The 72,089-nt window shown below is 42.3% G+C and overlaps 1 protein-coding gene across 1 annotated transcript; it reads right to left on the bottom strand.

The window, feature by feature from the left end:
* Positions 1-36,538: 36,538 nt before the first annotated feature.
* Positions 36,539-43,995, bottom strand: LGALSL (galectin like). The gene is made up of 5 exons (XM_030827847.1): positions 43,870-43,995; positions 43,036-43,107; positions 42,771-42,859; positions 41,922-42,099; positions 36,539-39,688 (listed from the first exon to the last, which is right to left on the bottom strand). Exons 1-5 carry the CDS (start codon positions 43,903-43,905, stop codon positions 39,545-39,547), a joined length of 519 nt encoding a protein of 172 aa, XP_030683707.1. The 5' UTR covers positions 43,906-43,995; the 3' UTR covers positions 36,539-39,544.
* Between the last annotated feature and the right edge of the window lie 28,094 nt (positions 43,996-72,089).

The following is a 72,089-nucleotide window of genomic DNA, read 5'->3' as shown; positions in this document are numbered from 1 at the left end:
ATACCCGGGGGAAGATAACATCGGATGACCTCTCTTTCTTCAGATTCTTACCATGGTTTTCATAACAACATACTGTTCCTCCCACTCTGGCCTTTGTTTCTCACTGGCTCATCTGTTGTTGCATGAGCTGCAAAAGCAGAAACATCCCAAGGTTCCCCTCCAGCGGATTCCTCTTCTCTCAGTGCATCTACCTTTGATTTATCATCCATTCCCATGCTTTCTAAAAGCTTGGTGAAGCTGCCTCTTCTACAGTATAACCAAAAGTACACTAGGTTCTAGAAGGCACACTTTATTTTGGATAATTTTGAAAGCTGTGCAAACCTGCATCAAACTGCCCCACACTAACTCACTAATTTGGAAGGGTGGCCACGTTCATACATATTAGAAATTACATGATCAGTTCCTACAGAAACAGTAGTGCCCATTCCATAGGTCCCCTGCTGTTGCTATGTTCTTTTGTTGTTCAACCTACCTCCATGACCTTTAACTTAAGGGCAAGTTTCCTAGTCCCATACCAGAGGGCCTATTCCTTTGAGAGGGGCAAGATGCATTAATATGTAATGATAGCTGATGAGGCCATGTTGAAGGAATGATGGCATACAAAAATTCCATTTGGCTACCCCCATAGTAATAACTGCTTAAGGGAAGAATCATCAATAAAAGCTAAAAGAACAATGAGAAACAGGATATTTATGCCATCTCAAAGTATCTCCCAATAAGATACTTATTTAAAAAGTAAAAACAGTAATTTTCAGTGGAGAAATCTGGCAGATACCACCTCAACCAAGTGATCAAAGGGAACATTAGCATTAACGGGACAAATAGGCATCATGTGCCTCTTGACATGAAGCACCGAGAAGACCACAGCATGGCTTCTGGAATATTCCTGAACAAAAATGCGTACCTTGAATCGAATCACAAGAAAACATCAGACAAATCCAAACTGAGCAACATTCTACAAAACAATTAGCTTGTACTCTTATAAAGATGTCAAGATCATGAAAGACAAAGAAAGAATTGTTTCAAATTAAGGGAGATTAAAGAAACATGACAACTAAATGTGACATATGATTCTGAATTGGATCCAGGACCACAAAAAGGACGCTAGTGGGCAATTGGCAAAATCTGAATAAAGTTAGTAGATTACACTATTGTTTCAGTATCAACTTCTGGATTTGGCAGTTGTACTATGGTTATGTAAGAGAATGTTCCTGTTAAAAATATGCACTGAAATATTTAGAGAAAAAGGGACCACATATCTGTAATGTATTTGCAAATATTTCAGAAAAAAATGTGTATTTGTAGAGAGAGAGAATGATAAAGTATTAACTTCCAGGGAATTTGAAAAGAGTATATGAGAAAGAGTTTTCTCATATAACACTAACTAATATTTCCTTCCAGAGGGAATGCAGTATGGCAGCATTATCTTTGAAACAAATCAAGAAGATTGTAACAAATAACAGACAAATACTTCTACACATATATTTTCCATGGGCAATAAATAGATAAGTATATAATTACGAAAAATACGCCTCAAGGATGCTTTTTACAAATTAGCCGGGCATGGTGGCGGGCGCCTGCAGTCCCAGCTACTCGGGAGGCTGAGGCAGGAGAATGGCGTGAACCCAGGAGGCAGAGCTTGCAGTGAGCCGAGGTCGTGCCACTGCACTCCAGCCTGGGTGAAGGAGCAAGACTCCATCTCAAAAAAAAAAAAAATTTCTCACGGTTTACTGGTTTGTTTCTCTTATTAAAATATACTACATTATCAGTACTATCTGTCCTGGGAAAAACAAACCCTGAGGTTTGAGTTTCCTCCTCTAGCCAATTGAGTGATATGGAGAGAAAACTTGGATTGAGGTCAGCCTGTTTGAGTCAACAGCGAGTTCTGTAGTCTATCTGTTTATTTTGCTAATTTATACATATTCTAGATCATAATCAAGATACTCATCAAATATTTTCTATCAAAGTTTTATATCCCAAACAAGTTCTTTGATGATTTATCAGGCTACCATAGGAAATTTGAAGAAATAACAAATTGTGTAACAGAAATAGACATGCAATATAGAGGACATAAAAGATACAGCTAGATTTTTCCCTTAGAATAATTTCTTCCATAAATAAGATTTTATTTTTACATATAGATTTGTCCTATAACAGGTCTTGGATCATAAAGTTGATGACATAGTTGAAAAAATCCAGACCACACATTTTTGTGGTCTTTTGTCACCCTAGACCACACACAAAAAAAATTCTCCAAGTGAATGCTCAGGACAGATTATGAGGCTCTTAAATAAAGAAATTGACTGAAGCTTAGAATGTAAAGCACACAACTATTTGCAGCAGCAATAGTCTTTCAAAAATGACTAAAACAAACTTTTAAATATAAGGTATATAAAACTGACTATTAAGGATAGTTTTCCAAACTATATCTAGAAATACAGGAAAGTATGTGTTGCCTCATAATAAAGTTAAATAAATATTATTTCTGAGTTCTATAAACACTATAGGAGGTTATAGTTTTATTTGGTTCCCTTAAGTTAAAAACTCTGCTTTTACATAAATTCCTCCAAATTCTTAGCTACTCTCAGATTTTTTTTTTTTTTTTTTTTTTTTTTTTTTTTTTTTTTTTTTGAGACAGAGTCTCACTCTGTTACCCAGGATGGAGTGCAGTGGCATGATCTCAGCTTACTGCAACCTCCGCCTCCTGGGTTCAAGCGATTCTCCTGCCTCAGCCTCCCGAGTAGCTGGGATTACAGGCACATGCCACCAGGCCCAGCTAAGTTTTGCATTTTTAGTAGAGACAGGGTCTCACCATGTTGGCCAGGCTGGTCTTGAACTCCTGGCCTCAGATGATCGGAACATTAATATTTATTGAAGACAATGGATACTTACCAAGGATTCACTAAGTGGTCTTCAAAGCATTTTATATGTATAAACTCTTTTAATCTTCACATTAAGATTATGTGGTGGGTACTCTTATTAAAGATGAGGAAACAAGTTTAGAGAAGTTAAAAATATTGGTTGAAGTCCTACTGTTAGCAACGGTAGAGTCGCAATTTAGATAGTGGCTGTCTGATTCTAGAGCTCACACACTTAATGTCTGTGCCATGTATGTAATTACTGTAGATTGCTTAGATAATCAGCCACCTGTCTGGGAAGCTCAGCTCTCTGAAAATTTCTCAATGATTTCACATTATATGCATATAACCAGGTGGCTCTGGCTGAGAATAGATGTAGAGTTTGTAAACACAATTTTAAACAAGGGTAGGGAAGAGATTAATACATGGTACCTACATCCTATTCTTTGTCCTTCCCTGGATACCTGGGAAGCCTACGCTTCCTAGCTCTCTTGCAGTTAGGCAAGGCCACGTGACTAGTTGTAGCCCATAAAATAAAATGTGAGCAGAAATGACTTGCATCACTTCCCACGTGAAACATGTAAGGGTCAGTGTGGCCCCTCCATGTTCTCTCTTTCTCTTTAAGGTGACCATGAAGTCCACAAGTTGAAATGTCAGAGCCACAGTTTAGAAATAACCCAGACCTGGAGTTGCTGACTGCATGAAGGACAGATGCCTGGAAGAATCACCCCATCCCTGTTGGATTTTGTGTGAACAAGAAACAAGTCTGTTAAATTAAACCACTAAACTGTTGGGGTTTACTTATGACCATAGCCTAGCCTGCCCTATGTAGGCTACAGTGGCTTAAATGCCTGCAGGGGTCTGACGAGCAGTTGAAATGAAATGAATGAAGTAGCTGGGCATGAGTGTAAGAGAAAATACCCAGGCTGGAAAGGGGACTATGTTACATGGGAGATGCATGTCCCATTATGGGAGAAGAGTTGCTACTCAGAGCTAGTTCATGATTTTACGAAATGATTTGGCGCCAGCATTGCAAAATCTTAACTGGAGATTTTTTTTTTTTTTTCAAGAAAATCTGGATATACAGATTTTGATGTGAAATTCCCAACTTTTAACTGTTGGTAGCTAATATAGATTAACAAAACAAAACAAAAAGAAAAGAAAAAACAGACACCCTTGCTATTTTCCAAACATCATAGACATTGTTTCTGCCTCTTGCTGTGCCTCCTGCCTGTAATACTCTTCCCCTCTATGCCCGCAAGCCTTACTTCTTCTTCTGCTCAGGTGTTTTCCCAAATGTCACCTTCTCAGTGAGGCCTTTCCTAATCACTCTTTTAAAAATTGCAACGCCTCCTTCTTTCCACCTTGTACTCTCTCTCCTTCCCTGCTTTTCAATTTTTCTCCATACTATTTATCATCTTGTAGAATAATAGAATTTTAAAAATTATTGGCTGACTGCCCATATCCTCCCATTATACTCAAAGTATATGAGGGCGAGGATTTTTCCCTGTTTTGTTCACTGTTTTTGCCAAGTGCCTACAGACGGACCTGGCACATAGTAAGTGCTCAACAAGTATTTGCTAAGTAAATGAATTTTTAGAACATCCCACCCTGGGGGTCAGACAAAGCACATCTGGAGTGTTGATTCAATGTGTGGACCATTACTTCACAACTTGAGTTTCAGACCCTTACTGAGCAGCCCTTGGAAATAAGTGCCATTTAGAGTGGCAAGCAGTTTCCTGCCTCCCATGAAGCTGATGTTTGATTAATTTTGTTCTGGGAAATGGATCACAGTGGGCTTTAAGAAAACTCTTGTAAATTCTAGGGGGCCTCACGCCTGCCTGTGTGCTCACAGAATACTGTGACAGCAGTCTACTATTGATTTTGTCTCTACTGTACATCCTAGATTTGTTCATACCCAAATTTTTGTCTCAGTCCTGCCCTGTGAACCAGTCCTGGTCTTTACAACATGAGCCAAAATGCATTCCCCTTTGCTCATTAAGTTGGTTTGAATTGAGTTTCTGTCACTGTGAATGGAGTTCTGACCAGTAGAATGTGACTCCCGACTAGCTGTTTTCTGTTTCTGAGTCTTAGTTTCCTCACACAGAAAAAGGAGGGTGTAAGATTAAATAAGCATGAAAGTCTTTTCCAGGATTTTAACATTTTGGGATTCTAACACATTTAAGCTCCCCAACCCCATCCCTACCCCTTCAATGGAGGCTAAACATTTTTGACTTTAGATAAATTTGGTTCCGTGGAGCCCCGTGGTACTCTCTGGCCTTGGTATCACCAACCCTTCTGGCTTATGATGTCTACTGCTCCTACCTCCTTCGGGGGTTGATTGTTCTTGTTATATGTTCAGGCCCTGCTCTTATTGCCAGAGCTGCTTGTATTTTACTTGTAGCACTTCAAATATAGCCTCCAATACATTTTTCTTCTCTCTGACCTCAACTCCTTTTTGCCTCTCATTTGTCTCCTCGCACCCCTGCCCTTGGTCCCTGCCTTGCTAAAGTCATATCAATTTGCAGCATCAACACATTTTTAGGTCTTTCAGTCTAGGACCCTATCATGTCTTCCCTTCTCAGACTCTTTCCATTTTTCTTGGGCATGAGTAAGAATCTTACTTTATCAGCTCAAGTCAGAAAGCAACATTACCTTATTTTCTTTAAATCACAATAGAATCTGACTTGAGTCTCCTGTTGGTAGGCCTGGAGGGAAACGTAATTTCAGTCACTGTTAGGGATTCCTCCCCTTACCCCTGAGTCAAACAAAGGTCCTGGGGACTTCATCTAAAACCAATCATTTGGAGGGGTCCCTCCAGCTCAGGGCATGCTGATTACTGTGGACGTGCTCATTTTTCTAGCCCACATGGTAGCTGCTGGGCCATACTTGGCCATGAAAATAACAAAAATGATTAACGTTTATGGAATGTTACTAAGGTGCCAGGGACTTGGTAGTGCTTTACATAAATAGTTTTATATGAGGCAACTACTCTTTGATCTAGAACATTCTTTCCCCAGATAACTCATGGTTCTCCCTCATCTTCCTCAAGGCTTTGCCTAGATATTACCTTCTCAATGAGCATATCCTGACCACCTGTATTTGTGCCTGCTCCCCTTCTAATTCTGCTTTTCCCAGCTCTACTTTGTTCCCATAACCCTTATCATCCACGGACATACCATGCTGTGTGATTTACCTACTAATAGAGTCTTTCGTCTGCCCCTCCTCCCCACTAGAATGTAAGTTCTGTAAGGGTAGGACCTTTATTTTTTTAATTCTTTCTTTCAACCCCTAGAATACTACCCAGTATATAGTTCAATATTTTTTTTTTTTTTTTTTGAGACAGAGTCATCCTATTACCCAGGCTAGAGTGCAGTGGCGCAGTCTCGGCTCACTGCAACCTCTACCTCCTGGGTTCAAGCGATTTCCCTGCCTCAGCCTCCCGAGTAGCTGGGATTACAGGCGTGCACCACCACGCCTGGCTAATTTTTTGTATCTTTAGTAGAGACGGGGTTTCACTATGTTGGCCAGGCTGGTCTCGATCTCCTGACCTCATGATCTGCCTGCCTCAGCCTCCCAAAATGCTGGGATTACAGGCATGAGCCACTGCGCCCAGCCCTAAATATTTGTAGAATAATAGTCCTCGTTTTACAGATGAAGAAACAGGCAATAAAGGGAAGTAACTACCCCATGTCACACAGCCAGCAAGTGGCAGAGTTTGGGTTCAAACCCAGCCCATCTGATTTCTTTTTAGGACTGCATTCTTTCTGTGAACTGGGTATCCTCACACTTAGACCTGGCTGCCCCGGGCACATCCTATGGCCACTCCTGTCAGAGGCCCTGCCGTATCCCTGGGGCACTGGGAGGACACAGAGCATAGGTCCCAATCCTCAGTGAACCCACGAATCTTCCCCCTCTTTCAGCTCAACCCCCATTCTTTCCCCAAATACCCCCTACTTCCAGAATATCTAATATTGTATCCTCAATTAGATTAAACTCTTATTTACACCAGGAAAAGAGTTTATCTTTCAAGAAACCCCTCCTGAGACCAAGAAATAGAAGGGCTACTTAGAATGAGGAGGTGGGATATCTGGAAAACAAAGCAGAAGTAGCTGGGAGTGTGTGTGTGTGTGTGTGTGTGTGTGAGAGAGAGAGTGTGTGTGAGCATGTGTGTGAGTGTGTGTGTGTATGTCAGTGAGTGTGTGTGTGTGAGAGTGTGTGTGTGTGACGAGCACTCCAGGCTCCCTTTCCCAAACCAGCTGAAAGTTCCCCTTTTTCTCTTCTTTAAAACAGTTCTGAAATCTAGCCATGCCACCAATACCTGCAGAAACATTCTGGATGGAACAGGCTTGCCCAGATCCTCCTCTCCAGAAGGCAGGTATGGAAAGGCCGTTCTCCTGTGCGGACTGTTCCCTGCACTGCTTCCTCAATACGTCCGGCATAGCATTTGATTAAAGCCTCCTGGGAAAACGACTCCTTCACATTTGGTGAGAAAATAGTTTTTCCTTTGTGCTCCCCAACCCCTGTTCACTGCATCAGGGATGAAAGAGTGTGTGCAGTGATCTTTTCAAACACGGGAGCATTGAGCTTTTTGCAAAGACCATAATAATAATAAGTGGAGAGGTGCAGAAAGTTCTTCTCTGCCTGAGTCAGCACCTCACCCGTCGTGCAGGGCTGCATGGACAGTGCTCACACTGTGAGCCCATCATTTTTCTGCTGTTTGAGAGAAAGCTGTGTTTTCAAAGTGCAGTCTCCTCTTTGGGACCCAATCCCTCTGATGATGTGCATGAAAATAATAATATTAATAAAGATGCTATTCTTTTCTCCTTTTTCCCTCCCCACCACTTCCCTTCTAGAAAATCAACGCTTGTAAATATTGTGGGGAGGGGTGGCAGAGCATTGCCTTAATTCTAGCCAGCTGACAAGACCTTGGCACTTATCTGAAAGGGCATCTGTACCATATGGCCAGGCTAGAGGGGATGCATTTCCATCCTCAAACATTTCCTGTCTTTCTAGTGACTTCCTATCTCTGTGATTGACAAGTATTTTTAGATGCTGGGGATTGATTTTAAAAACCAAACCCCACTGTGATCCTTTCACAGCTGGGCCCTTTATGTTCCATCTCTGAGTGAGTGGCAGCAAGGACCAGTGCGATCAAAAAGGAGAAAGTGGAATGCGACATCACCCCCAAGGAGAGGAAGACCATGGGCCCAGAGCTTCAGGGTGACCCAGTCACAGGCCCGGGAGAGACAGAGCTACACTAGATGCTATGCAGAGCCCTGACATCCAGAGCAGGCAGGTCTGAGGAACCCGGGAAGGGACCCTTCTACTGGCCTCCCTTTTCTGTTGGTGTAAATTGGGAGGCCTGGTGGGGAAATCCCCTGACAGATTTGCCCGGGCGAACCATGTATTCTTGCATCTTGGTGTTCTCATGTGTAAAAGGAAGGGGTATCCAATAGGTACCTCTGAAATGCTATGGCTTTGTGGCTGCTGTGAGGCAGAAGAAGCCATGTCTCATGAAGCCAAGCTGTCATGTAGGGCTCCCAGAGGTGGCCACACCGCTGTCTCTGGACGTCCTTAACTGTCAGAGTTACCTAGAGGGCTTGCTAAAGCACAGGCTGCTGGGCCTCACACCCAGCGGCCTTTCAAACCTGAGAATGTGTTACCTGTTCCTAGATGCTGCTGCTGCTATGAGTCTGGGGATCAGGTGTTCAGAACCGCTGCTCCAGTCGTCCACTGCCCAGTGGGAGGAAGCGCTCTGAGGTGTAGATCACCTGGGTGGAGCACAGCCGGCCAGGCTTGCAGCCTTCAGGATGCGTCGCTCTCCCTCCCACCTGCCGGGTCAGCCTAGGGGAGGGAACAGGATAACTCAAATTTAACTCGTGATAAAATACCCCCTATTCCTGAATGGACCTGGCTCTGGGGCCCTGGCTAGGGAGCTCCTTTCATTTTGAGTGTCCCCGTCCTGGGCTGACAAGGGCTTTCCTGTCTGAAAGAGGGCAGCTTCACTTATGCTGGCCTCCAGCGTCAGGGAGGGTGTCTTATTGACCTTGGTGTTCCCAGTGTTAGCAAAGTGCTTGCCTCAGGGTCAGGGCCCAGTCAATGTCTCACCAACTAAAAGCCTCAATATTTGTGCAAGAGCTAGTGCAAGATAATGGCAGAAAGTGATGGAATGAGTTTTAAGCATCTTCAGTCCAACAGTCACACTGACCATTGTTTCTGAAAGCAAGCGAACCTCCTGAAGCTGAGCGACACTGATTTTCTCCCCTGAGAAACTACAAGACTTCATAAAGGCGAAAGCGTCAGAAGCCCGAGGGCTGCAGGAGCAAAAGCCAGCCAGCAGGGGGAGCTCTACCTTTGCACCTTGGCTCTTAGCCCCAAGGAGGGCATCCCCAGTCCCTCTAACAAAAAATAAAATAAAATAAAATAAAAGCAAACAACTCCTGTTATACTGCAAGATGCAGCGAACCTTTTAAGAAACAAGATGAGATAATAGGTTAAGAATGCACAAAAAATTCCCAAGCTGAACGAAATCCTTCTATTTGTGCAGCAGTCATTGACACAGCCTAGCGAGTCCACAGCTGGCTGCTCCGGCAGATAACGGCTGTCCCATCCAGGAAGTATCCCAGCTCAGAGACTCACCCAGTGTAAAAAAGGAAGGCATTCCAGGGATACAGAAAGAGCAGCAGAGGCTCCGAGATAGACAGAAGGTGTCTGGGGGGAAAGAGAGAGAATAGGATGATTGGAAAGGAGGATTCTTCTCCCCGATCCATTCCTCAAGGTATGAAGCCAGACTGGGAGACAGTACTCAAGGCAGGGCATGAGGACAGTCACCCTAGTTGTGAGGTCATCTACCCTTGCATACTCAGTATTCCACTGGCAATAGATTTCTGCCCACCCTTCAAATATTAAGAAGAAACAAAAGTGGCACTCCTCCAGTCCCACCATCCCATCGGTAGGAGAGGCCTTCTGGCTGGGTCTCTAAGGATGTCTCTGGGCTTGTACTGTTCCATTTCCACACCCTCTCAAAGTTCCTCTAGTGAGCCTAGCGGTCACCATCGGGCATGATGAGGATGTAGGACAACTTCAAAGGGTGCAGCTGGCGATCAGCCCACAAGGAGCAACAGTAGACCTTCATTAGCAACATGTTCTGTCAACTGCACTGGCAACTTGACACAGAATTGAAATCTTAGCATCATTATATGGCGCCTTTCTCTAAAGCACTTCCTTGAGCTTTCTACTACCCATACTCCAAAACTGGTCCACTTCCTGTATTGTCAATCTGCTTGAGTAGTGTCATCATTCACAAAGTCATGGAAAAAAGTCAATTTCTAGTTATTTTTTCACTGTTTTGCTACTGTCCACAGTCACCCAGTCAAGAAATCCTGATCATTCTGCCTCTTAAATAATGTGTCTTCTCTCCTTCATGGCATCTAGTCAGGGCTCATCTGGATGACTACCAACCTCTGTCTTCTCTAGTTCCATCCTCAACACTGATTCCAGATCATCTAAAATTCATGTCTGATCATGTAGTTTCCCTGCTCAAAAGCCATTGTCAGTTCCCCAGTGCCTGCAGAGCATAAGGCTACATTGCGTTCAGGAATGGCATAGGGTACAAATAAATAAATGAGTGAATAAATAAAATGAGTGAATTAATACAAACATACAGACAGAGAAGAGGAATTGAGAATGAGAGTTGTTTTTTTAAAAAAAAATTCCAGTCATTTGGGAGATCACCATTGTGATCCTGTAAGCCTTACCACGCCCTCGAGTTGAATTCCAATCAACACAAGGGAATAAAAATTGTATTCATACATTTTATTCCACTATTTACTTAGAAAACTTCATGCCACCCCAGCCGGTTATCCGTCTCATTTCCCTTATAGGTTCAAAAGCACTTTGTACTGCTTCCCTAAGATTTGCACTAATGAGAAATGAGATGCCACATGGTCAGCCTCATGTGGCATACCAGACTGTCCCCAGAGGTTCTTTCTGTAGTTAGCTGGGTGAACACGTTTAACACATTTTCTTTTAGCCAGAAGTGGGGAAATGTTTCCTCTCCGTATACATGACCTTGCCGTGTACTCACCTTAAAAAAATATCTTTTTCTGAATGCACAAACTGGCTTCTTATAAAACCGCAGGTCCTGCAATTTCATCCTTATTATCTGCAGCTTGAAGGTGGTAGGTCCTTGCCGTTGCACTTGACAGGAGCTGACAAGTAGACACTTGTGGAGTCCCTGATGCTGTGACTGGCCTGTTTCGGGGATGAGGCGAGGAGGAGATCGTTTTGTATTTATGCACCCAGGCAACCTTTGTTTACTGTCTCTTTGGTCAGCTTCCAAACCAGCAGCACCGCACCCGTTAACACAGGCTCCACGGCCAGTTGCAGATGGGCTGGCCTGCCAGCTGTGAGGAATTGTTACTTTTAGCTTGAGCAATTGGTGGTTTCATGTGAGGAGCAGCTTTACAATCACACATCAGAGTTTCGCCTGACAAAAATCCTTAATGCTCACTGAGGTGGTGAAACCAAAAGGTGTGGCACATACTACTGATCATACTGTCTGCTTTGTTCTTGAGAGACAGCTGAATATTATTTACTCAATCCATTTAAATTTGTTGAGATCCTGTGTGTTTGTCATTGACCAACGCTTCAGGAACCCAAAGATAAGGTATGGTAAGCCACACAGGTGATAGATTTGTGAGCAGGTGAATGAAATACAGAGCTAGAAATCCTGATTATTCTACCTCTTAAATAATGTGTGCAGAAAGAAAGCTAGCAGGCAGGAGCAAAGTGCTTGGGGGAGACAGAGGAGGTGGAGTACAATTGGGGAAGTTTTGTGGATATTTGATATTTGAGCTGTGTGTAAAAGGCAAGGAGGAACATTTTAGGAACAGCCCGTGCCAGATACTGTTCTTGATGCTTTACCTGCATTGACTCATTCAATCCTCACAACATCCCTGTGAGAAGTAAACTATTATTACACCCATTTTACAGATGAGGAAGCAGAGGCTTGTGGCAGTTAAGTCACTTCCCTAAGGTTACACGGCTAGTAAGTGAAGAGGCTAGGTCTTGAGATAGTTCCAGTTATGTCATAAACGCTCAGTAAATGCTATGATGAAAATGATAATCATTGAATCCAGGGGCAGCAGCCTCTAAAGCCCATGCCCTCAACTACTGTGTCGTCGTGGCTCCAACAGCATGTCAGAGAAACCTATGTGTGGGCCTTAACTGGGATCACTAGAGTCATGAGTCCTTTTGCAGGGTACTCTTAGAGTTCTGACTTAAAATCAGGAGCCTTATCTAAATCATGCAGCAGGCAGAGTTGGTCTTTGCCTCTCACTGGTCCGAGGAGTGACCCTGTCTCCGTCTTCTGCATTCCTTTTCTTTCAGGCTGCTTCTCCTGCTCTTTCCTCACTTTTGAAAAAATCTATTTCTTAGTAAAAAATCAGACATTTTAAGTCAGAATCTTAGAACTTGAAATATGAAAAAAACATGGAAATCATTTAGTTCAGCTCCTTGATTTTGTAGATGCAAAAACTGTAGCTAAATTGATCAAGATGCTTTTTCTTGCAAGTGACAGAACCCAATTTAAATTATCTCAAGTGAAAAAGGGAGATACATCAGCTTTGGGGGTGAAAGCAGCATCCAGGATTCAGGAAAATGTCACTAGTTTATTTGCACTTTCTCTTTAATCTCAAATCTTTTATCTCTGCTTCAGAATATGATGGCCTAAATTGTTCCTGGTGTACTTGAAATTAATTTCTTTCTTTCTTTTTCTCTTTTTTTTTTTTTATGACACAGGGTCTTTCGCTGTCACCCAGGCTGGAGTGCAGTGGTGTGATCTCGGCTCACTGCAACCTCTGCCTCGCGGATTCCAGTGATTCTCCCACCTCAGCCTCCTGAGTAGCTGGAACTGCTGGTCTGCACCACTACCCCTGGCTGATTTTTGTGTTTTTAGTAGAGATGAGGTTTCACCATGTTGGCCAGGCTGTTCTTGAACTCCTAATCGCAAGTGATCCACTTGCTCCAGCCTCCCAAAGTGCTGGGATTACAGGTGTGAGCCACCTCGCCCGGCCCAGTTTCTTTATATGGTTCCTGAAAGATAGGGCCATGGGAAACCCCAAGCTTACGTCTGATGTTAGCTATTTCAGATGAAAGAGAAAACGTCTTACTCCCTGTTGCTGTATATATCCCATGGAAAGGCTCTGATTGGCCAAGCTTCAGTCACATGGCTCCACCTTGGACCAATCACTGTGGCTACAAGATGTGCTATGATAATCTACCAGACCTGGGTCTCAGGCCATTTCAGTGTGGGAATGGGGTGGGAGTGGCAGGTGTTACAGACAGCAGCCCCACAAGAATCATATGTGGTTTTACAGAAGAAGGAGGGTTGCTCTTATCAGAAAGGCAATGAGATAGCCTTCTAAGGTGGTCTCCAGTGATCACTACCTTCTCTTATCAAGCCTTCATGTAATCTCCCTGTGAGTGTGGAATGGTCCTAGTAAGTCACTTTTAATGAGTAGAATATGAGGAAAGTGGGGGGATATCACTTCTGAGATTATTTTACAAAAGTTTGTGATCTCTCTCTCTCTGTCCCTCCCCTTTGCTCACTCTGATGAAGCCAGCTCCCATATTGTGAGCTGCCTTATGGAAAGGCCCATATGGCAAGGAACTGAGGGTTGCCTCTGGCCAAAGCCAGCAAGAAACTGAGACCCTCAATCCAATAGTCCACAAGGAACTGAATCTTGCCAATAACCACTGAGCGAGCTTGGAAATGGATCCTTCCCTATCCGAACCTGGAGATGAAGGCAGCTCTGGCAAACACTCTGATTGCAGTCCTGGGAGAGACCCTGAGCTGGGTGACTCCTTACCCATAGAAACTGGGGAAAAAAATAAATCTGTGTTGCTTTAAGTTGCTAAACTTTAGGGTAATTTGCTATACAGCAGCAGAAAACGAACACAGGGAGAAAGGACATTGGATAAACAGAAAAAGTGAGCAGACATCCACCACAGAACTTACTAGGACACAAAAATACCATCATTGTTTTGGCTGCCTGAATGTCCTCAGACTTTTCCTTCCAGCTTTGTTTTCCTCTCTGCCTGGATTATCCTTTTTTTCCTTCACACTTTTAATGTGTTCCCATTCACCATGCTTTCCTGGGAGCCAACAGGAGAGGGAAAAGTGCAGGGAAGGGAAACATGGGAAGAAACTGGCAATAATGAGGGCCTACTATGTGTCAAGCACATTGCAGGCCACTTTCCAGTGCTGATCCCATGTAATCATTCCTCCCAATCCAAGGCTGGTTTTGTTAGTTCTATTCCACAAATAAGAAAATAGAAGCTTGGAAAGCTGACATCACTTTCTCAGGACTACTCATCCAGGAAGTGGCAGCGCTGGGACACAAGCGAAGGACATTCATTCTACAGCAGCGTGCTGCCTCCTGGCAGGCAGGTAATTGTTTTTATCCGATAATAGGCCCACTTGTTCCTGCTAGTGGGGTGTGATGACTCCAACATCAGGCCTTCACTCAGAGAGGGCTGACCTGTTGATTGTAATGCTTTCACCGAATTACTCTGTTCTTTTATTTCTGTGCCAACAGGTAAATTTCTAACCAGACCTGCTGCCAGATGAACAAGTCCCCTGGGAAGGAATCCCTTCTTCAGTCTCCAAGTCAAACTGCTTCTGTGCTAACCAAAGGCTGAGCATGGCAGGGAGGGGGCAGTGCCACCTGCTTCCAAAGGCACTGTGACAGCTCTTGTTTGTTGAAAAGGGCTGCCCATCCCAGTGAAGGAAGATAACCAGGAATTTTATTTCTCAGAGAGAGTATCCTGGGCCTCCACATCAAGAAGCAGGAAAGCTCAGCCTTGGCTTCTTGAGCTATACCCCAGGGAGCTATATCAGCAAGTGGACAGATGGAACTCTGATGCCTTCACCAAGGTGGTTGAACAAGAGAACAAGATAGAGTTCTCATCAGCTGAACAAAAGAAATCATGACAAAGACTAGAAGATGTAAAGGCATAGTCTCAGAGATAGAGACAAGTAATTTCCCTGAAATGTTATTTGTGCCATGTAGGTCACAGCTGAACTGCTGAGGGAGCATTTTCAGAACATCACAGAGGGAAGAGTCATGGGTCTAAACCTTTTAAAGACTACATTTTTTAAAGGTCAACTGCTTTTTCCCTGGAGGGGATCCTTCTAATAGGTACTATAGAGAAGGATAATTAATAATCATGATGTTGAGAAAGTGGCCTGAAAAAGGAAAAAAAAAAACAACTTGGAACCAACTTCTCATCAAAGATGTGCCTCTCTCCCTCCCTGCATTGCTCTGATCTAGGGCTGCAGTGATGCCCAGTTTTCCAGACCCCAGCTCTCACAGTCCTGACCAACTTGCAGTTGCATTTCAGTATCAATCCAATTTATAGAGCTGGAATTACATTGTAGCGGGGCCCACTAACATGAACATACATTGTAAATTCTTTTTCCTGTTTGTATTTTCAATATTCTTTGTTAATTGTGATAATCTCTTATGACAAATGTGTGATATATTTGTGTACCTCAGATTGAGCATATATCTGGTATGCAACAAGTTGCCCAACAAAAAATTGGGGAGAGGCCGGACACATGGTGGCTCACGCTTGTAATCCCAGCACTTTGGGAGGCTGAGGCAGGTGGATCACTGAGTCCAGGAGACCAGCCTGGGCAACATGGCAAGACCCCATCTCTACAAAAAAATGCAATACTTAGCTGGGCATGGTTAGGCACACCTGTGATCCCAGATACTCAGGAGGCTGAAGTGGGAGGATCATTTGAGCCCAGGAGGTCAAGGTTGCAGTGAGCTGTGATTGTGCCACTGCACTCCAGCCTGGCAACAGAATGAAACCCTGTCTCAAAACAAAACAACACAACCACACACACACACACGAAATTGGGGTAAAAACAAAAAATTGGGGGAAGAAATAGGACATACCAGTTTTGAAGGCAAAACATCTGCCTTCTCATTGCTGAGACAAGTCATCTATTTTTAACTTCCATTTTCACATTAAGGATTTCTCCCAGGCTATCCTTGAATCTCCACCATCTCTGAATTCCGAAGTTTTCTGTCCTTGCTCCTTGGGATGTTCTGCAGCCTCTTGTCAGACTCTCCAAGGCTCCCTGTCTGCTGGGACTGTGCATGCCCCACCGAGGCCGCATCTTACCAATATTGCAGCTTGGCTCCAGAATGGATAATTTTTGCTAAGCTCCTGCAGCTGGGTGTGTTTTTGTAAGGCTCACCCTACTCTCAGAGTTGTGAATCATGACAGCTGACCCTCACTGAGAACGCATATATGCTAGGCACGTGTTATACTTTTTATGTGCATCATCTTGGTTAATTCTAATAAGAAGCTCATCCTTCTCATCAGCTCTGCTTTACAGATGGGGACACTGAGGAACAGAGAGGTTAAATGACACGCACAGGGTTACAAATCTAGTGGTAGTGCTGGAATTTCAACCCAGTCAACCTGACTCCAGAATCTGTGTTCTTGATCATGATGCTATTGATGGGTTCCAGGTTTTAGCCCATTTCCTGCAGGGTCCTTTGAGTTGCAGTTAATTGGGTCAGGTGCAGCTTTACTATCAGATAAGATAGATGTTAATAAATTCTACCCAAGAATCATTTGTTGAACATTTATTGGGTATAAGACTCTGTGCTCACTTATAAACTTTTGGTGTGGAGATGAAGCATGCTATTTATTCACTGAAATGATCAGGAAGGAAATCCTTTTGTTTGTAAGAATAGTAGATCTGACCTGAGACAAAATTGTGATCTCTCTGTGTCTCATTGTCTGGCCTTTCTCAAACCCTGACCCTGTCCTTTCTTTAACTTAGGAAGCCTCTCCTGCTCCTCCACCCAGGATCTTCTCTCCCTGTTTCTGAACCCAGCACTGCACTCAGAAACAGGGCAGGTGCCTCTCCATGCATCTGAAGCCTTTACCTTCAGACCATCCAGGTGTGCATACTTCAACGTTTATTTAGTTGCCTGCCTCTGGGGAGCATCCCAGCCTCACTGAGCTTATACCTTGGGACACTTTGGAAGGTGAAGGCAGCCATGAGTCCTTATCATAGAGTAAAATAAGACGAGAACTCTAAAGTGAGGAAAGGCCCCAAACGAAGTAACAAAAGCCATTGTTTTCTTGGAAATGATGATGGAAATATTACAAATATTGATCGGTTGCAGAGGTAATACATTTGTCAAAGCTCATCAAATTGTGCTAAGGAATACCTGTGCATTTCTCTGTGTATAAATTTTACCTAAATAAAAGCTTTTTTTTCTAAGAAATAAAAATGCCATAGTGCTAAAAGGACACTAGTAAGCAGACAGGCATTTCCAAGTGCATACAAGTACATCATCTAAGAGCCATTTGTTCAACAAATATTTATTGAGCACCTGATAAGTACCAGGGACTGTCCTAGAATCCATCAGCGAAGAGACAAAGGTCCCTGTCTCCATGGAGCTTACATGCTAGCAGGGCCCTTGAAAGTGGCAGGCAGATGCGGGTGCTTTGGCTGATTGCTTTCCCTGATTGCTGATCTCAAGAGGAGCAACTGGAAGCTCTAGTCTCAGAGGGGCTCAGTGATCCATGGAAAAGGGAGATTCCTGAATGTTAGGTCTAGGGTTAGGCTCCAGCCCATGCTGAGGTCTGAAGGGAGTGGGTGGATGAATGGCAGATAGCTGAAAGAACACTTAAGGGGCCGTAGGTAGGTGAAATATAGCTTTTTTTTTTTTTTTTTTGAGACAGAGTCTCGCTCTGTCGCCCAGGCTGGAGTGCAGTGGCGCAATCTCAGCTCACTGTAAGCTCCGCCTCCCGGGTTCACGCCATTCTCCTGCCTCAGCCTCTCCGAGTAGCTGGGACTACAGGCGCCCGCCACCACGCCCGGCTAATTTTTTGTATTTTTAGTAGAGACAGGGTTTCACCGTGGTCTCGATCTCCTGACCTCGTGATTTGCCCGCCTCGGCCTCCCAAAGTGCTGGGATTACAAGCGTGAGCCACCGCGCCCGGCCTGAAATATAGCTTTATTCAGCAGCTCTCTTACACTGTCTGCTCTGTCTCAGCTGCTTGATCTGGCTGCTCCCATGCACAGCTGCACTGCTGGCTTTCCCTTCAGGGTCGGCAGCTTAACTCTTTCTCTGTCTGGGCATGAGCGGGCCTATACAGTGTCAGCAGGGCAATTATACCTTTTACAGACAACAGTGGCTTGCAGCCAAATGATGAGCCTTCCCATGCTATGGCTACATGGATGTGATGACAAGTGGAGTAATACAACTATGCTCTAAACTTGCTGAGTCACTCTGGATGTTTACCTGGGACTATCGTTGACCAAAGCATAGCCATGTTCCTTACACTGAAAAAACCTCTGAATGCCTAGGGGAAAAAAGTCCTTACATGCTTAGGGGCTAGAGCCGCACTTCCCGGTGAGACCCAGAAGAGTCTGCAAATCTTCCAGCCCCATCCTCAGTGTCTCCTTGTGGCTTGAGAGGGTGGCTCACCACCGCCTTACCATATGATCCATGCCATCTCCCCCTAGCAAGGCACTTCCACCAGGGGCCCGGCTTCCTTCAGGCACATCTGCCCACAGGGCATGGGCTCTGGCAGAGACCAGCAAACCTGGAGGCTGGAAGCTCATTTTCTGAGCTCCAGGAAGGGCGGGGAGGTGTGGGTTCTTTTTGAAACCAGACCTCTGTGCTTAGAAACACCACAGAAGGGCTGGGCAGAGCCACTGAGGGTTGGATGGGGTTGCTGTGAATCATAGGAACCCTAGGCTAGAAGAAGCTATCTGAGAGGGGATGTAAGTTCTTTTGAAGTATCAAAATCTTTATTTAAAACAGAATCCAAGAGGCTTTGATCATGCAGCAAAGTTTATGACATTATATACATAATAAAGGACAATGAAGCAACATATAATCCTTGTTAATTAAAAATGATCTAAATTACATATAATCTCCGAATTTACAAAGATAGTACAATGTATGCAATAAATCCTATTTCACAGTCTTTTTTCAGTAACAACAAGGTATTAAAGGGGGTAGGGTTGGTGTTGTAGGTTGTGAGACTTGTGGTAACATTGCTCATCTCTTTCCAATTTTTGCTCTTTCTCTAACCCATTTTTTGTTCTTTAACTGACCACACTCATCTTGTTTGCTTTCTGTTCCATTAGTTGAAAACTTATGTGGCACTTCCAGGTGAATATGAGAACATCATTTGGAAGTTGAATAAGAAAAAAATAATTAAATTCAGAAAGAGTATCCTTAGACTTTAGAACATAAAAAATTTCAGCAATTTTACAAAAATGACCAAACACTCCAGTGAACCTCAGGAATAAATGAGCAGCCAAGTTCTTCCTTAGCACGTTGGAGCCATTCTCTAGACGCTGTCTCACCTGATGGTTTATCCGGGGCAGCAGGTGGCCCGCAAGGGGCAAAAACAGAAGAGGAAAAGACACAGTCAGGAGAGATTGTGCACTCTTATTTGGAAAGCTGGTGTATTTTTGTAGGAATTGGCAAATTTTTTTCTGTAAAGATCCAGACAGTAAATAGTTTAGGCTTTGCAGGCCACATGGGCTCTGTCAAAACAATTCAGCTGCTCCATTAAAGTATGAAAGCAACATAGACAGTAAGTAAACAAATGGGCATGGCTGAGTCTCAATGAAAACTTTATGTATGAAAACAGGCCATGGGCTGGATTTGGCCCTTAGGCCATTGTTTGTCAACCCCTGTATTGTTGGCTAAATGACAGTAGGCTAGAGAAAACTAAAAGCAGGAGTAGGGGATATGGGGCTGGAAAATGGAGGTAAAGACTGTTCTGTGTTCACTAAACCTCCTTCCCTTTTCCTTTTCCTTCTGGACATGTGGGTAGACTATATGTTTCCAGCCTCTCTCATAGGTAGGTGGGACCATGTGGCTAAGCTCTGAATAGTGGAATATGGGGAGAAATGATGTATACCGCTTTCAGGCCCGGCCCCACAGAAACTGCCCAGGAGACCTCTGAGTTCTCCCTCGCTCTTCCTTTATCTGCAGGCTGGATGCAGAGGATCCAGAGTCCTCTGGTATTAGTCCTAGTCCGCAAACCACCTTAGTGGTGCTAAAAACCCATGCGTCTCCTGGTTCTTTCTCCCACACCGCACTACTGCTTGCCATGGAAAATCAGGCAAAATCTTTGCCAAGGCAGTAGGGAAAGTCTGACCTGCTTTTAGAGAAGGCTGTACTCTTGTTAAACATCAAAAGGCAAGTTACTAATTTATGCTAGAAGCAGAAGGATACCTGTTGTGAGTGGCTGGAGCAAGTGGATGAAGAGTCAAGGGTGGCTGTTGGACAAGTCCTGCTGACTTGTGCAGAGGACTTCCAGGCCCTGGAAATGACAAAGCCAGTTTGTGGAAGAAACCTGGGTTCCCACATAATAGGACGGAGCTGAACTTTCCTTCCAGCACTACTGGACTTTGACATGAGCTAGACATTAACTTTTTATTTTGTCAAGTCACTGAGAACTGGGAGTTTGTTACAGCAGCCAGCACCACTTATTGTAACCCACATACAATCCAAGTATCAAGTTACTTTGTGCCACAGATCACCCAGAAAGCCCAGGAATTGGATGTGACATGTACTTTTGAATGTGGGATGAGGGTGGAGTAGAAATTAGCAGAATTGTTTGAATTTTAAGAAAGAAAACCAGTCAGACCCCGAGCTCCTACCCTAACTGCAAAGTCAGGGGACTTTCTTTTTAAAGGAGTTTTCAAATGTCTCATATAAAATTAGCCTATTTGACTGGGTGCAGTGGCTCATGCCTATAATCCCGGAACTTTGGGAGGCTGAGGCGGGCGGATCATCTGAGGTCAGGAGCTCGAGACCAGCCTGGCCAACATGGTGAAACCCCATCTCTACTCAAAATACCAAAATTAGCTGGGTGTAGTGGCGGGCACCTGTAGTCCCAGTTAGTTGGGAGGCTGAGGCAGGAGAATTGCTTGAACCCGGGAGGCAGAGGTTGCAGAGAGTGAAGATCGTACCACTGTACTCCAGCCTGGGTGACAGAGGGAGACTCCGTCTAAAAATAAAATAAGTCTATTTGATTCTCACAGAATTTTTGAGGAAGAGTGTAAGTTGGAATTGTTTAGTTATGAAAACAGAGACGATTTAAACTCGCTTGAGCAAAACTGGAAGATTTTTCATAACAATGCAGGGCATTCTCCTGAACTTGAAGATAAGAATGTAGCCCAGTCCTAGGTCAGGCCAGGGTCCTGGAAGTGGAAAACCACCAGGCCTATTTGTCTCTCGGCTCTGCCTCTCTCAGCAAACTGCTTTGTTCTTCTGTAATCCAGATTCCTCAACCAAAGATGGCCAAGCCCCGCAACCAAGGTGTTTTACTTCTTCCTTTTGAAAAACCAGTCCAGAATGAACCTAAGTCTCCTGGTGCCCATTCTAAAATCCCAGGAGAGAAAGTCTAGTACAAACACAGCTGTGGAGACCCAACTTAGAGTAAGGTTAGCTCTTAAGAGGGTCAATGTGAACTGTGCAGACTCCTCATGTAGGCAGGCAAGACAGATAATGTTTTCCTTATTTTACACAAGGAGTGACATAGGAAGAGCAGACACTATTGTTCTCATTTTTTTTTTTTTTTTTTTTTTTTGTAGAAAGAAAGTGTGGAGTGGAAAGCTTAGTGGATTTTTGAAAGCCACCCAAACTCATCAGCAGGACTTGTCCAAGAGCCACCCTTGACTCTTCATCCACTCAAGGATACACAACAGGTATCCTTCTGTTTCTAGCATAAATCAGTAACTTGCCTTTTGATATTTAACAGAGTATAGCCTTCTCTAAAAGCAGGTCAGGCTTTCCTTACTGCCTTGCCAAAGATTTTGCCTGATTTGCCATAGCAAGCAGCAGTGGGGTGTGGGAGAAAGAACCAGGAGATCAGTGGGTTTTTAGCACCACTAAGACGATTTGTGGACTAGAACTATTTGAAAGCCTCTGATATAACTCACTCTCTGGATTCTAGACTGAAAAAATACCTAACTGGTACAACTGAAGAAATAATTTAAAAAAATCACACAAGTAGTAATAAACAGAAAAGTTCTGGTGAACAGGAATCTCATCTCTCAGTAGTGACCCAGCAGAGTGCTTGATACTTAGTAGTTCCTCAATAAACTACCTAGTAGTTACTCAATAAAACTACTACTTGTAGTAGATTGGTCAGTCTACTTGTTGGAAGATTGGATGGATTTACATTTTCTACAGAAAAATTAGGAAGTGCTGAGAAACAAAAGGAAGACAATACAATTCCCATCACCTCTTGAAATATGTCCTTCATACTGTTTTATAAAAATGGGATTTTAGGCTGGACACAGTGGCTCACATGTGTAATCTCAGCACTTTGGGAGGCCGAGTTGGGAGGATCTCTTGAGCCCAGGAGTTTAACACCGGCCTGGGCAACACAGTGGAACTCCATCTCTACAAAAAATTTAAAAATTATCTGCATGTGGTTGTAGTCCCAGCTACTTGGGAGGCTGCGGAGGGAGGATCTTTTGAGCCTGGGAGGTCAAGGCTGCAGTAAGTCGTGGTCGTGCCACTGCACTCCAGCCTGTGCAACAGAGTGAGACTCTAAGTTTAAACAACCAAACCAATAAATGAAAATAAAATAAAATAAATATTAAAAATAGGATCCTATTGTATCATACTGCTTTTTTCTTCTCTCTTTCTCTTTAGTGTTTTCGGAATGTCATTTGTTGTGGCAGCCCAGAATTCCATCTTATGATCACATTTATTTATTAACATTGCTCTCCTCATTGAGGTTGTTTCTAATTTTTTTCTTCCATTCTAAATAAGGATATAATGAATTCCCTGGACCTCAATCTTAGACTGTTTCCTTAGGGTAAGTTCCTAGAAATGGAATTCCTGGCTCAAATGGCACATGCATTTTTAATGCTTTTGATACATTTTGCCAAATGGCCTGCCAGCAAGCCTGAATCAATGCATGCTTCTACCGGCAATGTTTGAGACTATTTTCAAAGGTGTGATTAAAAAAAATCTTCTGCTTTATCAAATGCTTATAGGAAGCTTGTCAGTCCTTCTTGTCCAGGCAAGAGTCTGTCAGAAAAGACTGGACTGGGTATCTTAGCGCTTCAGAAGGTGGCCTGCTGGCAGGTACAGGGGGAGCCTGTTAGGCTGGCACAGGCTGTGTGATCTGGATCAAACCATGAGCTCTTGGAAACACGAGCTGCCCTTTGCAATTCAGATAAAGAGCAGAGAAGAAGAAGTCTTGCATTCACGCTCTCTGAAAGTCTCAAAGTGGTGTTTGACAAGCAGAGGCACTTTTTAAATGTTTCCTCCAGAAACAGAGCCCTTCTGAGACCAGAGGCCATAGGATACAATGACTACAGGAATGCGCATTGACCACCTGAAGTGTAGTGTGAGTCTGAGGGCATCCACAAAACTACCACCTGGCTCCTCTTACCAGGGAATGGACAGGGGCCTGAGTCCTGCTTGGGCCAGAGCCCTGGATGACTGGGCTCACTGTCAATGACCTGAAAACCATCAATAAATTGAGGACCAAAATTTATTATGCCAGATGACAAAGCCTACATCTTAAAGCACATTCACAATGACCCAAATCAAGGTTGCTGATTTTACAGATAAGGCCACAGAAACTGTTCACAGAGTGTATGAATTGCCCTGGGTCACATAGCCAGTAACTGGCAATTTTAAAATTGGGAATCGGTTTCCCAAATCTTTATTATTTGGCATTTTTACTGCCCTGTAATGAGAATTCTCATTCTTTCCGTCCCTGATTATGCCATCTTCAAAAGAACTACATCACGGGAGAAAACAGATTTTATCATAAGAAACACTAGGCCCATGTGTTAAGCGCTTACTGCCAGGGTGACTGGTGCCCATGATGGAGTCTCCATCAGCTTGGATCAGAGTGAGGATGATGAGGAGCTCAACACCCTCTACCCACCTGAGAGGGACATGAAGCGACAAGCAAGAAATAAACTTTGTTGTTTTAAGTCCCTGAGATTCAAGAAAAGCTGTTTGTGACTGCAGCATATATCTAGAATGCAGGGGGATGAGGAGGTTGGTGGAGTGAGATGGAGAGAAAGTTACCTGCAGCAGAGCCGGGCCATTCTTAGCACCTTTCCTCCCTTGAGACCCAGGTGACACTTGACCTTGGTGTCCTCCACCACCTGGAACTCCCATATTAACTTATCTGTCATTTAGTAGATGAAGTGAAACGTTCATCTTCTTGGGAGTGTGGGTGGGAAGGAGAAGACCAGAAACTGGAGGATATGGCTGTGAAGACAATGTCATGTAGTTCACAGAGCCACAGACGCCCCAGTAGAACATCTGCAGAACTGCAGAATCGAGTGCCCTTTCCCTCAGCTTCAGTGACACAGGCAGATGCAGCAAGCCCCAGCTCTGCAGCAGTTTCTGCTATTCAGCCCATTGGACTTGACCTCCTGTCCAGCAGGGAGCCAAATACATGCACTGTCCCTCCCCCATGTGGACTGCTCAGGGCCCTGGTTCAGGGTATGGAGGTCCAATAGACTTAGGAAACTTGGGGTCCTGCATCCCCATCCTCCTCATTATCCCCACCCCATGTCTTCTCAGTGTCCACAGTCTCATCACTGGACCGATCTTGGAAGGCCCCTTAGAACCTTGTCCTTCCCCATTTCATGGAAGTGAACAGTCCTCCACAAGATGGAGAATCCCAGGACCCATGGGTGAGCCATCCCTTCAAAGCAGTGCCTGTTTGCAGGGTAGCCAGTGGGCATACCTGGTAACATTGGTTCTTGGCCCCTGTCTTAGCATAATTATGTCATTTTTAGGTGCCACAGATGATAAATCTGTCTCTGCTCCCTTTCAACAGACTTTCTGTTGGAAGCATTTCTATAGATCTCTACTGTCTGTAATGATTCCAGAAGACTACCGTGTTTGTAGACAGCTTCCATGTTCACCTGAGAGTGCTTCATTTCAGCCCTTCTCTTTTGCCAGGCATCTAACTAAATTGAGGCCAGGTGTAGTGGTTCATGCCTGTAATCCCAGCACTTTGGGAGACCGAGGTAGGAGGATTGCTTGAGCCCAGGAGTTCAAGACGAGCCTGGGTAACAGGGAGACCTCATCTCTATATACATACATACATAGAATATGACCCTTCTCTCTTTCTGATGTTTTCCTTACCCTTGAAGCAAAATTCAATTTCTTGGGGGTAGGGGTCACTTTTCACTACTCTCTAAGCTGTGATAATCCTTGGGAAACATAGGACAGATTTGAGTATCTGACTACTTTCCTTTCAGAGCCTCTTTAGCAGACTTGGTAACTCCCATCTCACCTCAGCTTCTCACACCACCTCCTGCTACTGGCTTTTTTCCTGCAAAGAGTCCTGGCTTAGGAAGCAGGAGATCTGGATTTTGTTTCTGCATCTATTCTAAACCGTGTGACTTTAAGCAATTGGCTTCATCTCCCTGGGCCTCAGCTTCCTTACCTGTAAAATGGCAATATTAGATCACTTCACGAATGAGCTCCATGCCTTCTGTCAGTCCCCTCTCACCCTAGACCTGGCTTCACGTCTGAGATCTCTAAGGCCAATATACTGTCCTTCCAGAGAGCTTCTCTGAATTCTTCACAGGCACCTTCTACAGGCAGGACCTCATCTCCAGAGTGCGACCCCAGGCCTTGCCCCAGGAGGGTGGGTGGTCTCTGGAGCATGATTCTGTGGTGTCCATCACCAACTGCAGACCATCAGCCACCCAGAACTTGCTCGTCTGTTTGGTACTCTGTTGCATTCATACATCCCACTTGTAGCAAATTTAGAGCACAGGAATTTCACCTCTTTTAGGCCTTGGAGTGGGTAGGGTAGGGTGTACCTTGAACTTACTGTCATGTGAACACAGTTCAACTTTTCATTTCACTTTTGTGTTAGGGGCAGCAGGTAGTGTTTCAGGTACTGTTTTTCAGAAAAGCCTGTGACAGGGCACTACACCTCATCCTCCTGACCTCAAAAGAGCCTGGTGCTTTTTTCATTGCCTAACCAGAGAGTTACGTTTTGTGGATAAAAGAAAATCTGTCTCCTCTCTCCTCCAGTGCCCTAGGTAGGTTGTAACAGGTGCTAGAATGGATTAGAAAGAGAAGTGTGCTCTCTGGGTTAAAAATGGAAGCCATTCAGGCAAATTGAGGAAGGCTTGAATCCAGACAACTACAAACACAGTCTCGTACTCCTGCATTTGCAAATGATTTGAAATCTGCCTAGAAAGTGGTATGTGATAGTATGGACAACTGAGACAAGCTAACCAAAGCAGGGGCCTGCTCAGTGAGGACAACCTGAAACGAACAAAAAACAAAGCAAAACCCAACAACAACGACAACAAAATGGAGTAATTAGCAGGGCTCTCAGGACTCCCCAGAATTACAGCTGAACAAGCTCGTTAAGGCCTAAGCGGTTGTTTTCCATCTGGCTGTAGCTGCTGGGTGCACTCGGGTGGCTCACTGGAATAAGGATGGCTGTCACAGCTGCATTCCCAGCCCCTAATTAATCCCTTCCAACCATGGCTGGGAGGTGGGTCAGGCACATGAGCCTCTCCTGTAGGATCAACCAAGACAGTAGCCAGGGTCCCAGCTCACCGCTAAGTGGCCTCAGCAGCCCAGACAGAACATTGCTGTCTTGGGCCATTCATCATTCTTCCTGGGCTGGTTCCCACTTGTGTCATCTCAGGGAGACTTGCACAGGGTCCTGACAAGCAGTGAGGAGCAAAGTCCCACCATTGACAAAGTTACCTAAGCACTCTGGACTGGTTTTTCTCATCTGCAATGTGAGAAATTTGCAAGCTCTACTATTCAGGTAGACTATGAGCTGCAAAGTTAAGGCCCAGAATATAAAATATGAGGTGAGAGAATTGTCACCCTGATGTAACCCTAATGGTTAGGAGTCTTCTCTTGTTTAATCCTTACAATGATCTTATAAGGATGATTTTTGCTATCCCATATTACAGATGAGAAAAATGAGGCTCAGACTTGTCAAAACTTATGCAAGGAGGCCATGTAGCTGGTAAGTGGCAAGATTTGAATACTAATGTGTCTGTCTTTATGTTCTTTTCCTTTGCACAGCATCTCTGAGTGGAGAGGCACTGGCTTCCCTCAAAACCACTGCCTGATATGAAGAAGGCACCCCGATTGCACAGCCAATGACATTTAGAGTCCCAGATGATTTTATTACCTAGTGGGGAGGAAAGCCAAAAGCTGGTTTTCTCATTGACTATGTAAGGAGCTGGTTGTCCTGCTAGAGTCTACAGAAGTGATTTCACTTTGGAAGGTCCTTTCAACTACGAGGAGCTCCAGTGGTGGCATGAAAATGCTTTAGTGTGCTGTTCCTTTCAGCTTCTATGTCCATTGAGTTATGAGACTCTCTTACCCCTTTTTGGCATGTTTCCCCCTCTCTCCTACCCCCAACTCTCAGATATGCAGAGAATGTCTGTGAAAAGGAGAATGGGAAAATTCCTCAGTAAACTGGAAGAACTCAAAAGGCCAAGTAGCCTCTCAAGAGGGCCCCCCGCCACTCCACCCCCAAGCAGTAGCCAGGACCCATTCAGGTGCTTGGTTATTATTCAGGTGCTTGGTTATTACTCCATCTGCTATTTAACTCATGGCAAAGATTGCAAATTGGCAGCTAGTATGCCAGATCAAGGGCCATATTAATCCACATAGTTAAAATTATTTTCACATGTAACATTTAATAGATATTGGCTTTTCTTTTAAAAGAAAATCCAGAAGCTTTGGCAATAAAGGGCTCACATTTATTTATGGCAACAATGGGTAGGTCTGGGTGGCAGCTGCCCATGTGGCCCATTTTACTTCTTTAATATCACATGCTTTCCCCTTGTAGGCATTTGAGTCTGTGCCCTTTGGTGCAGGCTAGTAATGGATTTTGCTACCTCAGTCTATCTTCCTATCCAATTCCATTAAAACCAAACATCAAACTTGAAGACAAGGAAAACTCACACATTTTCTGAGTAGTTATATTTCTCTTTGAACTGAAAAAAAAAGTGAATACTTTTCTCAAAAACAGTTGTGTTTATTTGAGGTTCCCAATAAGAACTGATTTTCTACCCTCTACCATAATTTTAGGAAGACTTCGTCATTGTATTTCATAAGTGGAATTTTGCTATTTTCAGTCCACTAGGAATTTCTGGGTTTTTCATGCTCTCTTTGTTATAGTTTACTCTGAGGATCTGGATGTACAAGTAAAGACATTCTATAGGAAACACTAATCCCAGGCAACAGTAGTAAGGGGTGGGGGGTGTAATACTAGGGAAACGTAATAGCCATGAACAGCATTTCTCTGGCTCCACTGTCATTTACCTTCTAGGAATTCTACAACCACTCAAATAATTCTGAGAATTTGCAAGAATTAGCCATCTGTGTAGCTGGTCTCCAAGATGGCTCCCAACAGTTTCACTTCCTGGTGTATTCATACCTTATGTAGTTCCTGCTCACATCGGATAGGGCTAACCTATGTAAGAAATGGGATATTGTGGAAGGGTGGCCTCTGAGGCTAGGAATCAAAGACATTGCAGCTTCTACCTTGTTCACTCTTGTATCAGTCCCTAAGGAGAACGCAGCTGCCACATTGTGACTACATTCAAGCAGTTCTGTGGAGAATTTCATGCGGCTAACAGCTATGTGAATGAGCCACGTCGAAAAGTGAATCTACTAGCCCCAGTCAAGGCTTCAAGTGACTGCAGCTCTGGCTGATAGCTGAACTGTATGTAACCTGAGAGACCCTGAGTTAGAACCACCTAGCTAAGCTCTTCCCAGTTTCCTGACAGAAACTGTGTGAGATCTTAACTGTTTGTTATCATTTTAAGCCTCTAAATTTTGGAATAATTTTTTGCACAGTGATATATAATGAATACCACATCTTGGCTACCATTCATTCATTCAACAAATGTGTATTTATTTACTTTTTTTTGTAGGTGGTGGAAGGGACTATGTTTTGCTATATTGCCCAGGCTGGTCTTGAACTCCTGGCCTCAAGTGATCCTCCCATTTCTACCTCCCAAAGTGTTGGGATTACAGGCATGAGCCACCGTGTCTGGCTTATTTGTTATGTATTATGTGTTAAACATCATGCTAGGTGCTCAGGATGCAGTAGAATAAGACTAGTATGGTACCTGCCCTGGTGGAAATTATTATCTAGTGGGAGAGATGGATACTAAGCAACCATACAGAGGAGACGACATTGAGAGGAAAGGGGAGCACTTTAGGATAAAGGTGGGGAAGTTGAAGAGGGGACATTAAACCTGAGTCCTGAGGCTAGAAAGCACCAGGAGGTGCCTGGCCTTTTTCCTTCTCACCTATCTTGGTGTTTTCACTTTTTGCTGCCTTGAGTTCCTCTGGACTTGAGGCTGGGTGTTAAAGAAACTACCGAATGAAATGATAGAGAAATCCTACTTTTCTTGGGGGCAAATCTCCCCTATGGTGGAAAATGGCCCATGCAGGATGAATGTTTTAAAAAGCCCCCGGGAGAGCTTGTAGTGGCCAAATAGCTCTGCATAAGGAAGGGAGCCAGGGGATATTTAGAAGCTGCCTATAAGAGGGTCCTGAGAGGGAATAGAAGCTAAGAGAAACTTGGAAGAGGAAAAAAAAAGTCTAACAGGGATTTTTATGCCCTAGTTTTTGGGGTGGTATGTGATAAAATGCGCTTCTTCCCACAAAATAGTAAAATTCCTTGCTCCCTAATGCTTTCTGGAGTAGGTTTGCTTCTTGAGGATTCAGCAAAGCACCGCATTCTTCTTCTGGGTTGGCTTCAGGTGAACCCAAGGCTTGTTCATAGGAGACCAGCCACCAATGGTTTGGACATAAAAATGGAAATAAATGCTCTTGATCATCACTAGAATTCCAAAATAGACAGCTATACTCCTGATGCTCGATGATGGCATCGCTGTCACTGCTGACAGCTGTACAGAGGTTGTTAAAAGCAGGCCTGAGTAGGTACTGCTTCAGCTGCCAACACCACTGCCCAGCACCATGCCCAGCATTTACACACTGCTTGGGAAATGCAGGCTGGCTGCAAGACTGAATGAGGAAAGCTGCCCATCTGCCACTACCTTCCCCTTTCGTGCTCCAGGGAGTGGGGTTCATGAGGAAGCAGGGGGTTTATGGCCATGTCCTTGTTCTAGCACTCAAGTGTGGCTCCACTGAGCAGGGCCTGGGACCACAGAGTTGCCACTTTCTTCTCAACTTGCCTGTCTTCCTGCATTGAACTGCCTGAGCACTTCTTCCCTTAGGATGACTTCTTTACCAGGAGCACCTGCGTGTTGTATGTGACTAGGCCTCCACTAGCCTTTAGAAAGCACCTAGCGTTTCCTGATCTTGAGGGCAAACACAACTTGGGTTTAAATAAGGAACTTCTGCAGCCCCTGGTATTCTCTGAGTGTCCAGACCAAACATAAGCCCAGCAGCTCCTGATGGTCCACACCCACACTTCCGGTATAGTAGACGCTAGCCCCATGTGGCCACTTATAGTTAAACTGATTAAAATGACATACAATGGAAAATTCAGTTCCTTAGTCACTCTAATGCCCAGTTAAATATGGCTAGTAGCCATTGTACTGGACAGTGGAGATTATAGCACATTTCCAACACCACAGAAAGTTTTAGTGGATAATGCTGTGTCTAGAGCCAGAGCTCATAGAATGAATTCTGCTATCAAGGAGCTGGCTACCATGATTAAACAAGAAAACCGTCCACTCAGGATAAATAGTGGAAGCCCATCTCACCCACGGGCTAGATACAAAAGTCAACAGATCTTTGTTTCTTTGGCTGAGGAAAGATTTGGCTTGTGGTTAGTGGCCACGCATAAGAAATACTGATGGTATCTTTATACACTGGCATAACACTGCAGGGAGCTAGAAGGCTTAACTATGAGAGACCCAGGAAGCAGAACCAACTGAAGTCACATTTGAATCACATCCCCATCCTTGGGCTTCTTTTTCTTTCAATGGGATGACAGGTGGAATTGTCCCTGTGGTATTTATTTATTTATTTATTTGAGACAGAGTCTTGGTCTGTCACCCAGGCTGGAGTACAGGAATGCTATCAGCTCACTGCAGCCTCAAACTCTTGGGCTTAATCAATTCTCCTGTCTCAGCTTCCCAAGTAGCTGGGATTACAGGCATGTGCCACCACATCTAGATAATTTAATTTTTTTTTTTTTTTTTTTTTTTAGAGCTAGGGTCCTGCTATGTTGCCCAGGCTGGTCTCCAATTCCTGGCCTCAAGTGATCCTCCTGCCTTGGCCTCCCAAAGCTCTGGGATTAAAGCGTGAGTCATGGCACCCATGTATAGTATTTAAATAGTTTTTTGCTTTGTTCTATATTTTGGTGATAAATGCATGGAGCTGAAGTTTGAGTACATTCAATGCACGTATGATGTGATTCCTCGTAGATAGTCCACAAAGCAGGCCTTTCTTTGCTCCAGGCTTCATTCAAGGAAGGGTCTACTCTCTACCAGAGACTCATGTGTTTTGTAATTAAAGAACATAAATTTCCTCCCTGAACTCTTTTCTTGGGAGGCTAGAATTTCAACGACATCACTGAGCATTAGGAAACACAACCCTGGCCCCATAGATCAAACCCGAAGTTAGTATATACTGATGAGTTCTGTGCCTGTAAACATGCAAAGGGGATTGAGGTCCTTAGAAACACGGCTAAAGTCCTTTAGACCAGGGCTCCCCAACCCCCAGCCATGGACAAGTACTAGTTGGTGGCCTGACAGGAACCAGGCCACACAGTAGGAGGTGAATGGTGAACAAATGAGCGAAGCTTCATCTGTATTTACAGCTGCTCCCCATTGCCCGCATTATCACCTGAGATCCCTCCAATCAGATCCACAGTGGCAATAGATTCTCATAGGAGCGTGAGCCTTATTGTGAACTGCTCATGTGAGGGATCTAGGTTGTATGCTCCATATGAGAATCTAATGCTGGTGATCTTTCACTGTCTCCCGTCACCCCCAGATGGGACTGTCTGGTTGCAGGAAAACAAGTGCAGGGCTCCTACTGATTCTACATTATGTTGAGTTGTATAATTATTTCATAATATACTACAATGTAATAATAATAGAAACAGTGCACAATAAATGTGATGTGCTTGAATCATCCCAAAACAATCCCCCCTCCTCCCTGTCTGTGGAAAAATTGCCTTCCACAAAATCAGTCTCTGGTGCCAAAAAGGTTGGAGACCATTGCTTTAGACCCTCCCCACCTACCCCCATCACCCAAGACATGGCAAGCTCTGTCCTCCTCAACCTTCTGTAGCTTGCTATGTTCTGCCTACTCAGGCTGACTCTAATTATCTATTGACATTCATGTTTGCATGTATTTTGTATGTACACATCTTGTCTTTCCAGCTAAATCATGATTTCTTTAAGAGTAAATGGTAGGTGTCTTTTCCCTGTTTGGTACCCCACAGTGTCTAATATGCCTTCAGATACAGTGCTTCTTTCACATCTAGCTGCATTGACACCAGTTATGAGTGATTCTCTCATAGGAGAGAGAAACGATGGCTATGAATTAACCAGACAGATATGTTTTTAAAGCACAACCTATATAAAAAGGCCAGTATTTGCCGTTTCAAGTTAGGAGGTTGAATTTTTTTAAAATTATGTACTTAATTCTGAAGGATTGAAGGGGACTCTCAAGTCAAGGATTTACATCATTTACAAAACCAAAAAGAAAGTTAGTTGCCTTAAAACAAACCAACCTGTGAGGTGACCTCAGTGTCGACTTTAATCAGAGTCTTATGAGAGCAGATCTATTTCCAACCTCTTTTAATAAAAGACTGTGGTCTTGTGCTCCATAGTGTGTATGATTTTTTAAATCTGAGGATTTAAAAAATGTGTGATACATGGTTAATTAGAATCTTAGAGTAACAGACCACACTACTCCATGAAGATTCTCATTTAAATAAATGTTTTCAGCAGTTTCTCATTATTTGGGGCATCTCTTCCTTATTCACTTTTTATTATAACACTAAACATCATTTTATGCTGAGCTAAAGGTCGTTATTGCATTAGGAGAAATCTGTGCTCTCTAATATTGGAACAGCTGCAATAATTTAGAGTAAAAAAATCCCTAAGTATATTTTACAAATGCTATTCTAAATATTGCCTAATACACTGCTAATTTTGGCTAGATTTTAAATAAAATGAGAATTCAGTGAAATTATATATAAGGCACATTCTGGTGAATTAGAGCATAGTCTTAAGGATTAGCAGTTTTTACACTGTTTCTTTATAAAACTGTGGAGGATTATTATAGAAATTGGTGTCATGATTATTTTAAACTCTGGCTTTATTAGCTGTAAGAACTGCTTTACTCCTGCATGACCTGCTGTCACCTCTGGCTCTCCAAGCTCACCATAACAAGTGGCATTGCAGTCCTTATTTCCCACAGGAGGTCAGTTAAGGCTGGAGGTTTAAAGCACCAACCTGAGCACACATCACAAATCCAGGAGGCATGGGTGCCCCATTCTCAACTCCTCGTTGTCACCAGAGACTCATCACTTTGCTTACTCCTGTTCCCATCCCAACTGTTTAGGTAAGCTTTGATAATTTGCATCTGTCTTTTTAGAATTAATAATAGAATACTGACAGAAAGGGATGTGTTGGGGTTATTAGCAAACATTTGTTATTGTTCTGACTCATGAAAGCTTGGAAGGCCCCCAAAACCCCACATCATCCCCAAGGCCTGTGGTTGGCTTGCAGCTTCCCAGGGCCTATTATTTAGGGACTGTCTGTGTTGTCCTATCCAACAATGATGCCTCCTTACCCTGTGTTTGCTCATCCAGTCACCATCTTTCCCTGGGAGATGGAAGGGCGTATCAAAGCAAGAGAGTCAGTGGCTATTTCTTCCTCTGCTCTCTAGGTTGGATATTGTTTCTGTACCTTAGATACACCCGTTTTAATTAATTATGAAGTCTATGTTTTGCAAGGCAGGTCTCTGCCTTATGCAGAAGTTTTTTTTTTTTTTTTTTTTTTTAGTGAAAAATCATTGTGAAATTAACCTGGTGATTTGGCAGCAAGTGGCTCGAGGCAACCATGCAGCATTATGTACACACGCAGTTGCATTTTCCTGTAAAAGGAAGCCTTTAAATTCATTTCTACAGTGCCACGAAAGCTTACTTGGGCCACTGCTACTTGCCCTTTGCCTCTTTACAAGCTGTAAGCCACCATGTGGATTTGCATCAGAGAAAACTGAGTTCCACCTTGACAATTCTTCAGTGAATAACTAATTGAAATGCTTACCAAGAAGGAAGACAGGCCTCCCCCAGAACTTTAATCTTTCTAGGAGCAATCGCTATTTAAAATAGGTGTCAGAGTGTCACCTAGGTCCCAAACCAGCCCAAAGAGGGAGCATTTTTACAAGACTCAGTTGAAAGGCAAACTTTCTTTTACTACAGTGTTTCATTTTTGAGGTAGAGGCAGAAGTGAGCAAATGAAATGATAGAGAAATCCTAGAGAAGAGAAAGTTAAGTCAGGGACAATGACACATAGTTGTAATGTTGTAATGATAGTTGCAGGATCTTGGCAGAGAAGGATGTGCCTGTGTTGAAATGTAGTTTTCACAGAATGATATCCATAGATTGGAATCTAGAGGCTTGTACAACCCAACAGTTAGGAGTTCCAAAAAGGCAGGTTACTTAATCTAAGATTCAAGAGACCCAGGACCACCTATACCATCCAGGGTGTTCTTTTTTTTTTTTTTTTTTTTTGAGACAGAGTCTTGCTCTGTCACTGCAGGCTGGAGTGCAGTGGCATGATCATGGCCCACTGCACCTCAACTTCCCTGGCTCCATCGATTTTCCCTGCTCAGTCTCTTGAGTAGCTGGGACTATAGGCATGTGTTGCCACATCTGGCTTTTTTATGTTTTTTTAATTGAGATGTGGTCCCCCTAAGTTGCTCAGGCTGGTCTCAAATTCTTGGTCTCACATAATCCTCTGGCCTTGGCCTCCCAAAGTACTGGGATTACAGGCATGAGCCACCACACCTTGCCCAGGGTGGTTTTGAAAATACAAACCTCTGGGCCCTACTCCAGACCTGCTGAGACAGAAATCTCCTGGGGGCTGGGGGAAGGGGAAAGCTATCTGCCTGTTAATCACACTGAAGTTTAAAACCACCAGAGACCTTTGTCTTTTATACTCCAAGTGACACAGCTCAATAAATACCTGTTGAATGAATGAAGGCCTTAAGGGTTCGTGGCACTCAAAGCTCCAATTATGGATGTATTTTTCAGGCCATCTAATCCAAAATGCTGTCATAACGTAAGTAAAATGTCACATCCCGTAAGGGGCATTCTTAGCCAGGCTAGGGAGCAAGGGAAGCTCTCCTATCTTTTGTCCAACAGCCTCAGCAAATTGTACCTACCTTAACAGGCCTCATTTGCCAGTACTTAACTGCAAAAGCTGTGACAGAGGAAGCAGCAAACCAGCCTCATAATGCAGCACCCTAAAAAAAACGGGATCAATAAAATTAAGGTATAAATAGGGCCCTAGATCTAGCATATGAGTAAATCTGTCACCCAGCAATGACTGAAGTTGGGCAAACTTCTATAAGCCATACAGTTTTATCTGTAGGCTGAATAGCCAAGAGATTAAATTTCTTCCCTAATCATTCAAACCACAGGAAAGAGAAGGCAAGAGAAATGCAATCTTGTTTTTGTATCTACATTGTGCTAAGATTATATTTGCTGATTAAAAACCCACTGCATCCTTCAACATCTAATGGATTAACTGTAGTATATCTATACAATGGAATGCAATAAAAACTATTGATATACACATGAATGACTCTCAAATGCATTATGCAAATTAAGAAGCCAGCTCTAAAATATTACACGTTATACAATTGTTTTTATGACATTCAGAAAAATGCAAAACTATGGGGAGGGAGAATGGATTTGTGGATGCCTAATTAGGGTTAGGAATGGGGGACAAATTTATCTGCAAAGGAGTAGCACAAAGGAATTTTTTGAAATGATGAAATGATCCCGTATTCTGATTAAGATGGTAGTTACATGACTATACGCATATATATTTTTTTTTTTTTTGAGACGGAGTCTCGCTCTGTCGCCCAGGCTGGAGTGCAGTGGCACAATCTCGGCTCACTGCAAGCTCCGCCTCCCGGGTTCACGCCATTCTCCTGCCTCAGCCTCCTGAGTAGCTGGGACTACAGGCACCCGCTACCGCGCCCTGCTGATTTTTTTGTATTTTTAGTAGAGATGGGGTTTCACTGTGGTCTCGATCTCCTGACCTCGTGATCCGCCCGCCTCGGCCTCCCAAAGTGCTGGGATTACAGACTTGAGCCACTGCGCCCAGCGACTATATGTATATGTTAAAACTCAGAACTTTATACCAAAAGAGTGAATTTGCCGTATGCAAATTATATTTTAAAAGAACCCACTGCATTTACCATTCACAATGTAAGTTATTAGGTCTCTGAGGGCCCCGAGAGACTTTTCTTCTGTTTATCAGTGTGGGGAATGCAGGAAAAAGTTATCTTGACGCACAAGTGTGAAAGTGAGGAATCACTGCTAGGCCGCATGGTCTATGCTAAGTACACTATACCTGGCGCCAAATGTAGCATGTTATAAACTGGAAACTGTTTTGTAGAAAATTCCTTTATTATAGTGCAAATAACTTTCAGCAGTGACATAATGTAACAACACATTTAGCAACATTTTACACCACGCAGTAAATAAGAAAGTGTTTCTTTGAAAACACGTCATCATAGGAACATTATTTCTACATTAATGCCAGAAAATGCCAAGGCTGTTTATCTCAAGGCAAACAGGGCTCCCTCCTTCCTTTTGGGTATTTTCTTTTTAACACAAATGAAATGACTTGCCATTTTAAAAAATCCTCAATTCTAAAAGTGATCTCTCAGGGGTTTTGAACTAAGGTCGGCAAGATTTGAAATGGGGCTTCAAAATTTTAAATAATAATTTTAAAACACTTCTGGAATAGCCCAAAAAGCAGAATTCACTTCTATTAAGTTTTAAGTAGATATACACACTCACTCCAACTTTACTGTAGCAATGGACAGATTGTCTGAAGCCTGCTTTCTATTCCCCCAGAGCCTGACTGTTATTTATACTCCTTGGTTTTGGTTATTGCAGAACTAGGGCTCTGGTCAGAAATAACACCTTACATACCCAAATACTTTCCTGTGGAAACTTTAAATTGCACTTTCCATCCTGAAATTCTCACCTTAGACCTCACAGGCCCAGGAGAGGGTGGGAATATTGTTTCCAATTTACAGCTAAAGCCCCTTACTAATTTGGGCTATAACTGAATCGAATCATCACATCATTTAGATTAATCCCAATAGGCTTATCCAAGAGGTTCCCACCAACCTCACAGAGAAACAAACAGTTAACATTGTATTTTCACACTAAGCTGCCTAAGGGCTTGGCTGCTAATGAGTTAGCTGATAGGTAGACAGAATAAGCGTGTCAATTCCAATCAGCTACACGCCCTGCTCCTCTAGTTTCTGCTGAATTATGCAGTGGGTGGGAATGGTTGGCCACTCAAGAGAGTCTTCCTATGGGGCTCTTCCACCATAAGTTGAATCAAAACTCCACAAATGTATTTTAAGGTGCCCTTTAAGTCTCTCTACAAACACTTCTCAAAATTTAGGGACTTTTAAGTGACAAGCCATGAGAAGTTAATCACAGGCTTGAAAATACCTGGAACCACAGAACAGCCCCCACGGAACAGGCTGAATATGGTTAAATAAGTTGGCTGGTACATAAAGCTTTTCAGTGTACAGCCAGTCTTGTTGGATACAGTATCTTCTTATACAATACAATGGAACTGTGCTAAACAGTTTCAAAGTTGAGAAGAATCCAAATGTATCACCTATAAAAAATTCATAATTTTAGTTTATTTTAGACTTTGGTACTGAAACACTGTCTACATTCTCGACACTTGAAAATGACATGGTCACTTCAGTGCCTCTGCATGTTGTGTAAAAAAAAAAAAAAAAAACTCAAAAAAGCAAAGCAGGACAAGGATGTGTCATTACAAGACACAGTATGCTGTACAAACAAAACCTAAATTATATATAAATACACCCCCACCCCAGAACCCTGTCTTCCCTCACCACCTGATCAAAGCAATGCCAAGGGTCCCTCCCTCCAGGGCCAATGCAGCTTTTAAAGTCCAGAACCCAGGACTTTAAGCATCCCTTCCCTTGCAGTGACGTTTACAGTACTGCAACCTCCTGTTGGAGTCACCCTGTTTGATCAGTTCCGTAAGTGCAGGGAAACGCCTACAGCTTAATTGGAAGCATTCACTCTACTGGCTGGATTCAAAGACCTGGAGTCCTGGGAGTTAACCTTTCAGATAAACTAACTGGATCATTTCCTAATCTGGATCCTATCTAATCCTACTATCTCCTCAGAGCCAACACAGTAGGAAGCATCTTCTACTCTGAAGCTTCCAAAGGCATTACTTAGGGATATTGGTGAGGGTCACATAAGAAAAGTTATACAATGAGCTAACAGCTTAAGTTGATATAAATTACTTCCGAGTAAGTTATTCAGGGCCATTTGCTTCTGCTTTACACTGCATTCCACAGTCATTTTCATATTACTCTTTTAAAAGTTTATACTACAGTCACTTTAAAAATTGTCTAAGCAATCACCTTTTTGTGTTTTTGATTAATAACAACTTAATGAGCTATTATATAAATCAAGAGAGAAATAATTAGTCTTAAGGAAGCCAATACCGTGCTAATTCCCAGTAAGGAGAAAAAGCAATGTAAATAGAATTTTACATAACCAACAATAACTTGAAAAGCAGTTTTATCAAAATGGTTTTGCAAAGGTTTCCCAAAAGCACTTACAGCAATTTATATCAAGAGATCCTAAGTTTAGGGGTATGGAGAATCTCAATTCTTTAAAGCAGAAATTCACCTGTTTCATAATTGTAATATGTAATTTTCTCCCCTTGGACCTAAGATATTTATACATTCAAAAGTTTATAACTTGCTGTTCTTGAGACATTGTTCATTCTCTAATACATACATTGAGTATAAATAAATAACTACAAGAAAGCTTCAACAATCTGAATTAACATTATGCTGTGCAAAACAAAAACAAAAACAAAAAACACAAAAAAAAGTCAAACTTTGAACAACCTACATTCTATGTAAATACCCTGACTAAGATACTGGTTGTGCTACACAATTCCACTTTAGTGCAGAAATGCATTGATTTCACTGTACCGTTGTTGTTGGCTTTTTAAGTGTCTTTAGCACTTCTGTTTCTAAGCATTGCCTTGCTTTGAAAAGATGAATAATTTGCTACCAAATCACAAATCATCACAAATCCATTTTAGTTTGGTCTGAATAAAATCCAGCATAAATGTATTATTTTATTCTGGGTATAATGGCTCGGTGTCTTTGTCCCAACAGCTTTCTTCTTAAGGGCAAACCACAGTTGAAGTTGTCATTTGGGTTTAAACTGCACAAAAGAAGAGACAGTGAAACTTGCCATTTGTTTTTTGTTTTCTTTTTAAGTCTCCAGATCTTGCTAGGACACTTCTTCCGGACCAACAGTCAGATAGTTGTGGCACGTGATCCTATTTGAAATAGAGGTGGTTTAAATCAGCCAAGCTTGGTGATCTGGAGGTCTCCGTTTATCTTTATGGTGTCAATTGCAGATAACGTTTGAATGCGATGGTAAAAATCAAAAAGTTGGTGTCCATCCACAAACACTCGGAAACGTGGGTGCTCACAAAGAATTTCCACCTGGAAGAAACAAAATAATAATCCACAATTTCAATGAACGCTACTGGGGAAAACAAACAATACTTCATTTTAGAGAAAGAAAGGCAATATCTTCAGTGGCTCACAAACATCAGAATGCATTGAGACCTGCAGAGGGCTTGTTAGAACACAGATTGTTGTGCTCTACCTCCAAAATTTCTCATTCAGTAGGTATAAGAATCTTGTGTTTCTACCAAGTTCCAAGGTAATGCTGATATTGCTAGAATGGGGAACACGTTTTGGGAACCATTGCTCTACACTATTCAATATAATACCTTTTAAAGATTTAAAATTGCATTGCTTTAACATATCTCCCTTCTCCCTATACTCCAGAAGGTGATGTAACATAGCATAGACTTGTTTATATGGCACTTAATGCCTCCACTGTCATCCCCTGAACAATTCTATACCACCTTTCGAAGGGCCCCTCACAAGGCAGAACTGGTATCCATTAGTAGCAGGCCGTAATAGTCTAGACGCTCAAATATGGTAAGCACTAAGGCAGAGAGAAGGTTACACATAGTAATTACCACTGGACAAAGAACATGTAATTAACAAGGCTTTGTTGAGCCAAACAGAAATACTGGTTCCATAAGGTAAAAGCTTTTTCCTCAAGTAATTTACCATAAAGTTTAATTACTGGTAGTGTGCTATGATGGGTTTATTAAAAGCATTGGTATTCACCATGTAAGGAGGCTCCATATGTGATATTAGTCACATTTAATTCATATTACTAAAATTTTATCCCAAGAAGGGCCTATTTCACTTTAGTTTTGCTGTTGGGAGCATTATATTCCTCCTGGCAGTCAGAAGCTGTGGTTACTCACATTCATGAGCTATGCATTAAGGTTCATCACTAAGAAACTATCCTAGCCAAGAGGAGCCCAAGGGGACATCACCATTCTAGAGAAGGGGGTGAGGAGAGATAACGGGTCAAGGGTGCCTTCCAGAGACTGTAACTAGAAGTGCAACTATCTCAATTCTACCACCAATGCAAAAATCATGGATTCTTATTTTCCCCTCAAAATGTAAGAAGGGAAGTGAAAGAATTACTTCTTCATGAGGCACTTGAACATTTCTAGATGAAGGGTAACCGGTTAAGTGTAGTTCTGTTTTATTGGGCTCATATATAACATGGAGCTTTTAATTGAGTTGTCATTTTTGTGATGTAATGTTAAGGTGTAATGACAATTCATCACTAGGTCTGACCCCTTTTTAACACCATTACTACTTGCGTTTCCCTTTATTATTTTTTTTGACAGAGGCTTGCTCTGTCACCCAGGCTGGAGTGCAGTGATGCAACCATAGCTCACTGCAGCCTTGAATTCCTGGGCTCAAGCAATCCTCCCTTCTCAGCCTCCCAAGTAGCTAGGACTACAGGTGTGTGACACCATGGCAGGCTATTTTTTTTTTTTTTAAAGGCAGGGTTTTCGCTGTGTTTCCTAGGCTGGTCTTGAACTCCTTTGCTCAAGCAGTCCTCTTGCCTCAGCCTCCCAAAGTGGTGGGATTACAGGCACAAGCCACTGTGCCACTACTTGCCTCTCTTATTTGGCATTGCCTTTCATAGAGGAAGGGACTGCTAATGCTGCTTGATTGGATGAAAAGTTTGGATTGTGCTTCTTGCCCAGAAGATAGTGGGGAGCAAATCTTTATTCATCCAGCCCCAAGGGAAGGAATTTGTCAGCCACACAGCCTGTAACCATGAAATAGACTGAGGCTAATTAATCCAGAGGGGGAAACAAGGACACGAACATGGCCTCATTAGCAAAGGGAACAAGAGAAAATGAAATGATCATCATCATATTCTTTAAAATGTCATACAAATAAGAGAGCTACTTATTAGCTCTCAATCTTATTAATATTTATTAATATTTAATAAGTGGGTACTTAGTATTGATTAATCAATCAGATATTTGGGGGTAGGTATCTACTATACGTTGGGTACTACATAGAAAAGTTACTTACTCTTAACAATTTGGACATGTAAATATGGGTCTTTTTAAATGTATGAGCTGAATAGAACTAAGAAGTTACTACGGCAAGTGTTAATTTATATCAGCAAACAGAGCTCTTTTGATCTTTTTTTCACCACTGGGTGACAAATTTCCTGGACATGCAGAAATTCTGGCTGCTTCAAGTGTTCTTGGCACACACTAGGTAAGTCGAACATTATCAGCCTGCCAGTGGCTGGAGCCGAGGCACTCGAGGTACTCACCCTGAATGGCTGGTCTGGAATGAATGGAAAGTAAGGGATTGCTGACTGTTCTTCACCCCTCTCCCCAGATATACAAGAATTTCTGAGTAGCTGCCGATCCGTGAACACAGCTTTGAGTTCGATTGCCACATCGGCAGGAGGGTCTTCCGAGTCCCCACAGGTCAAGCTGATTGCAAAGCTGAAAAGAAAATCATCCCACTGATTTAGGGTTGGATATAAAAACATTTCAAAATGACCCAAGTGCTTATATTTCCTCTTCCTCCTCTGGGTTTGTCCGTTTTTAAGAGGTCACTACTCTTCCAGAGACGTTAGATTATGGAGAAGTAAGTCAAACCAGTTTATTTTGTTACCTAAAGCAAGCTCTGGTGAAAACTTTGGTGAAGTCGAAAATGACTAAAATTAGAGATTTCAAATACCCTAAAGCGACCACACATCTATGTCTTAATCCACTTCGGAATTCTCAAAAACAGCCACAGAAATTGACCAGGGGAAATAATGTTAAGTTGGGTTCTTATTCATCTTGATAGTTCTTGCTCCTGGCACCATGTTTCAAAACCATAAAAAAAAAAAAAAAAAAAAAAAAAAAAAAAAAAAAGTCCTTTGGCCTCCCTAAGGGTCAAAGAGAAAATGTGGGCCTATATTTATAATCTCTGATATAAATAGCTGTCTGGAGAAATGATGGCTGGGATTCATACACATTCTTTTCATGGGAACATGGTACTTTCTTGGCACTGGCAACTAGCAACACTGTCCACAGGAGAGGAAGAGTAGGAGTGCTAAACCACAACAGGAGTGGGCAGGGCTCAGCCACAGCCTGATAGTTCTGTCCTGACAAAGACTCTGCCTTACCTCTCTGGGTTGAGGTCTACGATGCCCATCACTAACACCTTCTTGCCTGGTCTCATGCCACCTTTAATGTGCCCACAAAATGGAACTATCTGAAAAGGGTGGGAGAAGAAAAATGAATTTTACAGCCTATTAGGGAAGAGCCAAGACCTCAGATCCTGAAGGCCTGACCCATTGGAAAATGCAATAAACGAATAAAATTTTAAAAAGCAATGAGAAAGGAGGAAGGTACAGGCAGAGACACAGAGCACAGAGCAAAATCATTTACCAGTCGTGGGAAGTACACGTCCGCTTGAACTGGAGAGCTCAAAGAGTTGTTTAAATGGCCATCATCTAGTTTCTAAAAATAGAAGTACACAGATTGGCTTTCCATGGGCTCTTTTTTGGGGGGCTGGAGGAAGAACCCACACAGATGTGGTGGAATCCAGCAGCCTTCCACATGCACACAGTGTCTGCAGATGATGCCTCTTCACCGTCTCTTAGATAATCTCATAACCCCCGAACAAAAACCATCTTTTCCACCCGGTAGTTAAGCCTCTGAAGATCCGCAGACCCTTCAGATCCAGATCAAAATCAAGGTCAAGGTCCACCGAGGAGCCAGAGCCCCACGCCGGAGGAGGACAGGCCCCTCTCCAACCGCAAACGCTTCTGGAAGCGCGGTGGGCCAGGCCTGTCCTCCGGGACGTGACTGAAGTGGAGCGGCCGTGCTCAACTTCTCTCGGGAGCCCCGGGCGCCGACCCATTTCCAAGGGGGAATCCCCGGGACGTCGGGGGCGGTGGCGGGGCGCGCGCCCCGGACACACTCACCCACGCGCACACCTGGCTGGCGGTTGCACGGCACAGAGGGGGCTGTCGGGCGCCCCGACCCGCCATCCTCCCCAAACTCCCTCCCCAGCCCAGAGCCCTGCAGCCCGGGAGCCTCTCCAGCCCCCAACACCGGCCGCACGCAGCCGGCGGCTGCTAACAGGTACCGGGCGCCTTCCCATGCGCCGGGCGCTGGCCGGGCCTGCGGCTTCTCAGCACCCCAGCACTGCTGGAGCAGGCGGCGGCGGAGTGCGGGACGGCGGGGAGGGGCACCTCGCGCGCGCCCTGCCACACTCACCACCACGGCATCGCTGTCGGCCACCGATCCCGCCATCTTCTTGCCCGGCGCGGCGGGGTACGTGGGACGCAGCGCGCGGGCGGGGATCCCGGGGCTGTCCTGCGCGGGGCGGGGGCGGGGGCGCGGGTCCGAGCTGGCGCGGGCGCGCGCACACACGAGGGGGCGCGCGCGCGCACGCCCGGGGCCCGGCGCCGACCTGGCAGGCACAGCCTGGGAGGAGGGGAGGGGAGGGGAGAGGAGGGAGGCAGCGGGGGTCGGGAGGGCGAAGGTGATTGCTTCGGCCCGGAACGGCCCCGGACCCGGACCGACGCTGCTGCTTGCTGCCGCTGCCGCTGCCCGACCAAGAAAGGTGGCGAGGGCCGTGCTGCATCGGCCCTGGGCAGCATTTAAAGGCCTCCGGGGCCCGGCTCGGGAACCGGGAACAGGGCGGGGACCCGGCGGGGCTGCCGCGGCTTGCTCAGCGGGCCCTACCCCTCGGCCATTGGACGGTGGTGGAGGCCGGGGCGGGAGGGACGGGCCTGTCCCGGTGCGGGAGGGCGGGGGCCCTGTCGGCGCTCACCGGCCAGAGGGTGGGCAGGGCCAGGGCTGGAGAAGTGAGGGCCCGAGCCTGTCAGGTGACAGGTGCTCGTGCCACCCGCGCCCTTCCCTCCAGCCTCCTTCCTCCTCCTGCCACGTCCTGGGCGCTGGAGGGGCGATGGGAGGCGAGGTCGAGGGAAGGTTGGGTGCTGGGGGTGGTATTCCAGAGTGGGAGACTCGGCAGGATTTCTTTCAGATGATTCCAACAAAATCGGGGGAAGGATTCATTCTGCTCTCTAGGGCAGAAAGAGAATGGAAGGTCTGAAGGCTTGCAGAAATAAATGTGTGACCTGAAAGAAAGAAGCAGAGAGGACTGAAGGTAGGGACCTTTCTATCCCAGGAGGCTAGATACAGAAAGGTCTCTCTTCCCTGTGGAAGGACAGGCAGGTCTGGGCGTCCCTGGACTCTCTCGGGCAGGAGTCTAAGCCTTACCAAATCAAAGTGGGCGCAGTCACTGTCCTCAGAGAGCCTCCATTGAGCCCTGTTTCTAACAAGTCACTTGCCCAGTCTGGGGTAGTCAGCTCTTCACTGAAAATCTCCTCATACCCTTTGTGGAGTACTTCCCAGGGGATACACACCTCTTTTATTCAAGCCAGAAATTCCTTTATGGCATTTCCACACTAGGATGATTATGTAACTTCTCAGATAAAGCTGTATCAACATATCCTCTATTAGGTGACATCCTTGGCTGAAACATTCCATTGCATGAATCACCGGGGCGTTCTACGCTAATAAGCAGGGAGCATGTGTGACCTACTGCAGTCCTAGAGGGCCCCTCAGAGGCTCCTTTGCTCCTTTTTTTTTTTTTTTTTTTAAATTGAGACGGAGTCTCCCTCTGTGGCCCAGGCTGGAGTGCAGTGGCACGATCTCAGCTCACTGCAACCTTCGCCGCCCGGGGAGGCTTCTTTCTAGTCACTGCAATTGGCTGTGTGGCCTAGAACATCACTGTGGCTTTTGTGTCTTAGTTTTCCCTTTATGGACCAGAGCTAATGATGGTAATCTCAGTTGAGCAGGGAGAATTACCTGCACACGCCTGTAAGCCTCAGTCATATCCTCTGGAAGTGGTTCTCGAACTAGATAGAGGCTGAAGCACAGTACGCTTGTGGCTGCAGCAAACTTTGTTTACCAGTCTTAGCTCAAAATCACTCTTTATTACTTTAAAATATTAGGCACTTAAAGGAAATTATTGACATTTGAAAGCGTACTTTATTATGTATCAATTTCTGAGAGTCTGGTATAGGGAAGAAGCATTAAAGTGCAGTAGTTCTTTGTCATTAGCTGAGTGACACAATAAGGGTGACACAATATGTGATGGTGGTTAAAGAGCCGGTGTCTTGGGTTCAAATCCTGGCTCTACTATTCACTAGTTGTGTGATCTTGGAAAAATGACTAAACTTCTCTGTGCCTTAGTTTCTTCATCTGTGACTCAGGATGACAATAATGATAATAATGCCTGTCTCAGGTTATTGGGAAGATTAAGTAAATACCTTCCTTAAAACAGTATTGGGCACATAGTAAGCACTTATACAAAAATACTGAGTGCCTGCTGTATACTAGGCACTGGGGATCCAGCAGGTGACTTTTTTGCTGAGCTTACATACTAGTGGGCAAAGGAAGTCAATAAACAAAATATGTCGGGTGATAAAAGTGTTAGGAAAAAGTAATAAGGCCAGGTGCAGTGGCTCATGTCTATAATCCCAGCAATATGGGAGGCTGAGGCAAGCGGATCACTTGAGGCCAAGAGTTTGAGACCAGCCTGGGCAACATAGAGAGACTCTGTCTCTACAAAAATAAAAAAAAATTAGCTGGGTGTGGTGGTGTGCACCTGTAGTCCCAGCTACTTGGGAGGCTGAGGTGGGAGGATCCTTCGAAGCCAGGAAGTCAAGGCTGCAGTGAGCCCTGATCTCATCACTGTACTGCAGCCTGGGTGACAGAGTGAGAACCTGTCTCAATAATAATAAAAATAATTAAAAAGCCAGTAGAGAGAGCGATAGGAGGTAGGGTGATGCTATTTATACAGGATGGTCAGGGAAGCCACCTCTGGTAAAGTGACATTTGAGAAGACCCCTGAAGGAGGGGGTGAGTCATGTGGACATCTGGAGGAAGAGTTTGCTGGCAGAGGGAACTGCAAGGGCAAAGTCCCCAAGTACTGGGGCTGGGGGCAGTGACTGAGGAGATGTGTAGCTAGAAATGGATAGCCCTTCTACACTGTGGTTGAGGATTGGCTTTCACATGGGGAAATCAGAAGACATTAAAAGTTTCTGAGCAAAGGAGGGACATAGTTTGCTTTTTATTGTAGATTCATCCACATGCTGCTGTATGGAGTGGCCTTTGAAGAGAGGGTGGGTGGTAGGAGGGAGGGTAAAAATGGGACCTAGGAGATTCCTATAGCATTCCAAACAAGATGTGATGGTGGCCTTGACATGGTGGAAGTGGTGAAGATGTGAGAATCCCTGGGCCCTTGATAAGTCCCAGCTGTTACCATGCAGATTTGAGAGTTCATATGGTCTTCTGAGCCTCAGTTTCCTCACTTGCAGAATTAAGGGGCTGAGCTCATTCATCACTCCCTCTTAGCTCTTAGAAAGTTCTGGTTCCTGAAAAGCTTTGTAAATACTATCTAAATTGAAATGGGTTTGAGAGTAGGTGCTGCTGAATGAAAATAATCTTGGGTTGAATCTTTTGATAAGTGCTTTTGTAGGGCAAAGAATAACCCTTTGATTTGTTTTGTTAAGTGGAGTTTAAGATATTTGGATTGCTGGAGATGAGTTTCTTACATTTTAGGAATGTAAAGAATAGGAAGGTACTAAATGTGCTCAGAATATTTTATCATGGAAAATTGCCTTTTATTCCAAAAATGCTTGATTCCTTCTCAGTCTATAGAATGGTTTATTTTGAATATGAAGAGCAGAGAGAAAGCCTGAATGAGTTTTGCTGTAACTGAAAGTTGATCAGGGTCAAACTATCTCTTATGGGGAAAAGCCATTAGCAAACTAATGAATTATAGAGCTTAAAAAATTCTTTTTTGAGTTGTATAGCAAAGACTAGGAAAATTTGCTCCATGCTTTGATTATAGGTATTTGTGTGTAAAAACATTAACCAAATTGGGACCCATTTATGAAATGCAGTAGTGAAATTTCAAGATGAACCGTGTTACTACTGGAAACTACTAAAAACGTTAAAGTGGGGAAGGCAGTCAAACAGATTATTAGCTTTGAAAAAAAGTACAAACAGGTCTTTGAAGATGGGCTTTGCTAAATGATTTTTCCAGAGGAAAATAGTAGATTACTTCCTTTTTACCTTAACATTTTATGTTTTGTTCAAATGTATGCACATAGAATTTCTAATATTGGGAGGGAGAATAAATATTGATGACAATTCAGCAACTATTTTATCAGTATTGCTACATGCTGTGGTACTATGGAGATAGGTTAAAATGCATGAGTCTTGTCCTCAGGAAACTTACACTCTACTCTGGGACACAATGGCAGGATGTATTAGTGGGTAAGATAATAAAGGCCTCAGACCCATAGCCTGAGCACTGATGTGGGGAGATTCACTCCCATTTGGAGGATAAAGGACACTTTCTGAAGAAGGTTGCATATCCCTGAGCATATGCATAGCAGCAACTGCTGCAGAACTACAAAAGCAAGTCTTCGAAGACCACATTGCAGCTCTGTTTGTGGCCTGAATTCTAACCCCACTCTTCTCTCTGGTGTGGCAACCAGCTGAACTGAACCCCTGCTCCCAGAGGCTGCCTTTCGTCTGTGCCTTGGTCCAGAGAGGCATGTGCTTCCTTCCCTTCCACCATGCCTGCTGTCTGAGGCCTCCTGTGGGCCGTGATCCCAAGGCCCGACTTGAACTTACAGACCACTCATTTTCTGTTGGTGTGTATATACACATTGTCTAAAGCAGGGTTTCTCCTCACACTAGTGACATTTTAGGCTAGGAAACCCTTTTTTGTGGGGGGCTGTCTGGTGTGTTAGAAGATGTTGAGCACTAGATGCAAATAGCACTTCCCCCTCCTAGTGTGACAACCAAAAATGTCTTCAGATATTGACAAATGCCCCTCTTGGAAGGGAGGGCACAAATTGTCCCCAGTTGAGGCTCAGGACACACTACCCCAAAATGTAACTGTAGGAGACTAGAATATGCCACCCCCAAATACACTTCTTTGGCATATTTTGAGCTGATTATTCTAAGAAACTGCAGCTGGAAAAGCTGTCCTTTTGTAAAAGAAATGTGTATCTATAAGGGAAATCTAATACAGTATCTGCATCATGAAGAGGGCTGCTCCAGACAACTTTTATTATCTGGGTGACTTTATCTACATAACAAGACGACCTTTATTCACCATACATTCGTACTTTCACCCTCCCACAACTTACGTTGCCACCATCCCCTTGAAGCCCCAAGCCCTATTCCTTTCCGTAGCTCAGGATACTATATAAGCTCCAACCATCTGACCCTTTGGAGTCTCGTAATTTGTGGGACTCCCATGTGTATGTATGTAATTAAAATGTTTTTCTCCTGTTAACCTGTCTTATGTCAAATTAATTCGTAGTCCAGCCAAGGAACCTACAAGGGTAGAGGGAAGCCAGTTTTCACCCTGTAAGAACCAATGATCTAGAAGGTTCCTTAAGATTCCTATTATCCATATTTATATATATGATATGAAATTTTTTCCAATCAAATCTAGATTTGATACATGCACATCAGAAACACCTTCCTTTTTATTTGGCAAGTCATTGCTTCCTGGTTACCTAGGAGCACTTTGCAAATGATTCCACAAAGAACCTCTAAACTGAAGGATGACCCATGAGGGACTCTGTGGGTGTAGCTGCCAGATCAAAATGTCTTTGTAATATTGAGAGATTTGTGTGCATTGTGCATTCTGTTCCATAATATTGCCATGTTTATTTTGATGTGGACATAATGTGCTCCCCACGCCTGTACCTATAGTACAGCATCCCAAATGTTTATCTTGTTTACCCTGCAGCTTTGACTCCCTCCTCGCCCCAGGTCTCAAAGGATGGTGGTAGCCCACTTTGAGGAATAAGACACTGCACAGTGTTACAGGTCCATTCAAGCTTTCCGTTCTGCATAATTGCTTTTTCAGGCCAGTCTGCTGCTCATGATCAATATTCATGTAGGCAGCAAAATACACAAACTCAGCATCCTTTTGTTTACCTACTTAGGTAGGAGGGCAAACATTTATCAGGCTGTATTTCTATATTTCACAATGTGATTATAGTTCTTAATTATTTTAGGAACTATGGTCATGGTTGTCAAATAATTATTTTAGACACAAACAAACGTGTGTTGTACCAGAGTAATTAGGGGACAGCCATAAAACTTGGCAGTCAATGCCAGTTCCAACATTTCACTTATTTTTGGTTTACTTATGAGGAGACTAGAATGAGCCTTCTGCTTGTGTTTTAATTACTTAGTGCAGAAAGGATTGATTTCAGAAAACCTCCAGCTTAAGAAGAGAATAATGAATGCATTCCCAGGAGGAGCTCAAGGCTTCAAAGGTATGCTCTGCTTCAAGCCCTGGGGAATGTCACCGTGGACCCTTTACGTGTCTGAGAAGTCCTCCCTAGAACAGAAACCCTGGCCGATGGGGAAGTGGAATGCGCACTGTCCAGGAAAACAGAACCCTTGCTTCCAGCATTTGGAACTGACAGTGTGAATGAGATATTTTAAGACTCTTTCCAGTGGAGCTTTTTGTGTATAAAGATCAACCATGTGCTTCTGCGCCTTCTCTCCAGCCTCACCTTTGGCAATTCCAACAGGCAGGTCTGTGGTCAGCCAATCTTTTACCCATCAGGAATGTGACAGGCCTGCGTGGCAGTGCTCCAGGCCTAATTATGCTCTTCTCATTATGCTCGTCGTTTCTGTTTTCATTTGCTCGTTTATAGTTCTCCTCTTTACCGCCTCTGTGATTTTATTTTCTTGTTGTCAAGTGGCATAAAGGGCTTCTTAGTTTTGTAGTTTCATGGAAACTTGCCTGGCTTGGCTGGGTGGAAGAAGACCAAGATTTGGATTTAGCAGTCATTTGGAAATCCTGACTAATGGGGAGGAAAACCCAGGAGGCATGTTGCCAGGTGGTCATTTGATTTTTGGAGGAAGCATATTTGGATGACACAAATTTCTGGATTTTTTCAAAGGTGAACTACACAGAGTATGGGTTAACACAGCACAGCTTCTGAGCAAACCACCATCCAGAAGAGACCTGGAAATTTAAACTTGGCATCCAAATTTGATTACCCAAGGTGATTGAGAGAAAGCATACTTCATTTATTTATTCAAGAACAATATATTGAGCTATGCTCTGTTTTAGTTGCCATTATGATAATTTTTAGTTTCTTTAAAAGAGCAAAAACGACCACATGCATTACTTGCACTTAAAATACTTGCCCTCCTGTTAGATACATGTTTCCTAGGGATATCTCTGCTAGCCTCATATCATAGATTCCTCCCCTGCACACTGCCTCTTCCACGTGACAGTATTCAGAGTGGATCTAAGAGCTCCCTTGCCAACATGGCAACAGAGCCCAGAAAATCAAAATGAAATGCTTTGAATTCATGGGCTCGTTGCATCCCACCTCCATTTAGGTAATATGATTTCCATCCAAATGTAGTTTATCTGGTACATGTTGATTTGAGGCCTGAATTGTTCAAATGATTATCCCATAGAGAAGGATTAAGAGTTGAAGAAAATATTTTAAACTGAAGAAGAAATTTACATTGACAGTCTACGTTGATTCAACTCATCACATTTCATTCATTCACATTATTGGCCTTTGTTGGTTCAGTGCTTCTCTGAAACCTGATAATTAGTTCAAACTGTATAAATTCAGGAGGCTTTGGGCTGGGCACGACTTTTTAAGATTGCCGTGTGTGTGCGTGTGTGTGTGTGTGTGTGTGTGTGTGTGTGTGTGTGATGGTGGGGTAAAGTGGAGAGAGGGGAAATTTCAGCTTTTTAAATTTTAATTGTTATGTATTATTTGCACATTTTTATGGGGGTGCATGTGATATTTTGTTACATGCGTAGAATGTGTAATGATCAAGTCAAGGTGTTTAGGGTATCCATCACCTCGAGTATTTATCATTCCTGTGTGTTGGGAACATCTCAAGTTCTCTTTTTTTAGCTATTTTGAAATATAGAATACATTGTTGTTAACGATAGTCACCCAACTCTACTGTTGAACATTAGAACTTATTCCTTCTATCTAACTGTATGTTTGTACCTGTTAACCAATCCCTCTTCATCCCCTGCCTCCCTCACACCCTTCTCAGCCTCTGGTAACAATCCTTCTACTTTCTATCTCCATGAGATCAACTCTTTTAGCTCCCACATATGAGTGAGAATATGTGATATTTGTCTTTCTGTGCCTGGCTTATTTCACTTAACATAATGATCTCCAGTTCCATTTATGTTGCTGGAAATGATATGATTTAACTGTTTTTTTGTGGCCAAGTAGTATTTCATTGTGTTTATATACCACATTTTCTTTATCCATTCATCCATCGATGGACGCTTAGGTTGCTTCATATCTTTGCTATTGTGAATAGTGCAGCAATAAGCATAGGAGTGCAGGTATCTCTTTGATATACTGATTTCCTTTCCTTTGGATAAATACCTAGAAGTGGGATTACTGGATTTTATGGTAGTTCTATTTGCAGGGTTTTTTTTTGTTGTTTTTTTGAGAACTCTCCATACTGTTTTCCATAATGTCTGTACTAACTTACGTTCCCACCAACAGTATATAAGAGTTCCCTTTTCTCCAAAACCTTGCCAGCATTTGTCGTTTTTTCTTTTTAATAATAGCTATTCTAACTGGGGTAAGATGATACCTCCTTGTTGTTTTGATTTGCATTTTCCTGATGATGAGTGATGTTGAACATTTTTTCATATACCTGTTGGCCATTCATATGTCTTCTTTTGAGAAATGTCTATTCATGTCCTTTGCCCACTTTTTAATGGGATTGGTATTTTTTGTTTGTTTTGTTTTTTTTGTTTTGTTTTCTTTTTGCTGAGGTTTCAGCTTTTCCTAAAAGCCAATCCTCATTTTAATTACCAGGAATAAACAAAAGTAACTTGGGGAGAGGACACAAAGCAGCTGTCTAGGCTTGGTTTTGATCCCATCAGTGTAATGCCAGGGAAAACTCCATCGTGAGGAAGAGAAGAACCTCATACCATTTTTCTTTTTTTGAGATTACTCAGGCAGAGATACAAATATTAAATTTCTACCCTGTGGTGCTTTCTCACTTTCTCTGCTAACAGGTGTTCTCCTTGACAGTGCGGTGGAATCTTCCCACATGCAATGATCCCAGCCAGTTCTGCCCACCTAGTGCATCTATCACTTAATAATACAAAATGGCTTGTTTCCATGGTAACCCGCTCTTCTCACCTGGACAGGTTGGCCCTTGTCATTCCTGGCCCTTCAGACACCTCCCCACTCCTTCCAGTAGATCTGGGCTTCCTCTGTCCTCCTGAGCAAGTTCTTCCTCTATAGCCTGTCTTTTGTAGGCTAGATTTACTGAGTAGATCCTCACTCAGCCTGAAAGAGAAAATTAAGATCCAATAAACACATACCATTTCTATATGATCCTTCTTTGGAAGCAGGAGTAGGTAAGTTCCTGTCTTTCAGGAGGCCACTGTGCCTCCTTTTCTCTTTTAGTTATTGTTGACTGACTGGTGCTATAGCTAGGACGGACAGAAAAATGAGTGTCATGTCATTTCAAGCCCAGGTGATACAGCTAACAATTATTCTGGAGAAGTTAAAACTAAGGGTCGGCACTAGATGATTTATATAGATTATACAATGCCAGGTGATATGTTATAAATAGAAATGAGAAGGAATAAGCTTAAGGGAAAAGAGGATGGGCAGAATTGCTGACTATGCGCAGGCCGTGTGTTTTTTCAGGTCTAATAACAATTTTAGTCCACAATGTTGTTTATTCTCAATGTTCTAATAGAAGATCATAAAACAGCCACAGGCTCACCCCAAAGCCCTTAGTAATTATTACACAATGCTAAAATAGAGCATCACCCAGGAATCAGAGGGTATCTACGCCTTATAGTAAGTAAATTGTAATTCAGTTCCCTTCTTCAACATTGAGCTTGCGTTTGGTCAATGTGGTCTTTTTTTCTTTTTCTTTTGAGACGGAGTCTTGCTCTGTTACTCAGGCTGGAATGCAGTGCGCAATCTTGGCTCACTGCGACCTCCATTTCCCCGGCTCAAGCGATTCTCCTGCCTCAGCCTCTGGGACTGGGCTGGGACTACAGGCGTGTGCCACCATGCCTGGTTAATTTTTGTATTTTTTAAGTAAAGATGGAGTTTCACCATGTTGACCAGGCTGGTCTCGAACTCCTGACCTCAAGTGATCTGCCTGCCTTGGCCTCCCAAAGTGCTGGGATTATAGGCATGAGCCACTGTGCCCAGGCAGCCTGGTCTTTTAAAAACATAAATTGTGTAATGTCAACCCTCCTTAAAATCACTTGTTGGATTCTCTTGGTATTTAGAATGAAATCCTAATTCCTTTTCCATGACCTTCAAGGCCCTATAGGAGCTGGACCTGCCTCTCCAACTTTACCTGGGGGCCATGCTGTCTCCTGTTCCCCACTCTTGAGTGAAAACTGGCCTCCCTGGTGTTCTTCCAGCAGCCAAGCGTGCTCATGCTTCGGGGCCTTTGCATTTGCTGTTCCTCCTACCTAGAATGTGCTTCCCCAGACACTTGTCAGGTTCTTCATCCTTAAATCCTTAGCTCAGATGTCACCTCCTGGGAGAAGCCTTCCCTAATGCAGCCCTAACCAGGGCCTTTTACTGCGTCCTCATCTGCACAGTATTTATCTCCATCTCTAGTTGTCTTTATTACCTGGTGTGGCCTTTCCACCCCAGAAGGTAAGAGCCCTAAGCACAGAATCTTGTCTTCCTTTTTCATGACTGTGAGAATTAGGCATGAAGATTTGTTGTTTGAATGAATGAGTGAATAGATGAGTTGATGAATAATGTATGGCCACAGATCTGCAGATGATACATAGTCTCGTAGCTGTTGAGGACTCCAGGGTCCCAAGGCTGGAGTTCATTTACTGACCTCCTGTTTCACGGTCTCAGAACAATTCTCCTTATGTGTCCTTCCCACCATGCAGAAGGCTCAAGTCTAGACAGCATATGGATTTTATGTAAGTTCATGTTAAATATTAGCCAAAATTGTTGAACCTAAATTTAAAATGTCAGAAAATACCCTTGTAAGCAATAAAAAATGGAATTTGTAAGGTCAAGCACAGTAAAGATAATAGTGAAAAAAAATCCTAAAGCACAAGCATAGCAATATAATATCTATATTAGTGGTATTATTGTTTCCTCATCTTGATTAGGTCAACTCTCAGGCTCTTTAGAGTAACCTAATATCCCTAATGCCGAACATTAACTCTGACATCTTCTGTAAGAGGGATGAGCAATGAAAGTGCTACCTTTTCCAGATTACTTACTTAATTTTACTTAACAAGCACTGTGTAGTGTTCACTATGTGCCAGGTACTTTTCTAAGTACTTGACAAATACCGCCACAGATTGGGTTCTCTGGAAGCAGTGGTTGAAAGAGTTCAGGGTGTGAGATGCTTATTAGGGATTAACACCTTTGAAGGGAACGGAGAGAAAGCAGGAAGAAGTCGAACTGCAACGTAGGCTCAGCAAAACCTCAGCCAATCTGGCAGTGTCCTGCATCAGGCCCCCACCTCACTCAGTCACCAAATGTGCCCCGCACCCCTGCCCCCAGCAAGGAAGAGCACAGCCTGAGGCAAAGCAGCTCTTCAGCAGCTGAGCCAAACTGGAGTTGCTGAGAGCTGGGGGAGGGTGTCTGCTGACCATACTACCTGCAGGTGAGCAGTGAGTCCTTCCTTGAAGTGGAATGTGGGGATTGCATCTCTGTATCTGCTCAAATGTTAATTCATTTAACCCTTGTAACAACCCTATGTGGTAGGTCCTTTTATTACTCCCATTTTACAGATGAGAAAACTGAGGTACAGAGAAATTAGGTAACTTTCCAAACTAGGTCAGATAGCAGAGCTGGGATTTAACCCAAGCAGTGTAGCTCTAGAATCAGAGCTCTTAACTACTCAGCTATGCTGTCTTATTACTTCGTAGAGAAGGTTAAGGGTAGTCTATCTAATAATAATAATGACAGCAATATTGGCACTACACTTTGACGTTGTAAAGTGCACTCACATCAGTGCTTCAGTTTATTTAGTTCTTTGTAAGGTTGTGTGTGTGTGTGTGTGTGTGTGTGTGTGTGTGTGTGTATGTTTGCCTGATCTGGTGCATTTATTAAGAACGACATCAAAAGATGATAATTTGGGGTTGTCTATGGCACTTAAATATTAAATCCTGCAAAAATATTAAATCCTGCAAAAATCTAGGAATCAGAACTAGAGTCTGAGGTGCAATGACTGGGCTTGAATTCCAGGACCAGACAGTATGTGCTGGGGTTCTTATGATGGCCTGGGAAGAGGAAAGGTCCTCTTTAGTGTTTAGGACAAGAGAGTGAGTAGGTGGAAGAAAGGTTGTAAAATGTAGGGTGGGGCTGGCCACCTCTGAGCTCTGCCAGGCAAGTGAAGTGTTACTAGAGAAAAGGACCTGAGGGAAAATTAGGAAGCACGATGAGAAAGAGGGTGAAGAAGGGAGAGGAACAAGTTCTGCAGGCGTGAGCAGTGTGGGCTCTGGGCGCTCTTCAGAAGGGTCTGTAAGACGATACAACACTGTGCATGACCAAGAGGGCAGGCGAGGGCTCAGTGTGGGCATATGGCTGTTCCTCAGAGTGGCAATGTGTGGACTCAGACTGAAGTGGGGGGACAGAGGAAATCTAGAGGCAGTAGAACATTTCCCATCGCCTTCGTGGAATTTAGCTACACATACTCTTTTTTTTTTTTTTTTTTTTTGAGACAGAGTCTTGCTCTGTTGCCCAGGCTGGAGTGCAGTGGCATGATATCAGCTCACTGCAATCTCTACCTCCCAGGTTCAAGCGATTCTCCTGCCTCAGCCTCCCAAGTAGCTGGGATTACAGGCATGTGCCACCATGCCTGGCTAATTTTTTGTATTTTTAGTAGAGACGGGTTCTGCCATGTTGGCCAGGCTGGCCTCGAACTCGTGACTTCAGGTGATCCACCCGCCTTAGCCTCCCAAAGTGCTGGGATTACAGGTGTGAGCCACTGTGCCCAGCCTAGCTATACATAATCTTTTAAAGATATTTATTTATTCATTTATTTATTTATTAATTTTTGAGACAGGGTCTTGCTGTGTTCCCAGGCTGGAGCACAGTAGTTTGATTTTGGCTCAATGCAGCCTTGACCTCCTGGGTTCAAGCGATCCTCCCATCTCAGCCTCCTGAGTAGCTAGGACTACATGCATAGGCCACCACGCCTAGCTAATTTTTAAATTTTCTTTATTTTTTGTAGAGACGAGGTCTCACTATGTTGCCCAGGCTGGTCTTCAACTCTTGGACTCAAGCAATCCTCCTGCCTTGGCCTCTCAAAGTGCTAGGATTACAAGCGTAAGCCACTGCACCCGGGCTTTCAAAGATATTTTAAAATCATTTCCTACATTGTGAAATTATACTTCTTGTTCTAAAGACTGGGCTTAGGCAAGGAAGAAATCCAAGGATGGCAAATTTTATTTTGGATGATGCAGAATACACATTTCCCCCTAACATACAATTCTATTTTTGTCTAGAAGAGTTCATGTAGTAAAAGTTATCCTTAAGACTTTTAGCTCCAGTGGGATTAACTGGCTTCAAATTCTTTTTCTGGAGTTGGTGAAGTGTCCTTTCTGAGCCCAGTAGAAGAATTCTGTTTTAATACCTTGTTACTTTTATTTGTATATAAAACATAGTCCAAAAGGCTGGAACAAAATCTTGGTAGTAAGCACTCTGCAAAAATAGGCAGCCGGGATAAAATTCAGCAACATGACATATAAACTTCCCAACAGACCAAATGTGTCCTCTGAGCCAGGGGGATTAAAGGATTCTACCTGGGATCTGAATGAAGGTTATTCTTGTTACTGAGCTGATTATGTCACCATCGTTGACCCTTATGTTAACAGGTTCTTTCCCTTGAGACATATTCTATTCCATTCTCTTGTGGATATTTTAACATGATTTATTCATTTGCCCATTTTTATAACACATAAAGCCATTTTAGAAACTTGCCCTATAGCCCACAGCATAACAATACTATAAATAATTCACAAAGGAAAGCAACTACAGAGGTGTTTAAAAAGTAATGTACAGCAACTAGAAGATAACTCATGAGGCCAACAACAGATCTTGCTTAGAGTAGATACCCAAGCTCATTTATTACACTAAGCCAAATTGAGAGAATGTGAAGAGACAAAGTGTATCCAGAGCATAACATATTTCTAGTACCATCCTCTGGAAAATGAGCATGGTTTCAGAGGAACATAGCTTTTCCTGGAGTAAACAGTTTGTGTTTGAGGAGAGAGTAAATAACTTATTTCTGAAATCTAGCATTTTATTGAAAAATGTTTTCCCAAACCTGACAAACCTTATGAAGGCAGAAGCAGGAATAAGTGTGGAAGATCATTGTCTAGCTGTGGGGATGGCAGCAATGGTGGAGGGAGAGGAGTCTTGGAATCCTGCACATTCCCCACTGACCCCTTGGTGATTCTGAACTGCCTTCCTGTAGTCACTTCTCAGCTGGGCACAGTTGGTGGAACCCAGTGAAAATAAGCCATATTCCAGGGGGAGCACAAAAAAGGTGAAGCATATGGTAGTTCTATTGCTAGTTTTTTGAGAAACCTCCAGACTGTTCTCCATAGTGGCTGCACTAATTTACATTCTCACCAACAGTGTATAAGTTCCCTTTTCTCTGCATCCTCGTCAGCATTTGTTATTTTTTTGTCTTTTTGATAATAGCCATTCCAACTGGGGTGAGATATCTGATTGTGGTTTTGATTTGCATTTCCCTAATCAAAATGTCACTCTATGTTCCATAAATATCTATAATTCTTACGTGTCAATAAAAGATAAAAGGAAAAAAGCCTATTTCTGGACTTTGAAATGCTTATATTTAATCCTCAGACACTGCGTTTGGGAGCCACCTCTGCTTCCAGAACACTTGTCTCTTCCAAGAGCTGGATTCAGTATCAAAAGGTGAGCTCTTTCATAGAATGCTGTACTCAACAAAGAGTCAGGACACATTCTTATAAAAATCAAAGCATTTGACCAGCAAGAGGTGAAATTGCAGGAACATAGGGTACACACATCTAATAGTTCTATAGATACTGCTAGGTTTTTGTCCAGTTGGGCTGGACCAACTAAATTCATTTTCTACTCCCATACGTGGCGCATTTCCACTCACCTGTACCAACCTTAGGACAAATTCATTTTCCCTTTCTAAAAAACAAAGACAAAAATACAATAGCCAGCTCTCCAAAATTCAACCTCTAAAATATATCTGGTCATAGATAGATCTAAAATGAATTTGATGGGCATCAATATGAACCTTCACCCTCTGCTTCTACCCTGAAATGCAGGCCACATACATACTCTTCAGCCTGATGTTGTTCTAGAATTAACTGTGCACTTCTTTCATGAGATGACATTCAAGCCACACAAAGACAGCAAGGTCAATGAGGGCTAGAAGGGAAAGTAAGCATGGCTCATAAAACCAAGAGGTACTTAAGATTTAACAAGATTAACAAGTGCTATTGAAAAGAGCTACCTGGCCTGAGTCACAGGCAGGGAGAAAGATGCCAGCTCAATTCTCCTGGCTTCACTAAAGTCTTGCATGAAATTGCAATAAAGCTCTTTGGAAAGTGATTATGCCTTTAATGATTATTTCTCTTAAACCCTTGCAGAAAGAATGAGTTGTTCTTTTTCACTGGCCCATTTATTTGCTGTTAACATTTCTTTTGTCTGCCTTGTTTAAGAAGGTTATGTTTGAAGCTTGCCCAGCTTCTTAAGTTTAAGTCATTTAGTACACAGTAAACTCACAGTGGACTCTTGCAACAATTCCCCCTGAAAAACTATAGTTTCAGTGGGATTCAGCAACAGCGAGCTAAGGGAGACAATCCTTCTACTTTTCAGGTAGTGTGCAAATGCATGAATGAGTGAAACTCACTAAATTATAGACAAAAACTTGTCATTCGGCTGTCTCCCAATCTTTTTGCTCTGGGCAAAAGCAATTTTTCCACATCAATGTATTCAGATTTTATGAGAATTGAGATTTTCAGAATACATCGTGCTTTATATTTTATATGCCGAAAGTTGGCTTTAAATGCTCAATAACTAGGTGATCTCAGGAATGTTGAGTAATCCCTGTATAAGCAATTTGCTTAATGCTATATATAGAAGAAACTCTGGAAGCTATACTAGTTACATATATGCATTTCAATACAGGGGGGTAAACAGAGCACAGGTGTTCGTTTAGATGCCTGATCTTTTTAGATATGTCCATATGGAAGATACAAGTTCTCTGCCTGTCAGGGTAGGTAGCTTGGTGCTTTCATTCTGGTGATACTTCCAGCTGACTCCTTCATATTAATTCTCCCCTTCTTCCTTGCAAACAGGACCAATTTTGGGGTGGGTGGCAATTTGTCCCCTAAAAGGCTCTGTTCTCTAAACTTCCTTGCTGTTCAGGGTAGTAGTGTAAGGTCATTCTGGCCAATGAGATTTACATCTCATTGGTCTAATTTATGGGACTCTCAGAAAAGCCATTTTTTCCCTCATAAAAAGTTGGCATTTGCCTTTTCCTCTTTGTTCTTCCTCTTTCTTTCTTACTGGAACACAACAGACATAAGGAGGGCAAACAGAAAGGTAAGAGGGGTCTGATCCTTGGATGGCCAACCCTGGAGAGCTGACATCCAGGCTTCTTATTCAAGGGAATAAACCACTTGTTTCAGCCACCATAGTCAGGTTTCTGTTTTGTGCAGCAGAAACCATGATACACGTAACCTAACTAAGAGCAGGATGCTTACCTAAGGAGCCCTTGTTCTAAACAAGAGTGGTTCAATTGCCCCAAGAAGTAACTGCACTTGGGGTTTGAAGGAGACCAATTTTCAAACATCCAGTTGGTTTGGTCAACCAAAAGAAAACAAAAAAGCTCTGAAATTCCTCTCTTAATCATTGAGTTGCTTTAATGGTAACTATGATCCAAAAGCAAGAAGGTATTTGTCTGATGGTCTCAGATTTAGTGGAAGAAAGCTTGATGGAGTCTGTCTGTATACTCCTGGCCATATTTATTTCTTGTTTTGGAGACAGGGTCTTGCTCTGACACCCAGGCTGGAGTGCAGTGGTGCAATCACAGCTCACTGCAACCTCAACCTCCCTGGCTCAAGCAATCCTCCCCTCCCATCTCAGCCTCCCAAGTAGCTGGGATTACAGGCACATACCACAACAGCCGGCTAATTTTTAAATTTTTTTTGTAGAGACAACGTCTCCCTATGTTGCCCAGGCTGGCCTTGAACTCGTGGGCTCAAGTGATCCTCCCACCTCGGCCTCCCAAAGTGGTGGGATTATAGGCATGAGCCATGGCGCCCAGTCCATATGTATTCCATAGGTTCTCTCTTCCTCTCCTCCCCCCAGCAATTCAATCTTGTAAGTTTCTTTAGTAAACAAATAAGAGCATCAAAAACAAAAATCAGTTTCTTACTCTGTAACACCAAATAATCAAGCTTACTTAGTGTGCACGCATCTGTGAATGTGCAGGTGAATATGTGGGCACGTTATTGATACCATTCTTTAGCATAGAGGGAGAACCTAGATTTTTTTTTTCAGTTAAGGCTCTCGTCTAAATCATGTAAACATACATTTTAGTTGGTAAATAGAAATGGGCCTGTGAATTGAGAGGACAAGAATCCAGACAAGTCCAATGGTGGATTCCCATTTGACTTGCACCATAATGCTTTTTCCATCTCAGCTGAGAGCAGACAGTAAGTATTGGTAGAACAGCAAATAGCTTCATCTGAATAGGGTGTTTGGGACTCATGCACGTGACAAGTCTGGAAAGGCAGATTGGGTATAGGGTACCTTGGGGCCAGGTTTAGAAGTTTGGAATTTATCTTATAGGCTACTCTTTCCTGGAAGCTTCCTCAGAACCTCAGGGCAACGAGATGTTTCACAAGAGAACGTTCCAGGGTCAGGTAAGTTTGAGAACTACACATGCTATATCCGTCCCTCTTGAAAATTCACACCATATAATTGCATAATAAAAGCCGAGGAGTTCTGTATTTAAAAAACTGGTTAAACTTAATGCAGGACTCCTCCCTGCATTAAGAACAGGGAGAAAGAGACTCCATCTCTCCAAAAAAAAAAAAAAAATTATCCAGGTGTGGTGAGAGGATTAGACAGCTATTTGGGAGGCTGAGGTAGGAGGATTGCTTGAGCCTAGGAGATTGAGGCTGCAGTGAGCTGAGATTGTGCCACAGCAACCCAGCTTGGGCAATAGAACAAGACCCTGTCTCGAAAAAAAATTATCTTTATTTTAAATGTTTGATTTTAGTTTTTGACCACATGCATATATCATTTTACATAGATATAGCATCAATACAATTTTGTAGTATGCTTTTCAGTTTAGCATTACATGATAAGAATGTTCTCTTACTGTTACTTAACTTTCTTATTTTATTTGCTCAGCAATTTTTCAGTAAGTGGATATTTGAGTTGCTTCCAGTGTTGTTTTCTGTTTTATTTTAAATAATGATTAAATTAACTTAAACACTAATATAGCCCTTTAATTTTATTTACCTATTTTCTCCTAAGCCATTTAATTTTATTTATTTATTTCTTCCCAAGCCATTTGATTTTTTTAAATTACTTTATTTTGGATGAACTATTCAGCAGCAGAATTATTGGATCAAAAGTATAGTGAATGATTTTCAAAACATATTGCTGAATGGCTTTTCAAAGGTTATACCAATTAACAGTTTTCAAGGATTATACCTCTTGAAGTATGAATATACTTCAAGTATATGTACCAGCTTTACTATCTCCTCACCAACTAGTAATGTCATTTTTTATGTTTTTGCCAGTATAGGGGGAACTGACTGGCAATATACTAAGTTCATTGTTGCTTAATTTGTGTGGTGTTTTTTAAAATAACCGTTTAGGCTAAATGTTGAATATTTGTTTTACTGATTGCATCTTAGAGTATTATTGATATTAGTACAAAGGTAAACTTGTTGATGAAACATTTGTTTACTTTGAAAAATGAAAGGCTTATGGGAGTTGCCCTTGGAGTGTTGAAAGAAAATGGAAGAATTGGATAGGATATTCTGTCAGTTAAGATGTTAGTCTTGAACATGGTGAGGCGTGTTCAATAAAGGGAGCGTTTACAAAGGTGTGGTCATGTTAAGGAAAACTAACAAGGGATGGTGCAGTACTCCAGGGTTGGCAACAATGGTATCACTTCTAGGCCTGAATAGGTCATAAGAGGACGCAAGGTAATGGACTCAGACAGATAGTTGTATGAAAGGGCTGACAGACAGGAGCTGTGGCCTTTGAATGGGAGACAGTTAACGCATGATGACCTAGTAGAGAGGGAAGGAAATGAGTATCCTGGCCTTGATGATTTCCACTCACCCTCTTGTGTCTTGGCATGGCATCCAATTAGTTGAGCCCAACTGCCAGAAGGCAGTTAATGCAATCCACAAAGGTCAGCCACCTGAAGCCCTAAGCGGAATGAAAAAGAAAGGTAAGTGGATCTGGAAAAAAACATGGAAAATATTCAGCGCAAATATTCTGGCATTAAGATACTTTAGAATGGCTGATGATATGAGACTTTACAAATAGATGCAAGATTGTTGATCAGAGGTCTCACATCATTCAGCTTTTCAATGTTATTGAGAACTATTGAACTTAAATAGTTTAACTTTCAAATAGAAACAAAACAGTATGTAATGCCATTATTTGATCCCATTCAGGTATGTGGATAGTAGAATTTATTCCTTGCTTGAAGGAAGTTTTACTATGCCAGAATCTCAGAAGCAAATAAGAAAGTAGCATTTCAAATCTCAGAAGTCAGTAAGAAAGCAAAAGAAGAAGCAAATGGGAGCAGTCAAGGAATGTTAAGAAAGGACGAGACGGGCGGGCGCGGTGGCTCATGCCTGTAATCCCAGCACTTTGGAAGGCCAAGGTGGGCGGATCATGAGGTCAGGAGATCGAGACCATACTGGCTAACATGGTGAAACCCTGTCGCTACTAAAAATACAAAAAAATTAGCCGGGCATGGTGGCAGGTGCCTGTGGTCCCAGCTACTGGGGAGGCTGAGGCCGGAGAATGGTGTGAACCTGGGAGGCGGAGCTTGCAGTGAGCCGAGATCGTGCCACTGCACTCCAGCCTGGGTGACAGAGTGAGACTCCGTCTCAAAAAAAAAAAAAAAAAAGGAAGGGACGAAATTATGGTGGGTCTACCCCAGACTTTCCAATTCAGTAGGTTGGGGTAGGTCCTGGGAATATGTATTTGTACCAAGGACTCCAGATCATTCTGATGGAGCCAGTAGACTGTAATTTAGAATGATTGGACAACACAAGCTTCAGAAAGAGGCTTCAAAATCTACAGCCTCATAGATGTTAATGGGATCACTCCAAATGGAAATACTAAACTTAAAGATGATAAAACAGCTCACAGGGAACAGGAATTTTCTTGCCTTAAAAGCCAGTATTTGGACTGACAGTGACATTATATTATGCTAATAATAATGATAGTTCTAACATTAAGTACTTCCTACAGGGCAAGCTCTGTGCCAAGTATTCAACATTCATTATTTCACCAAATCCTCTCAACAGTCTTTGAGGTACTATTAGTATCCACATTTTATAGATCAGGAAATGAAGGCTTCTGGAGATTAAGCAAAAACCAGGCACCCATGTTGTTCTCCAGATCCTATGATTTGTAGTCTGCCTTCTCTCTACCTTTCAGAGTTTTTAAAAATGTTTGTTTCATATATAATATCCAGAATTTTTAGTTGTACCTAGCAGAATAGAGAAAAGTAACTCTACTTCATCTTCTTGGAGGCAGAAGTATTTTAAAATATTTTTATAATAAAAAAGGTGGTCATGGCCGGGGGTGGTGGCTCATGCCTGTAATCCCAGCACTTTGGGAGGCCAAGGCAGGCGGATCACGAGGTCAAGAGATCAAGACCATCCTGGCCAACATGGTGAAAACCTGTCTCTACTAAAAATACAAAAATTAGCTGGGCATGGTGGCATGCACCTGTAGTCCCAGCTACTCAAGAGGCTGAGGCAGGAGAATCACTTGAACCCGGCAGGCGGAGGTTGCAGTGAGCCGAGATCATGCCACTGAACTCCAGCCTGACAATAGAGTGAAACTCCATCTCAAAAAAAAAAAAAAAGGTGGTCATATTTCATCACTCTAGTTGAATTACTTTTCTCATCTCTCTATAGCTCTCCAGTCTTTGGATATATATACAAATATTTGTATGTAGTTATAATCACAGCTCACAGAATTTTGATGGTGTAGTTAATACCTTGGGCTTTGGAGACTAAGATGCCTGGCCCTGAATTCCAACTTCATGACTCACTAACTTTGTGACCTTGATTAAACACTTCTATCCCCACCTGGCTGTAATGAGGTACCTCTCCCCCTCTTTGCTGGGATGGTATCAGAGGGGGCCTAGTGAATGATAAGGACTTTCACCATCACTCAGCAGCAATGGGCCATCTCCACCACTGTGTCTAATGGCCATGTGAGGAGCTAGAATTCCCACCCTGCCCAGCAGCAATAAAGACACCCTCCATGCTCAACTATTTGTTAGCTAAGTGGGGAACCAGGACTTCTACCCCCACCTAGGAAGAATAAGGCAGCATTCCTCTCTTTCACCTACCAGAACTGTATCAGAAAAAGTCAGTAGAACCAAGTTTAGATAAGATCCAGTCTCATAATATGAACATAATATGAACATATCCAGGACCACTTATCATAGCAAGAACCAGAAAGCTCTCAAACTGAATGAAAAAGGCAATTCATAGAAGCCAACATTGAGATGACAGTGATGTTAGAATTATCTGACAAATTTTAAGCAGCCATGATAAAAGCAGCAATAGCAATCAGGGACACACTTGAAACAAATGAAAAAATTGAAAACCTCAGCAAATAAACAGAAAGTCACAGAAAAGAAATAGAAGAAATAGAAGCATACAAAGAAGAACTAAATGAACTGAATAATACAGAATGAAAACAAGAAACTTAGTGAAAAGCAGAATGAAGGAGACAGCAGAATGGAGGAGACAGAAGAAATAATCAGTGAAGTAGAAGAAAGAATAACAGAAATTACTGTTTGAAAAACTGAGAGAAAAATAGACTGGAAGAAAAAGAAACAGTCTCAGAGGCCTGTGGGACTAAAATAAGAGCTTTAACATTTGTGTCATCAGAGCCCCAGAAGGAGACAAGACGAGGGCAGAGCTAAAAATGTACTTGAAAAAATAATGGCCGAAAACTTTCTAAATTTGACAAGAGAGATAATCCTACAGATTCAAGAAGCTGAGTGAACCCCAAACAGAATATATCTGAAGGAATTCACACCAACTCACAGTTATAATTAAGCTTCTGAAAACTAAAGACAATGAAAAAATCTTGAAGGCTGAGAAAATGGACATTTTACCTGAAGGAGAAAGCAGTTAGAATGACAGCAGATTTCTGGTCAGAAGTCAGGGGAACCAGAAGGAAGTGGTACAACATTTTTCAAGTGCTGAAAGAAAAGAACCAACCACCCAGCATCTTGCAAAACTCTCTTTCAGGAGTGAAATGAAAATCAAGATATTCTCAGATGAAGGAAAATTAAGAGAATTTGTCACCAGCAAACCTACCATAAAAAAATGGCTAAAGAAAGTTTTTTAAATAGAGAGGAAACAACAAAAGAAGGAAACTTGTAATATCAGGAAGGAAGGAAGGAAGAACACTATAAGCAAACATATGGGTAAATATAATAGGCTTTCCTTCTCATCTTGAGTTTTCCAAATTACATTCTATGGTTGAAGCAAAAATAATAACACTATATAATATGGTTCTAGAATGTATGAATATTTGAGATGATCATATTGTAAATGTGGGAGGGTAAAGAAATCTAGACCAGGCATGGTGGCTCACACCTGTAATCCCAGCACTTCGGGAGGCCAACGTGGGCAGATCATTTGAGGTCAGGAGTTTGAGACCAGCCTGGCCAACATGGTGAAACCCTGTCTCTACTAATAATACAAAAATTAGCCGGGTATGGTGGCACATGCCTGTAATCCCAGCTACTTGGGAGGCTGAGGCAGGAGAATCGCTTGAACCTGGGAGGCAGAGGTTGCAGTGAGCCAAGATCATGCCATTGCACTCCAGCCTGGGTGACAAGAGCAAAACTCCATCTCAAAAAAAGAAAAGAAAAAAGAAATCTAGAGGAAGGTAAAGTTTTTATCCTTTATTGAACTATTAAAATTATTATACTAGTAGACCATAATAAGTTGTATGTATATGATGTAACACTTAGAGCAACCACCATAAAAGCTATATGAAGAGATATACTAAAAATACTATAGATAAATCAAAATAGAATTCTAAAGAATATTCAAATAAGCCAAAAGAAGGGAGGGGAAAAAACAGAGAGATGAAAGCGAGAAAAAATAAAATGGCAGACATAAACCCTAAAACATCCATAATTACATTAAATGTAAGTTTTCTAAATACGCTAATTAAAAGGCAGAGATCGCCAGAGTGAATTAAAAACATGACCAACTATATGCTGTCTAGAAGAAACTTACTTCAAATAAAATGACATAAGGTGAACCTAAAAGGATGGAAAAAAATCACATAAATATTAAATAAAGAAAAGAAGGATTAACTATATTAATATTAAATACCGTACTCTTCAGAAGAAAGAAAATTACCAGACACAGGGAATATTGATAACAACAAAAGAATCAATCCACCAAGAAGACATAGCATCCTAAATGTGTATGCAACAAACAACAGAGCTGAAAAATAAGTGAAACGAAAACTGATAGAACTGAACAGAGAAATAGACAAATCCACAATTATAGTTGGAGACTTCAATATCTTTATTTCAACAATTGATACAACTACCAGAGAGTAAATCAGCAAGGATGTAAAAGAACTCAACAAGGCTGGGCGCGGTGGCTTACGCTGTAATCCCAGCACTTTGGGAGGCTGAGGCGGGTGGATCACGAGGTCAGGAGTTTGAGACCAGCTTGGCCAACATGGTGAAACCCTGTTTCCACTAAAAATACAAAAAATTAGCTAGGTGTGGTAGTGCGCGCCTGTAGTCCCAGCTACTCAGGAGGCTGAGGCAGGAGGATCGCTTAAACCCAGGAGGCGGAGGTTGCAGTGAGCCAAGATCATGCCATTGCACTTCAGCCTGGTGACAGAGTGAGACTCGGTCTCAAAAAAAAAAAAAAAAAAAAAAGAACTCAACAATACAATCAACTAACAGAATTTAGTCAACATTTGAAGAACACTTCACCCAAACACAGCTGAAAATTCATTCCTTTCAAGTGCATGTGGATCATATGCCAATATAGATCATATCCTAGGCCATAAAACAAACCTCAACAAATTTAAGATAATTAAATCATACAGTGTGTTCTCTGAACACAATGGAATAAAATTAAAAATAAATAACGGAAAGGAAAACTTTCTGTTATTTTGGAAATAACATTTCCGTTAAATTTGGAGATGAAAGAGCCCTTCTAAAGAATCCGTGGGTCAAAGAGGAAGTCTCAAGGGGAAACAAGAATACATTGAACTACATGAAGATGAAAATACAACATGTCAAAATTTGTGGGACATAGCTAAAGAAGTGCTGAGAGGGAAATTTAATGCATACATTAGAAAGAGGAAAAGTCTCAAATACATAATCTAAGCTCCCATGACCAAACTTTAAAAAGAGGAGCAGAATAAACCCAAAACAAGACAAAGAAATGAACTAGTAGAGATGAGAGCAGAAATCAGTAAAAACAAAAACAGAAAGGCAATAGAGAAAATCAATGAAACAAAAAGCTGTTTCTTTAAAGGAATCAATAAGATTGACAAGCCTCTATCAAGACTTACAAGGAAAAAAGAGAGAAGGCACATATTATCAATATCAGGAATAAAATGGCATATCTCTGAAGACCTCAGGGAAGACCCTGAAGGCATCAAAAGGATAATAAGGGAATACTATGAACAACTCTACATATATAAATTTGACAACTGAAGTGAAATGGACTGATACTTTGAAAAAAAAACTATAACTCACTCAATATGAAATAGATCATTTAAATAGCCCTATAACTTTAAGGACATTAAATTAGAAATGTTTAAAACTCTCCCCAAAGAAATCTCCAGACCCAGATGTTTTCATCACAGAATTCCACCAAATGTTTAAAGAAGAATTAATACAAATTCTGTATAATGTCTTCCAGAATATGCAAAAGGAGGAAATATATCTCCATTAATTTTATGAAGTTACGGTTACCTTATACCCAAACAAGACAAAACAGTGAAAAAAAAAAAAACACGGAACAATGTCTCCTGTGATAGATACAAAAATCCCTTAAAAACTGGCAAATAGAATTCAGCAACATAAAAATGATTACACGTCATGACCAAATGGGGATTATTCCAGGGATGCAAGCCTGGTTCAATATCCAAAAATCAGTTTAATATATCATATTAACAGACAGAAATTAAAAATCACATGATTATATCAATTGCTGCAGAAACGGTATTTGAGAGTATTTAACATCTTTTAATGGTTAAGAAAACCCCAAAAATATAAATAAAGGGGAACTTTTTCAACATGATAAAGAACATCTACCAAAATAATTCTATTGCAATTATATTTAATGGTGAAAGACTGGATGCTTTCTTCCTAAGACTGGGAATAAGGTAAGGATGTCCACTCCCAATATTCTTATTCAAAATAGTACTGGAAGTTCTATTCAATTAATAATGCAAGAAATAAAAGGTATATGGATCAGTAAAGGAGAAATAAAATTATTTCTATATGCAGATAATGTGATTGACTATGCAGAAAATTCAAGGAATCTACAAAAAAAATCCTAGAAGTAATAAGTTCAACAAGGCCATATGGAAGATGCAAAATAACATGCATTGTATTTCTATATACTAGAGATGAACACATGTACACTGAAATTAAAAATAAAATGCCATTTATAATTGCTCAACAAATGAGAAATATTTAGGTATAAATCTAATATGACATATACAGGACTTTGTGGTGAAAACTACACAACATTGATGAAAGACATCAAAGATCTAAATAAAGACATCGAAGGGCCATATCATGTTCATGGACTGGAGGATAACATAGTGAAAATATCGGTTATCCCTAAACTGATATACAGGATAAACTCAATTTCTATTAAAATTCCAGAAGAATTTTGTAGATATAGATAAAAGTATTCTAAATTTTATATGAGAAAGCAAAGGAAGTAGAATAGATTAAAAATTTTGCAAAAGGAAAATTAAGTAGTAGAAATTGGTCTATTGGATTTCAAGATGTATTATATAATGATAATAATCAAGAGAACTCAAAAATAAACTCACACAAATATGCCCAACTGATTTTTGACAAGATGCAAAAGCAGTTCAGTGATGGTAAATAGATTTCAATAAATAGTGCTGTAGCAATTGGACATCTGTACGCAAACAAAACAAAACAAAAACCTCAACCTAAGTTGTATGTATTATACAAAAATTAACTAAAAAATGGGTTATAGACCTAAATATAAAATTATGAAACTTTTAGGAAGAAACATAGGAAAAAATCTTCAGGACCTGGAGTTAGGCAGAGAGTTCTCAGTCTTGACAACAAAAGCTCATCTATAAAAGTAAAAATTAATAAATTGGATTTCATCAAAATTAAAAACTTTTGCTGGGCATGGTAGCTCACGCCTGTAATCCCAACACTTTGGGAGGCTGAGGCCAGCAGATCACTTGAGCTCAGGAGTTTGAGACCAGTCTGGGCAACATGGTAAAACCCTGCCTCTACATAAAGACAAAAAATTAGCTGGGCTTGGTGGTACACGCCAGTAGTTCCAGATACTCTGGAGGCTGAGTGAGCTAAGGTCCTGCCACTGCACTCCAGCCTGGGTGACAGAGTGAGACCCTGTCTCAAAAAATACATATACAATAATAATAATATAAAAATTTTTGTTCTGCAAAAGGCCCTGTTAAGAGGACAAAAAGACAAATTATGGAGTGGGAGAAAAAATGTTTGCAAACCACACATCTGACAAAGACTAGTATCTAGAATATATAAAGAACACTTGAAACTCAATAGTAAAACCCCCAAAAATCCAATTATAAAATGAGTACAAGACATGAAGGGACATTTCACCAAAGAAGACATACAAATGGAAAATAAGACCTGAAAAGATGTTCAACACCATTAGCCATTAGAGAAATGCAAATTAAAAGTCACAATGGGATATTACTACACACCTATAAGAACAGCTAAAATTAAAAATAATATTACCAAATGCTGTGAGGAGAAATGCAGTGAAACTGGATCCCACTGGTGGCAATGTCAAGTGATACAGTCATTCTGCAAAAATGTTTGGCAATTTCTGATAAAATGAAACATGCAACTGCCATACAACCCAGCAATTCTACTCCTGGGCATTTATTATCCGAGAGAAATCAAGACTTACGTTCCCACAGAAACCTGCACATGAATATTTATAGCAGCTGTGTTTTATGTAAATGCAACTTCAAGTCTCAAGCCTCTTTTTAATCCAGTTGAAACCTTCTATATAGAGATTCTGAAGCCATCACTTCCACCTTTGTGAACTGAAAGAGAAAAAAAAATGTGAACATAAAATCAAGTGCTTGATTTGAAGACTGATACTAGGGCCTCCAGGGAAAAGGGTAAAGTTACACACTATATACACGATGTATTTTAAATAAGGAATTACAGTGCTGCTTTTGTAATCATTAATCTGAACCTAGGCATTACTGGGCATAATTCAGATTCCTGCAAAAATAAAGTGTTTTGAAGTTTAGTGAATATTTATTGAACATCTACTATGTGCAAGCCATGAAATTTCCACATGAAATTAACCTCTGTACCTAACAGTTATCTACATTTTGCAGATGATAAAAATGAAGTTCAAAGAGGTTTAGATTCTACTCTGTGTCAATGACTCTGGTGTTTATCATGATCAGATTTCATTCTCACAGTTGGCTCTGGTCGTTTCCTATCTCCTGGTTTCTCAAGTTACTGGTCATCGTTGAGAAGAGCATACAGGGGTACTCTGAGATTGGACCCCAAAATTAGGGCAATGAATCTCTGAAGAGCTCTACATTAAAATGTGCAAAGAAAGGAAATCTTGAAATATTAATCTTTGTGCTGTTCTTTTCTTCCCTTGCATTCTGGTTCCTTCCTTTAGTGAGCTTGTTTTAGTAGGAATACAATGAGAAAAAAAGAAAAATATGGAGCTGTTTTAAAAACTTCCAAACCAGGTGTCTTAGTCTGTTTTGCTATAAAATGCTTAGTCTGCGTTGCTATAAAAGAATACCTGGGCCGGGTGCGGTGGCTCACGCCTGTAAACCCAGAACTTTGGGAGGCCAAGGTGGGTAGATCATGAGGTCAGGAGATCGAGACCA

This window comes from Nomascus leucogenys, chromosome 14 (assembly GCF_006542625.1).
Source record: "Nomascus leucogenys isolate Asia chromosome 14, Asia_NLE_v1, whole genome shotgun sequence".
Classification (NCBI taxonomy): domain Eukaryota; kingdom Metazoa; phylum Chordata; class Mammalia; order Primates; family Hylobatidae; genus Nomascus; species Nomascus leucogenys.
Note: the sequence above shows the minus strand (reverse complement) of the source record. Positions and strands in the feature narration are given on the sequence as shown.

What these genes read in the sequence shown, in the direction of transcription:
- LGALSL (XM_030827847.1), bottom strand. Translation starts at nt 43,905, where the DNA reads ATGGCGGGATCGGTGGCCGACAGCGATGCCGTGGTG. An exon ending in CCGACAGCGATGCCGTGGTG is followed by an intron (nt 43,108 to 43,869) that starts GTGAGTGTGGCA and finishes TTCTATTTTTAG; the next exon opens with AAACTAGATGATGGCCATTT. An exon ending in ACGTGTACTTCCCACGACTG is followed by an intron (nt 42,860 to 43,035) that starts GTAAATGATTTT and finishes CACCCTTTTCAG; the next exon opens with ATAGTTCCATTTTGTGGGCA.